Genomic DNA, 72089 nt, shown 5'->3' with positions numbered 1-72089 from the left:
AGGTATTCCAGCTCTGTAGAAAGAATTCCAACGCTGTACATAACATTCTGACTCTGTACAAAGGTATTCCAACCCTGTAGAAAGCATTCCAACTCTGTACAAAGGTATTCCAACTCTGTCGAAGGCATTCCAACCCTGTCGAAAGCATTCCAACCCTCTAGAAAGCATTCCAACCCTGTAGAAAGTATTCCAACCCTGTACAAAGCTGTTCCAACCCTGTACAAAGGTATTCCAACTCTGTAGAAAGCATTAAAGCCCTGTAGAAAGCATTCCAACCCTGTAGAAAGCATTCCAACTCTGTACAAAGGTATTCCAACCCTGTAGAAAAGTATTCCAACTCTGTAGAAAGAATTCCAACCCTGTACATAACATTCTGACACTGTACAAAGGTATTCCAACTCTGTCGAAAGAATTCCAACCCTGTAGAAAGCATTCCAACCCTGTAGAAAGCATTAAAACCCTGTAGAAAGCATTCCAACTCTGTACAAAGGTATTCCAACCCTGTAGAAAGCATTCCAACTCTGTACAAAGGTATTCCAACTCTGTGGAAAGAATTCCAACACTGTAGAAAGAATTCCAACACTGTACATAACATTCTGAATCTGTACAAAGGTATTCCAACCCTGTAGAAAGCATTCCAACCCTGTACAAAGCTGTTCCAACCCTGTACAAAGGTATTCCAACTCTGTAGAAAGCATTAAAACCCTGTAGAAAGCATTCCAACCCTGTAGAAAGCATTCCAACTCTGTACAAAGGTATTCCAACCCTGTAGAAAAGTATTCCAACCCTGTAGAAAGCATTCCAACTCTGTACAAAGGTATTCCAACCCTGTAGAAAGCATTCCAACTCTGTACAAAGGTATTCCAACTCTGTAGAAAGAATTCCAACACTGTAGAAAGAATTCCAACACTGTACATAACATTCTGAATCTGTACAAAGGTATTCCAACCCTGTAGAAAGCATTCCAACCCTGTACAAAGCTGTTCCAACCCTGTACAAAGGTATTCCAACTCTGTAGAAAGCATTAAAACCCTGTAGAAAGCATTCCAACCCTGTAGAAAGCATTCCAACTCTGTACAAAGGTATTCCAACCCTGTAGAAAAGTATTCCAACTCTGTAGAAAGAATTCCAACTCTGTAGAAAGGTATTCCAACTCTGTAGAAAGAATTCCAACGCTGTACATAACATTCTGACTCTGTACAAAGGTATTCCAACCCTGTAGAAAGCATTCCAACTCTGTACAAAGTTATTCCAACTCTGTCGAAGGCATTCCAACCCTGTCGAAAGCATTCCAACCCTCTAGAAAGCATTCCAACCCTGTAGAAAGTATTCCAACCCTGTACAAAGCTGTTCCAACCCTGTACAAAGGTATTCCAACTCTGTAGAAAGCATTAAAGCCCTGTAGAAAGCATTCCAACCCTGTAGAAAGCATTCCAACTCTGTACAAAGGTATTCCAACCCTGTAGAAAAGTATTCCAACTCTGTAGAAAGAATTCCAACCCTGTACATAACATTCTGACACTGTACAAAGGTATTCCAACTCTGTCGAAAGAATTCCAACCCTGTAGAAAGCATTCCAACCCTGTAGAAAGCATTAAAACCCTGTAGAAAGCATTCCAACTCTGTACAAAGGTATTCCAACCCTGTAGAAAGCATTCCAACTCTGTACAAAGGTATTCCAACTCTGTAGAAAGAATTCCAACACTGTAGAAAGAATTCCAACACTGTACATAACATTCTGAATCTGTACAAAGGTATTCCAACCCTGTAGAAAGCATTCCAACCCTGTACAAAGCTGTTCCAACCCTGTACAAAGGTATTCCAACTCTGTAGAAAGCATTAAAACCCTGTAGAAAGCATTCCAACCCTGTAGAAAGCATTCCAACTCTGTACAAAGGTATTCCAACCCTGTAGAAAAGTATTCCAACTCTGTAGAAAGAATTCCAACTCTGTAGAAAGAATTCCAACCCTGTACATAACATTCTGACACTGTACAAAGGTATTCCAACTCTGTCGAAAGAATTCCAACCCTGTAGAAAGCATTCCAACCCTGTAGAAAGCATTCCAACCCTGTAGAAAGCATTGAAACCCTGTAGAAAGCATTCCAACCCTGTGGAAAGCATTCCAACTCTGTACAAAGGTATTCCAACCCTGTAGAAAGCATTCCAACTATGTACAAAGGTATTCCAACACTGTAGAAAGAATTCCAACACTGTACATAACATTCTGGCTCTGTACAAATGTATTCCAACCCTGTAGAAAGCATTCCAACTCTGTACAAAGGTATTCCAACTCTATCGAAAGCATTCCAACCCTCTAGAAAGCATTCCAACCATGTAGAAAGTATTCCAACCCTGTACAAAGCTGTTCCAACCCTGTACAAAGGTATTCCAACTCTGTAGAAAGCATTCCAACTCTGTACAAAGGTATTCCAACTCTGTAGAAAGAATTCCAACCCTGTACATAACATTCGGACTCTGTACAAAGGTATTCCAACTCTGTCGAATGCATTCCAACCCTGTAGAAAGCATTCCAACTCTGTACAAAGGTATTCCAAACCTGTAGAAAGCATTCCAACTCTGTACATAGATATTCCAAATCTGTAGAAAGAATTCCAACCCTGTACATAACATTCTGACTCTGTACAAAGGTATTCCAACCCTGTAGAAAGCATTCCAATCCTGTAGAAAGCATTCCCACTCTGTAGAAAGCAATCCAACCCTGTACAAAGGTATTCCAACCCTGTACAAAGGTATTCCAACCTTGTACAAAGGTATTCCAACACTGTACAAAGGTATTCCAACACTGTACAAAGGTATTCCAACCCTGTCGAAAGAATTCGAACCCTGTAGAAATCATTCCAACCCTGTAGAAAGCATTCCAACCATGTAGAAAGCATTCCAACCCTGTAGAAAGCATTCCAACCCTGTAGAAAGCATTCCAACACTGTAGAAAGCATTCCAACTCTGTCGAAAGCATTCCAACCCTGTAGAAAGTATTCCAACCCTGTAGAAAGTATTCCTACCCTGTACAAAGTTATTCCAACTCTGTACAAAGGTATTCCAACTCTGTCGAAAGCATTCCAACCCTGTCGAAAGCATTCCAACCCTGTAGAAAGTATTCCAACCCTGCAGAAAGCATTCCAACCCTGTAGAAAGCATTCCAACCCTGTAGAAAGCATTCCAACCCTGTAGAAAGCATTCCAACCCTGTAGAAAGCATTCCAAACCTGTAGAAAGCATTCCAACTCTGTACAAAGGTATTCCAAACCTGTAGAAAGCATTCCAACTCTGTACAAAGGTATTCCAACACTGTAGAAAGAATTCCAGCCCTGTACATAACATTCTGACCCTGTACAAAGGTATTCCAACTCTGTCGAAAGCATTCCAACCCTGTCGAAAGCATTCCAACCCTGTCGAAAGCATTCCAACCATGTCGAAAGCATTCCAACCATCTAGAAAGCATTCCATCCCTGTAGAAAGTATTCCCACCCTGTACAAAGCTGTTCCAACCCTGTACAAAGCTGTTCCAACCCTGTACAAAGGTATTCCAACTCTGTCGAAAGCATTCCAACTCTGTAAAAAGGTATTCCAACTCTGTCGAAAGCATTCCAACCCTGTAGAAAGCATACCAACACTGTAGAAAGCATTCCAACCCTGTAGAAAGCATTCCAACCCTGTAGAAAGCATTCCAACCCTCTAGAAAGCATTCGAACCCTGTAGAAAGTATGCCAACGCTGTACAAAGCTGTTCCAACCCTGTACAAAGGTATTCCAACTCTGTACAAAGGTATTCCAACTCTGTAGAAAGTATTCCAACCCTGTACATAACATTCTGACTCTGTACAAAGGTATTCCAACACTGTCGAAAGCATTCCAACCCTGTAGAAAGCGTTCCAACCCTGTAGAAAGCATTAAAACCCTGTAGAAAGCATTCCAACCCTGTAGAAAGCTTTCCAACTCTGTACAAAGGTATTCCAACTCTGTAGAAAGAATTCCAACCCTGTACGTAACATTCGGACTCTGTACAAAGGTATTCCAACTCTGTCGAATGCATTCCAACCCTGTAGAAAGCATTCCAACTCTGTACAAAGGTATTCCAAACCTGTAGAAAGAATTCCAACCCTGTACATAACATTCTGACTCTGTACAAAGGTATTCCAACTCTGTCGAAAGCATTCCAACCCTGTACATAACATTCTGACACTGTACAAAGGTATTCCAACTCTGTCGAAAGCATTCCAACCCTGTACATAACATTCTGACACTGTACAAAGGTATTCCAACTCTGTCGAAAGAATTCCAACCCTGTAGAAAGCATTCCAACCCTGTAGAAAGCATTAAAACCCTGTAGAAAGCATTCCAACCCTGTAGAAAGCATTCCAACTCTGCACAAAGGTATTCCAACCCTGTAGAAAGCATTCCAACTATGTACAAAGGTATTCCAACACTGTAGAAAGAATTCCAACACTGTACATAACATTCTGACTCTGTACAAAGGTATTCCAACCCTGTAGAAAGCATTCCAACTCTGTACAAAGGTATTCCAACTCTGTCGAAAGCATTCCCACCCTGTCGAAAGCATTCCAACCCTGTCGAAAGCATTCCAACCCTCTAGAAAGCATTCGAACCCTGTAGAAAGTATGCCAACGCTGTACAAAGCTGTTCCAACCCTGTACAAAGGTATTCCAACTCTGTACAAAGGTATTCCAACTCTGTAGAAAGTATTCCAACCCTGTACATAACATTCTGACTCTGTACAAAGGTATTCCAACACTGTCGAAAGCATTCCAACCCTGTAGAAAGCATTCCAACCCTGTAGAAAGCATTAAAACCCTGTAGAAAGCATTCCAACCCTGTAGAAAGCATTCCAACTCTGTACAAAGGTATTCCAACCCTGTACAAAGCATTCCAACTCTGTACAAAGGTATTCCAACTCTGTAGAAAGAATTCCAACACTGTACATAACATTCTGACTATGTACAAAGGTATTCCAACCCTGTAGAAAGCATTCCAACTCTGTACAAAGGCATTCCAACTCTGTCGAAGGCATTCCAACCCTGTTGAAAGCATTCCAACCCTCTAGAAAGCATTCCAACCCTGTAGAAAGTATTCCAACCCTGTACAAAGCTGTTCCAACCCTGTACAAAATTATTCCAACTCTGTAGAATGCATTAAAACCCAGTAGAAAGCATTCCAACCCTGTAGAAAGCAATCCAACTCTGTACAAAGGTATTCCAACCCTGTAGAAAGCATTCCAACTCTGTACAAAGGTATTCCAAATCTGTAGAAAGAATTCCAACCCTGTACATAACATTCTGACTCTGTACAAAGGCATTCCAACTCTGTCGAAAGCATTCCAACCCTGTAGAAAGCATTCCAACTCTGTACAAAGGTATTCCAACCCTGTAGAAAGCATTCCAACTCTGTAGAAAAGTATTCCAACTCTGTAGAAAGAATTCCAACCCTGTACATAACATTCTGACACTGTACAAAGGTATTCCAACTCTGTCGAAAGAATTCCAACCCTGTAGAAAGCATTCCAACCCTGTAGAAAGCATTAAAACCCTGTAGAAAGCATTCCAACCCTGTAGAAAGCATTCCAACTCTGCACAAAGGTATTCCAACCCTGTAGAAAGCATTCCAACTATGTACAAAGGTATTCCAACACTGTAGAAAGAATTCCAACACTGTACATAACATTCTGACTCTGTACAAAGGTATTCCAACCCTGTAGAAAGCATTCCAACTCTGTACAAAGGTATTCCAACTCTGTCGAAAGCATTCCAACCCTGTCGAAAGCATTCCAACCCTCTAGAAAGCATTCCAACCATGTAGAAAGTATTCCAACCCTGTACAAAGCTGTTCCAACCCTGTACAAAGGTATTCCAACTCTGTAGAAAGCATTCCAACTCTGTAGAAAGCATTCCAACGCTGTACAAAGCTGTTCCAACCCCGTACAAAAGTATTCCAACTCTGTACAAAGGTATTCCAACTCTGTAGAAAGAATTCCAACCCTGTACATAACATTCGGACTCTGTACAAAGGTATTCCAACTCTGTCGAATGCATTCCAACCCTGTAGAAAGCATTCCAACTCTGTACAAAGGTATTCCAAACCTGTAGAAAGCATTCCAACTCTGTACAAAGGTATTCCAAATCTGTAGAAAGAATTCCAACCCTGTACATAACATTCTGACTCTGTACAAAGGTATTCCAACTCTGTCGAAAGCATTCCAACCCTGTAGAAAGCATTCCAACTCTGTACAAAGGTATTCCAACCCTGTAGAAAGCATTCCAACTCTGTAGAAAAGTATTCCAACTCTGTAGAAAGAATTCCAACCCTGTACATAACATTCTGACTCTGTACAAAGGTATTCCAACCCTGTAAAAAGCATTCCAACTCTGTACAATGGTATTCCAACTCTGTCGAAAGCATTCCCACCCTGTCGAAAGCATTCCAACCCTGTCGAAAGCATTCCAACCCTCTAGAAAGCATTCGAACCCTGTAGAAAGTATGCCAACGCTGTACAAAGCTGTTCCAACCCTGTACAAAAGTATTCCAACTCTGTACAAAGGTATTCCAACTCTGTAGAAAGAATTCCAACCCTGTACATAACATTCTGACTCTGTACAAAGGTATTCCAACACTGTCGAAAGCATTCCAACCCTGTAGAAAGCATTCCAACCCTGTAGAAAGCATTCCAACTCTGTACAAAGGTATTCCAACCCTGTAGAAAGCATTCCAACTCTGTACAAAGGTATTCCAACTCTGTAGAAAGAATTCCAACACTGTACATAACATTCTGACTCTGTACAAAGGTATTCCAACACTGTAGAAAGCATTCCAACTCTGTACAAAGGTATTCCAACTCTGTCGAAGGCATTCCAACCCAGTCGAAAGCATTCCAACCCTCTCGAAAGCATTCCAACCCTGTAGAAAGTATTCCAACCCTGTACAAAGCTGTTCCAACCCTGTACAAAGGTATTCCAACTCTGTACAAAGGTATTCCAACTCTGTCGAAGGCATTCCAACCCTGTCGAAAGCATTCCAACCCTCTAGAAAGCATTCCAACCCTGTAGAAAGTATTCCAACCCTGTACAAAGCTGTTCCAACCCTGTTACAAAGGTATTCCAACTCTGTCGAAAGCATTAAAACCCTGTAGAAAGCATTCCAACCCTGTAGAAAGCATTCCAACTCTGTACAAAGGTATTCCAACCCTGTAGAAAGCATTCCAACTCTGTACAAATGTATTCCAACACTGTAGAAAGAATTCCAACACTGTACATAACATTCTGACTCTGTACAAAGGTATTCCAACCCTGTAGAAAGCATGACAACTCTGTACAAAGGTATTCCAACCCTGTAGAAAGCATTCCAACTCTGTGCAAAGGTATTCCAAATCTGTAGAAAGAATTCCAACCCTGTACATAACATTCTGACTCTGTACAAAGGTATTCCAACTCTGTAGAAAGAATTCCAACCCTGTAGAAAGAATTCCAACCCTGTACATAACATTCTGACTCTGTACAAAGGTATTCCAACACTGTCGAAAGCATTCCAACCCTGTAGAAAGCATTCCAACCCTCTACAAAGCATTAAAACCCTGTAGAAAGCATTCCAACCCTGTAGAAAGCATTCCAACTCTGTACAAAGGTATTCCAACTCTGTCGAATGCATTCCAACCCTGTAGAAAGCATTCCAACTCTGTACAAAGGTATTCCAAACCTGTAGAAAGCATTCCAACTCTGTGAAAAGGTATTCCAAATCTGTAGAAAGAATTCCAACCCTGTACATAACATTCTGACTCTGTACAAAGGTATTCCAACTCTGTCCAAAGCATTCCAACCCTGTAGAAAGCATTCCAACTCTGTACAAAGGTATTCCAACCCTGTAGAAAGCATTCCAACTCTGTAGGAAAGTATTCCAACTCTGTAGAAAGAATTCCAACCCTGTACATAACATTCTGACTCTGTACAAAGGTATTCCAACCCTGTAAAAAGCATTCCAGCTCTGTACAATGGTATTCCAACTCTGTCGAAAGCATTCCCACCCTCTCGAAAGCATTCCAACCCTGTCGAAAGCATTCCAACCCTCTAGAAAGCATTCGAACCCTGTAGAAAGTATGCCAACGCTGTACAAAGCTGTTCCAACCCTGTACAAAGGTATTCCAACTCTGTACAAAGGTATTCCAACTCTGTAGAAAGAATTCCAACCCTGTACATAACATTCTGACTCCGTACAAAGGTATTCCAACACTGTCGAAAGCATTCCAACCCTGTAGAAAGCATTCCAACCCTGTAGAATGCATTAAAACCCTGTAGAAAGCATTCCAACCCTGTAGAAAGCATTCCAACTCTGTAGGAAAGTATTCCAACTCTGTAGAAAGAATTCCAACCCTGTACATAACATTCTGACTCTGTACAAAGGTATTCCAACCCTGTAAAAAGCATTCCAGCTCTGTACAATGGTATTCCAACTCTGTCGAAAGCATTCCCACCCTCTCGAAAGCATTCCAACCCTGTCGAAAGCATTCCAACCCTCTAGAAAGCATTCGAACCCTGTAGAAAGTATGCCAACGCTGTACAAAGCTGTTCCAACCCTGTACAAAGGTATTCCAACTCTGTACAAAGGTATTCCAACTCTGTAGAAAGAATTCCAACCCTGTACATAACATTCTGACTCCGTACAAAGGTATACCAACACTGTCGAAAGCATTCCAACCCTGTAGAAAGCATTCCAACCCTGTAGAATGCATTAAAACCCTGTAGAAAGCATTCCAACCCTGTAGAAAGCATTCCAACTCTGTACAAAGGTATTCCAACCCTGTAGAAAGCATTCCAACTCTGTACAAAGGTATTCCAACTCTGTAGAAAGAATTGCAACACTGTACATAACATTCTGACTCTGTACAAAGGTATTCCAACCCTGTAGAAAGCATTCCAACTCTGTACAAAGGTATTCCAACTCTGTAGAAAGAATTCCAACCCTGTAGGAAGCATTCCAACCCTGTAGAAAGCATTCCAACTCTGTACATAGGTATTCCAACCCTGTAGAAAGCATTCCAACTCTGTACAAAGGTATTCCAACTCTGTAGAAAGAATTCCAACCCTGTACATAACATTCTGACTCTGTACAAAGGTATTCCAAACCTGTAGAAAGCATTCCAACTCTGTACAAAGGTATTCCAAATCTGTAGAAAGAATTCCAACCCTGTACATAACATTCTGACTCTGTACAAAGGTATTCCAACTCTGTCGAAAGCATTCCAACCCTGTAGGAAGCATTCCAACCCTGTAGAAAGCATTCCAACTCTGTACAAAGGTATTCCAACCCTGTAGAAAGCATTCCAACTCTGTACAAAGGTATTCCAACTCTGTCGAAAGCATTCCAACCCTGTAGAAAGCATTCCAACTGTGTAGAAAGAATTCCAACCCTGTACATTACATTCTGACTCTGTACAAAGGTATTCCAACACTGTCGAAAGCATTCCAACCCTGTAGAAAGCATTCCAACCCTCTACAAAGCATTAAAACCCTGTAGAAAGCATTCCAACCCTGTAGAAAGCATTCCAACTCTGTACAAAGGTATTCCAACTCTGTCGAATGCATTCCAACCCTGTAGAAAGCATTCCAACTCTGTACAAAGGTATTCCAAACCTGTAGAAAGCATTCCAACTCTGTGAAAAGGTATTCCAAATCTGTAGAAAGAATTCCAACCCTGTACATAACATTCTGACTCTGTACAAAGGTATTCCAACTCTGTCCAAAGCATTCCAACCCTGTAGAAAGCATTCCAACTCTGTACAAAGGTATTCCAACCCTGTAGAAAGCATTCCAACTCTGTAGGAAAGTATTCCAACTCTGTAGAAAGAATTCCAACCCTGTACATAACATTCTGACTCTGTACAAAGGTATTCCAACCCTGTAACAAGCATTCCAGCTCTGTACAATGGTATTCCAACTCTGTCGAAAGCATTCCCACCCTCTCGAAAGCTTTCCAACCCTGTCGAAAGCATTCCAACCCTCTAGAAAGCATTCGAACCCTGTAGAAAGTATGCCAACGCTGTACAAAGCTGTTCCAACCCTGTACAAAGGTATTCCAACTCTGTACAAAGGTATTCCAACTCTGTAGAAAGAATTCCAACCCTGTACATAACATTCTGACTCCGTACAAAGGTATTCCAACACTGTCGAAAGCATTCCAACCCTGTAGAAAGCATTCCAACCCTGTAGAATGCATTAAAACCCTGTAGAAAGCATTCCAACCCTGTAGAAAGCATTCCAACTCTGTAGGAAAGTATTCCAACTCTGTAGAAAGAATTCCAACCCTGTACATAACATTCTGACTCTGTACAAAGGTATTCCAACCCTGTAAAAAGCATTCCAGCTCTGTACAATGGTATTCCAACTCTGTCGAAAGCATTCCCACCCTCTCGAAAGCATTCCAACCCTGTCGAAAGCATTCCAACCCTCTAGAAAGCATTCGAACCCTGTAGAAACTATGCCAACGCTGTACAAAGCTGTTCCAACCCTGTACAAAGGTATTCCAACTCTGTACAAAGGTATTCCAACTCTGTAGAAAGAATTCCAACCCTGTACATAACATTCTGACTCCGTACAAAGGTATTCCAACACTGTCGAAAGCATTCCAACCCTGTAGATAGCATTCCAACCCTGTACAAAGGTATTCCAACTCTGTCGAATGCATTCCAACCCTGTAGAAAGCATTCCAACTCTGTACAAAGGTATTCCAAACCTGTAGAAAGCATTCCAACTCTGTGAAAAGGTATTCCAAATCTGTAGAAAGAATTCCAACCCTGTACATAACATTCTGACTCTGTACAAAGGTATTCCAACTCTGTCCAAAGCATTCCAACCCTGTAGAAAGCATTCCAACTCTGTACAAAGGTATTCCAACTCTGTAGAAAGAATTCCAACCCTGTACATAACATTCTGACTCTGTACAAAGGTATTCCAAACCTGTAGAAAGCATTCCAACTCTGTACAAAGGTATTCCAAATCTGTAGAAAGAATTCCAACCCTGTACATAACATTCTGACTCTGTACAAAGGTATTCCAACTCTGTCGAAAGCATTCCAACCCTGTAGGAAGCATTCCAACCCTGTAGAAAGCATTCCAACTCTGTACAAAGGTATTCCAACCCTGTAGAAAGCATTCCAACTCTGTACAAAGGTATTCCAACTCTGTCGAAAGCATTCCAACCCTGTAGAAAGCATTCCAACTGTGTAGAAAGAATTCCAACCCTGTACATTACATTCTGACTCTGTACAAAGGTATTCCAACCCTGTAAAAAGCATTCCAACTCTGTACAATGGTATTCCAACTCTGTAGAAAGAATTCCAACCCTGTAAAAAGCATTCCAACTCTGTACAATGGTATTCCAACTCTGTAGAAAGAATTCCAACCCTGTACATAACATTCTGACTCTGTACAAAGGTATTCCAACTCTGTACAAAGGTATTCCAACACTGTAGAAAGAATTCCAACCCTGTACATAACATTCTGACTCTGTACAAAGGTATTCCAACCCTGTAGAAAGCATTTCAACCCTGTAGAAAGCATTCCAACTCTGTACAAAGGTATTCCAACCCTGTAGAAAGCATTCCAACTCTGTACAAAGGTATTCCAACTCTGTAGAAAGAATTCCAACACTGTACATAACATTCTGACTCTGTACAAAGGTATTCCAACCCTGTAGAAAGCACTCCAACTCTGTACAAAGGTATTCCAACCCTGTAGAAAGAATTCCAACACTGTACATAACATTCTGACTCTGTACAAAGGTATTCCAACCCTGTAGAAAGCATTCCAACTCTGTACAAAGGTATTCCAACTCTGTCGAAGGCATTCCAACCCTGTCGAAAGCATTCCAACCCTCTCGAAAGCATTCCAACCCTGTAGAAAGTATTCCAACCCTGTACAAAGCTGTTCCAACCCTGTACAAAGGTATTCCAACTCTGTACAAAGGTATTCCAACTCTGTCGAAGGCATTCCAACCCTGTCGAAAGCATTCCAACCCTCTAGAAAGCATTCCAACCCTGTAGAAAGTATTCCAACCCTGTACAAAGCTGTTCCAACCCTGTTACAAAGGTATTCCAACTCTGTCGAAAGCATTAAAACCCTGTAGAAAGAATTCCAACACTGTACATAACATTCTGACTCTGTACAAAGGTATTCCAACCCTGTAGAAAGCATGACAACTCTGTACAAAGGTATTCCAACCCTGTAGAAAGCATTCCAACTCTGTGCAAAGGTATTCCAAATCTGTAGAAAGAATTCCAACCCTGTACATAACATTCTGACTCTGTACAAAGGTATTCCAACTCTGTAGAAAGAATTCCAACCCTGTAGAAAGAATTCCAACCCTGTACATAACATTCTGACTCTGTACAAAGGTATTCCAACACTGTCGAAAGCATTCCAACCCTGTAGAAAGCATTCCAACCCTCTACAAAGCATTAAAACCCTGTAGAAAGCATTCCAACCCTGTAGAAAGCATTCCAACTCTGTACAAAGGTATTCCAACTCTGTCGAATGCATTCCAACCCTGTAGAAAGCATTCCAACTCTGTACAAAGGTATTCCAAACCTGTAGAAAGCATTCCAACTCTGTGAAAAGGTATTCCAAATCTGTAGAAAGAATTCCAACCCTGTACATAACATTCTGACTCTGTACAAAGGTATTCCAACTCTGTCCAAAGCATTCCAACCCTGTAGAAAGCATTCCAACTCTGTACAAAGGTATTCCAACCCTGTAGAAAGCATTCCAACTCTGTAGGAAAGTATTCCAACTTTGTAGAAAGAATTCCAACCCTGTACATAACATTCTGACTCTGTACAAAGGTATTCCAACCCTGTAAAAAGCATTCCAGCTCTGTACAATGGTATTCCAACTCTGTCGAAAGCATTCCCACCCTCTCGAAAGCATTCCAACCCTGTCGAAAGCATTCCAACCCTCTAGAAAGCATTCGAACCCTGTAGAAAGTATGCCAACGCTGTACAAAGCTGTTCCAACCCTGTACAAAGGTATTCCAACTCTGTACAAAGGTATTCCAACTCTGTAGAAAGAATTCCAACCCTGTACATAACATGCTGACTCCGTACAAAGGTATTCCAACACTGTCGAAAGCATTCCAACCCTGTAGAAAGCATTCCAACCCTGTAGAATGCATTAAAACCCTGTAGAAAGCATTCCAACCCTGTAGAAAGCATTCCAACTCTGTAGGAAAGTATTCCAACTCTGTAGAAAGAATTCCAACCCTGTACATAACATTCTGACTCTGTACAAAGGTATTCCAACCCTGTAAAAAGCATTCCAGCTCTGTACAATGGTATTCCAACTCTGTCGAAAGCATTCCCACCCTCTCGAAAGCATTCCAACCCTGTCGAAAGCATTCCAACCCTCTAGAAAGCATTCGAACCCTGTAGAAAGTATGCCAACGCTGTACAAAGCTGTTCCAACCCTGTACAAAGGTATTCCAACTCTGTACAAAGGTATTCCAACTCTGTAGAAAGAATTCCAACCCTGTACATAACATTCTGACTCCGTACAAAGGTATTCCAACACTGTCGAAAGCATTCCAACCCTGTAGAAAGCATTCCAACCCTGTAGAATGCATTAAAACCCTGTAGAAAGCATTCCAACCCTGTAGAAAGCATTCCAACTCTGTACAAAGGTATTCCAACCCTGTAGAAAGCATTCCAACTCTGTACAAAGGTATTCCAACTCTGTAGAAAGAATTGCAACACTGTACATAACATTCTGACTCTGTACAAAGGTATTCCAACCCTGTAGAAAGCATTCCAACTCTGTACAAAGGTATTCCAACTCTGTAGAAAGAATTCCAACCCTGTAGGAAGCATTCCAACCCTGTAGAAAGCATTCCAACTCTGTACATAGGTATTCCAACCCTGTAGAAAGCATTCCAACTCTGTACAAAGGTATTCCAACTCTGTAGAAAGAATTCCAACCCTGTACATAACATTCTGACTCTGTACAAAGGTATTCCAAACCTGTAGAAAGCATTCCAACTCTGTACAAAGGTATTCCAAATCTGTAGAAAGAATTCCAACCCTGTACATAACATTCTGACTCTGTACAAAGGTATTCCAACTCTGTCGAAAGCATTCCAACCCTGTAGGAAGCATTCCAACCCTGTAGAAAGCATTCCAACTCTGTACAAAGGTATTCCAACCCTGTAGAAAGCATTCCAACTCTGTACAAAGGTATTCCAACTCTGTCGAAAGCATTCCAACCCTGTAGAAAGCATTCCAACTGTGTAGAAAGAATTCCAACCCTGTACATTACATTCTGACTCTGTACAAAGGTATTCCAACCCTGTAAAAAGCATTCCAACTCTGTACAATGGTATTCCAACTCTGTAGAAAGAATTCCAACCCTGTAAAAAGCATTCCAACTCTGTACAATGGTATTCCAACTCTGTAGAAAGAATTCCAACCCTGTACATAACATTCTGACTCTGTACAAAGGTATTCCAACTCTGTACAAAGGTATTCCAACACTGTAGAAAGAATTCCAACTCTGTCCAAAGGTATTCCAACTCTGTAGAAAGAATTCCAACACTGTACATAACATTCTGACTCTGTACAAAGGTATTCCAACCCTGTAGAAAGCACTCCAACTCTGTACAAAGGTATTCCAACCCTGTAGAAAGCATTCCAACCCTGTAGAAAGCATTCCAACCCTCTAGGAAGCATTCCAACCCTCTAGAAAGCATTCCAACCCTGTAGAAAGTATTCCCACCCTGTACAAAGCTGTTCCAACCCTGTACAAAGGTATTCCAACTCTGTCGAAAGCATTCCAACCCTGTAGGAAGCATTCCAACCCTGTAGAAAGCATTCCAACTCTGTACAAAGTTATTCCAACCCTGTAGAAAGCATTCCAACTCTGTACAAAGGTATTCCAACTCTGTAGAAAGAATTCCAACACTGTACATAACATTCTGACTCTGTACAAAGGTATTCCAACCCTGTAGAAAGCATTCCAACTCTGTACAAAGGTATTCCAACCCTGTAGAAGGCATTCCAACCCTGTAGAAAGCATTCCAACCCTGTAGAAAGCATTCCAACCCTGTACAAGGGTATTCCAACTCTGTAGAAAGCATTCCAACCCTGTACAAAGGTATTCCAAAACTGTCGAAACCATTCTAACCCTGTAGGAAGCGTTCCAACCCTGTAGAAAGCACTCCTACTCTGTACATAACATTCTAACTCTGCACAAAGGTACTCCAACCCTGCCGAAAAAATTCCAACCCTGTAGAAAGCATTCCAATCCTGTAGAAAGCATTCCCACTCTGTAGAAAGCAATCCAACCCTGTACAAAGGTATTCCAACCCTGTACAAAGGTATTCCAACCTTGTACAAAGGTATTCCAACACTGTACAAAGGTATTCCAACACTGTACAAAGGTATTCCAACACTGTACAAAGGTATTCCAACCCTGTCGAAAGAATTCGAACCCTGTAGAAATCATTCCAACCCTGTAGAAAGCATTCCAACCATGTAGAAAGCATTCCAACCCTGTAGAAAGCATTCCAACCCTGTAGAAAGCATTCCAACACTGTAGAAAGCATTCCAACTCTGTCGAAAGCATTCCAACCCTGTAGAAAGTATTCCAACCCTGTAGAAAGTATTCCTACCCTGTACAAAGTTATTCCAACTCTGTACAAAGGTATTCCAACTCTGTCGAAAGCATTCCAACCCTGTCGAAAGCATTCCAACCCTGTAGAAAGTATTCCAACCCTGCAGAAAGCATTCCAACCCTGTAGAAAGCATTCCAACCCTGTAGAAAGCATTCCAACCCTGTAGAAAGCATTCCAACCCTGTAGAAAGCATTCCAAACCTGTAGAAAGCATTCCAACTCTGTACAAAGGTATTCCAAACCTGTAGAAAGCATTCCAACTCTGTACAAAGGTATTCCAACACTGTAGAAAGAATTCCAGCCCTGTACATAACATTCTGACCCTGTACAAAGGTATTCCAACTCTGTCGAAAGCATTCCAACCCTGTCGAAAGCATTCCAACCCTGTCGAAAGCATTCCAACCATGTCGAAAGCATTCCAACCATCTAGAAAGCATTCCATCCCTGTAGAAAGTATTCCCACCCTGTACAAAGCTGTTCCAACCCTGTACAAAGCTGTTCCAACCCTGTACAAAGGTATTCCAACTCTGTCGAAAGCATTCCAACTCTGTACAAAGGTATTCCAACTCTGTCGAAAGCATTCCAACCCTGTAGAAAGCATACCAACACTGTAGAAAGCATTCCAACCCTGTAGAAAGCATTCCAACCCTGTAGAAAGCATTCCAATCCTGTAGAAAGCATTCCCACTCTGTAGAAAGCAATCCAACCCTGTACAAAGGTATTCCAACCCTGTACAAAGGTATTCCAACCTTGTACAAAGGTATTCCAACACTGTACAAAGGTATTCCAACACTGTACAAAGGTATTCCAACCCTGTCGAAAGAATTCGAACCCTGTAGAAATCATTCCAACCCTGTAGAAAGCATTCCAACCATGTAGAAAGCATTCCAACCCTGTAGAAAGCATTCCAACCCTGTAGAAAGTATTCCAACCCTGTAGAAAGTATTCCTACCCTGTACAAAGTTATTCCAACTCTGTACAAAGGTATTCCAACTCTGTCGAAAGCATTCCAACCCTGTCGAAAGCATTCCAACCCTGTAGAAAGTATTCCAACCCTGCAGAAAGCATTCCAACCCTGTAGAAAGCATTCCAACCCTGTAGAAAGCATTCCAACCCTGTAGAAAGCATTCCAACCCTGTAGAAAGCATTCCAAACCTGTAGAAAGCATTCCAACTCTGTACAAAGGTATTCCAAACCTGTAGAAAGCATTCCAACTCTGTACAAAGGTATTCCAACACTGTAGAAAGAATTCCAGCCCTGTACATAACATTCTGACCCTGTACAAAGGTATTCCAACTCTGTCGAAAGCATTCCAACCCTGTCGAAAGCATTCCAACCCTGTCGAAAGCATTCCAACCATGTCGAAAGCATTCCAACCATCTAGAAAGCATTCCATCCCTGTAGAAAGTATTCCCACCATGTACAAAGCTGTTCCAACCCTGTACAAAGCTGTTCCAACCCTGTACAAAGGTATTCCAACTCTGTCGAAAGCATTCCAACTCTGTACAAAGGTATTCCAACTCTGTCGAAAGCATTCCAACCCTGTAGAAAGCATACCAACACTGTAGAAAGCATTCCAACCCTGTAGAAAGCATTCCAACCCTGTAGAAAGCATTCCAACCCTGTAGAAAGCATTCCAACTCTGTACAAAGGTATTCCAACTCTATCGAAAGCATTCCAACACTGTAGAAAGCATTCCAACTCTGTACAAAGGTATTACAACTCTGTCAAAAGCATTCCAACCCTTTAGAAGCATTCCAACGCTGTACAAAGGTTTTCCAAACCTGTAGAAAGCATTCCAACCCTGTAGAAAGCATTCCAACCCTGTAGAAAGCATTCCAACTCTGCACAAAGTTGTTCCAACTCTGTACAAAGGTATTCCAACTCTATCGAAAGCATTCCAACACTGTAGAAAGCATTCCAACTCTGTACAAAGGTATTACAACTCTGTCGAAAGCATTCCAACCCTTTAGAAGCATTCCAACTCTGTACAAAGGTATTCCATCCCTGTAGAAAGCATTCCATCTCTGTAGAAAAGTATTCCAACTCTGTAGAACGAATGCCAACCCTGTACATTACATTCTGACTCTGTACAAAGGTATTCCAACCCTGTAGAAAGCATTCCAACCCTGCAGAAAGCATTCCAACCCTGTACAAAGGTATTCCAACCCTGTACAAAGGTATTCCAACCTTGTACAAAGGTATTCCAACACTGTACAAAGGTATTCCAACACTGTACAAAGGTATTCCAACCCTGTCGAAAGAATTCGAACCCTGTAGAAATCATTCCAACCCTGTAGAAAGCATTCCAACCATGTAGAAAGCATTCCAACCCTGTAGAAAGCATTCCAACCCTGTAGAAAGTATTCCAACCCTGTAGAAAGTATTCCTACCCTGTACAAAGTTATTCCAACTCTGTACAAAGGTATTCCAACTCTGTCGAAAGCATTCCAACCCTGTCGAAAGCATTCCAACCCTGTAGAAAGTATTCCAACCCTGCAGAAAGCATTCCAACCCTGTAGAAAGCATTCCAACCCTGTAGAAAGCATTCCAACCCTGTAGAAAGCATTCCAACCCTGTAGAAAGCATTCCAAACCTGTAGAAAGCATTCCAACTCTGTACAAAGGTATTCCAAACCTGTAGAAAGCATTCCAACTCTGTACAAAGGTATTCCAACACTGTAGAAAGAATTCCAGCCCTGTACATAACATTCTGACCCTGTACAAAGGTATTCCAACTCTGTCGAAAGCATTCCAACCCTGTCGAAAGCATTCCAACCCTGTCGAAAGCATTCCAACCATGTCGAAAGCATTCCAACCATCTAGAAAGCATTCCATCCCTGTAGAAAGTATTCCCACCATGTACAAAGCTGTTCCAACCCTGTACAAAGCTGTTCCAACCCTGTACAAAGGTATTCCAACTCTGTCGAAAGCATTCCAACTCTGTACAAAGGTATTCCAACTCTGTCGAAAGCATTCCAACCCTGTAGAAAGCATACCAACACTGTAGAAAGCATTCCAACCCTGTCGAAAGCATTCCAACCCTGTAGAAAGCATACCAACACTGTAGAAAGCATTCCAACCCTGTAGAAAGCATTCCAACCCTGTAGAAAGCATTCCAACCCTGTAGAAAGCATTCCAACTCTGCACAAATGTGTTCCAACTCTGTACAAAGGTATTCCAACTCTATCGAAAGCATTCCAACACTGTAGAAAGCATTCCAACTCTGTACAAAGGTATTACAACTCTGTCAAAAGCATTCCAACCCTTTAGAAGCATTCCAACGCTGTACAAAGGTTTTCCAAACCTGTAGAAAGCATTCCAACCCTGTAGAAAGCATTCCAACCCTGTAGAAAGCATTCCAACTCTGCACAAAGTTGTTCCAACTCTGTACAAAGGTATTCCAACTCTATCGAAAGCATTCCAACACTGTAGAAAGCATTCCAACTCTGTACAAAGGTATTACAACTCTGTCGAAAGCATTCCAACCCTTTAGAAGCATTCCAACTCTGTACAAAGGTATTCCATCCCTGTAGAAAGCATTCCATCTCTGTAGAAAAGTATTCCAACTCTGTAGAACGAATTCCAACCCTGTACATTACATTCTGACTCTGTACAAAGGTATTCCAACCCTGTAGAAAGCATTCCAACCCTGCAGAAAGCATTCCAACCCTGTAGAAAGCATTCCAACCATCTAGAAAGCATTCCATCCCTGTAGAAAGTATTCCCACCCTGTACAAAGCTGTTCCAACCCTGTACAAAGCTGTTCCAACCCTGTACAAAGGTATTCCAACTCTGTAGAAAGCATTCCAACTCTGTACAAAGGTATTACAACTCTGTCGAAAGCATTCCAACCCTTTAGAAGCATTCCAACTCTGTACAAAGGTTTTCCAAACCTGTAGAAAGCATTCCAACCCTGTAGAAAGCATTCCAACCCTGTACAAGGGTATTCCAACTCTGTAGAAAGCATTCCAACCCTGTACAAAGGTATTCCAAAACTGTCGAAACCATTCTAACCCTGTAGGAAGCGTTCCAACCCTGTAGAAAGCACTCCTACTCTGTACATAACATTCTAACTCTGCACAAAGGTACTCCAACCCTGCCGAAAAAATTCCAACCCTGTAGAAAGCATTCCAATCCTGTAGAAAGCATTCCCACTCTGTAGAAAGCAATCCAACCCTGTACAAAGGTATTCCAACCCTGTACAAAGGTATTCCAACCTTGTACAAAGGTATTCCAACACTGTACAAAGGTATTCCAACACTGTACAAAGGTATTCCAACACTGTACAAAGGTATTCCAACCCTGTCGAAAGAATTCGAACCCTGTAGAAATCATTCCAACCCTGTAGAAAGCATTCCAACCATGTAGAAAGCATTCCAACCCTGTAGAAAGCATTCCAACCCTGTAGAAAGCATTCCAACACTGTAGAAAGCATTCCAACTCTGTCGAAAGCATTCCAACCCTGTAGAAAGTATTCCAACCCTGTAGAAAGTATTCCTACCCTGTACAAAGTTATTCCAACTCTGTACAAAGGTATTCCAACTCTGTCGAAAGCATTCCAACCCTGTCGAAAGCATTCCAACCCTGTAGAAAGTATTCCAACCCTGCAGAAAGCATTCCAACCCTGTAGAAAGCATTCCAACCCTGTAGAAAGCATTCCAACCCTGTAGAAAGCATTCCAACCCTGTAGAAAGCATTCCAAACCTGTAGAAAGCATTCCAACTCTGTACAAAGGTATTCCAAACCTGTAGAAAGCATTCCAACTCTGTACAAAGGTATTCCAACACTGTAGAAAGAATTCCAGCCCTGTACATAACATTCTGACCCTGTACAAAGGTATTCCAACTCTGTCGAAAGCATTCCAACCCTGTCGAAAGCATTCCAACCCTGTCGAAAGCATTCCAACCATGTCGAAAGCATTCCAACCATCTAGAAAGCATTCCATCCCTGTAGAAAGTATTCCCACCCTGTACAAAGCTGTTCCAACCCTGTACAAAGCTGTTCCAACCCTGTACAAAGGTATTCCAACTCTGTCGAAAGCATTCCAACTCTGTACAAAGGTATTCCAACTCTGTCGAAAGCATTCCAACCCTGTAGAAAGCATACCAACACTGTAGAAAGCATTCCAACCCTGTAGAAAGCATTCCAACCCTGTAGAAAGCATTCCAATCCTGTAGAAAGCATTCCCACTCTGTAGAAAGCAATCCAACCCTGTACAAAGGTATTCCAACCCTGTACAAAGGTATTCCAACCTTGTACAAAGGTATTCCAACACTGTACAAAGGTATTCCAACACTGTACAAAGGTATTCCAACCCTGTCGAAAGAATTCGAACCCTGTAGAAATCATTCCAACCCTGTAGAAAGCATTCCAACCATGTAGAAAGCATTCCAACCCTGTAGAAAGCATTCCAACCCTGTAGAAAGTATTCCAACCCTGTAGAAAGTATTCCTACCCTGTACAAAGTTATTCCAACTCTGTACAAAGGTATTCCAACTCTGTCGAAAGCATTCCAACCCTGTCGAAAGCATTCCAACCCTGTAGAAAGTATTCCAACCCTGCAGAAAGCATTCCAACCCTGTAGAAAGCATTCCAACCCTGTAGAAAGCATTCCAACCCTGTAGAAAGCATTCCAACCCTGTAGAAAGCATTCCAAACCTGTAGAAAGCATTCCAACTCTGTACAAAGGTATTCCAAACCTGTAGAAAGCATTCCAACTCTGTACAAAGGTATTCCAACACTGTAGAAAGAATTCCAGCCCTGTACATAACATTCTGACCCTGTACAAAGGTATTCCAACTCTGTCGAAAGCATTCCAACCCTGTCGAAAGCATTCCAACCCTGTCGAAAGCATTCCAACCATGTCGAAAGCATTCCAACCATCTAGAAAGCATTCCATCCCTGTAGAAAGTATTCCCACCCTGTACAAAGCTGTTCCAACCCTGTACAAAGCTGTTCCAACCCTGTACAAAGGTATTCCAACTCTGTCGAAAGCATTCCAACTCTGTACAAAGGTATTCCAACTCTGTCGAAAGCATTCCAACCCTGTAGAAAGCATACCAACACTGTAGAAAGCATTCCAACCCTGTAGAAAGCATTCCAACCCTGTAGAAAGCATTCCAACTCTGCACAAATGTGTTCCAACTCTGTACAAAGGTATTCCAACTCTATCGAAAGCATTCCAACACTGTAGAAAGCATTCCAACTCTGTACAAAGGTATTACAACTCTGTCAAAAGCATTCCAACCCTTTAGAAGCATTCCAACGCTGTACAAAGGTTTTCCAAACCTGTAGAAAGCATTCCAACCCTGTAGAAAGCATTCCAACCCTGTAGAAAGCATTCCAACTCTGCACAAAGTTGTTCCAACTCTGTACAAAGGTATTCCAACTCTATCGAAAGCATTCCAACACTGTAGAAAGCATTCCAACTCTGTACAAAGGTATTACAACTCTGTCGAAAGCATTCCAACCCTTTAGAAGCATTCCAACTCTGTACAAAGGTATTCCAACCCTGTAGAAAGCATTCCAACTCTGTACAAAGGTATTACAACTCTGTCGAAAGCATTCCAACCCTTTAGAAGCATTCCAACTCTGTACAATGGTTTTCCAAACCTGTAGAAAGCATTCCAACCCTGTAGGAAGCATTCCAACCCTGTAGAAAGCATTCCAACTCTGTACAAAGGTATTCCAACCCTGTAGAAAGCATTCCAACTCTGTACAAAGGTATTCCATCCCTGTAGAAAGCATTCCATCTCTGTAGAAAAGTATTCCAACTCTGTAGAAAGAATTCCAACCCTGTACATTACATTCTGACTCTGTACAAAGGTATTCCAACCCTGTAAAAAGCATTCCAACTCTGTACAATGGTATTCCAACTCTGTAGAAAGAATTCCAACCCTGTAAAAAGCATTCCAACTCTGTACAATGGTATTCCAACTCTGTAGAAAGAATTCCAACCCTGTACATAACATTCTGACTCTGTACAAAGGTATTCCAACTCTGTACAAAGGTATTCCAACTCTGTAGAAAGAATTCCAACCCTGTACATAACATTCTGACTCTGTACAAAGGTATTCCAACTCTGTCGAAAGCATTCCAACCCTGTAGAAAGCATTCCAACACTGTACAAAGGTATTCCAACCCTGTAGAAAGCATTCCAACTCTGTAGCAAAGTATTCCAACTCTGTAGAAAGAATTCCAACCCTGTACATAACATTCTGACTCTGTACAAAGGTATTCCAACCCTGTAAAAAGCATTCCAACTCTGTACAATGGTATTCCAACTCTGTCGAAAGCATTCCCACCCTGTCGAAAGCATTCCAACCCTGTCGAAAGCATTCCAACCCTCTAGAAAGCATTCGAACTCTGTAGAAAGTATGCCAACGCTGTACAAAGCTGTTCCAACCCTGTACAAAGGTATTCCAACTCTGTACAAAGGTATTCCAACTATGTAGGAAGAATTCCAACCCTGTACATAACATTCTGACTCTGTACAAAGGTATTCCAACACTGTCGAAAGCATTCCAACCCTGTAGAAAGCATTCCAACCATGTAGAAAGCATTAAAACCCTGTAGAAAGCATTTCAACCCTGTAGAAAGCATTCCAACTCTGTACAAAGGTATTCCAACCCTGTAGAAAGCATTCCAACTCTGTACAAAGGTATTCAAACTCTGTAGAAAGAATTCCAACACTGTAGATAACATTCTGACTCTGTACAAAGGTATTCCAACCCTGTAGAAAGCATTCCAACTCTGTACAAAGGTATTCCAACCCTGAAGAAAGCATTCCAACCCTGTAGAAAGCATTCCAACCCTCTAGGAAGCATTCCAACCCTCTAGAAAGCATTCCAACCCTGTAGAAAGTATTCCCACCCTGTACAAAGCTGTTCCAACCCTGTACAAAGGTATTCCGACTCTGTCGAAAGCATTCCAACCCTGTAGGAAGCATTCCAACCCTGTAGAAAGCATTCCAACTCTGTACAAAGGTATTCCAACCCTGTAGAAAGCATTCCAACTCTGTAGAAAAGTATTCCAACTCTGTAGAAAGAATTCCAACCCTGTACATTACATTCTGACTCTGTACAAAGGTATTCCAACCCTGTAAAAAGCATTCCAACTCTGTACAATGGTATTCCATCTCTGTAGAAAGAATTCCAACCCTGTACATAACATTCTGACTCTGTACAAAGGTATTCCAACTCTGTCGAAAGCATTCCAACCCTGTAGAAAGCATTCCAACTCTGTACAAAGGTATTCCAACCCTGTAGAAAGCATTCCAACTCTGTAGAAAAGTATTCCAACTCTGTAGAAAGAATTCCAACACTGTACATAACATTCTGACTCTGTACAAAGGTATTCCAACTCTGTACAAAGGTATTCCAACTCTGTAGAAAGAATTCCAACCCTGTACATAACATTCTGACTCTGTACAAAGGTATTCCAACCCTGTAAAAAGCATTCCAACTCTGTACAATGGTATTCCAACTCTGTCGAAAGCATTCCCACCCTGTCGAAAGCATTCCAACCCTGTCGAAAGCATTCCAACCCTCTAGAAAGCATTCGAACTCTGTAGAAAGTATGCCAACGCTGTACAAAGCTGTTCCAACCCTGTACAAAGGTATTCCAACTCTGTACAAAGGTATTCCAACTATGTAGGAAGAATTCCAACCCTGTACATAACATTCTGACTCTGTACAAAGGTATTCCAACACTGTCGAAAGCATTCCAACCCTGTAGAAAGCATTCCAACCATGTAGAAAGCATTAAAACCCTGTAGAAAGCATTTCAACCCTGTAGAAAGCATTCCAACTCTGTACAAAGGTATTCCAACCCTGTAGAAAGCATTCCAACTCTGTACAAAGGTATTCAAACTCTGTAGAAAGAATTCCAACACTGTACATAACATTCTGACTCTGTACAAAGGTATTCCAACCCTGTAGAAAGCATTCCAACTCTGTACAAAGGTATTCCAACCCTGAAGAAAGCATTCCAACACTGTAGAAAGCATTCCAACCCTCTAGGAAGCATTCCAACCCTCTAGAAAGCATTCCAACCCTGTAGAAAGTATTCCCACCCTGTACAAAGCTGTTCCAACCCTGTACAAAGGTATTCCAACTCTGTCGAAAGCATTCCAACCCTGTAGGAAGCATTCCAACCCTGTAGAAAGCATTCCAACTCTGTACAAAGGTATTACCACCCTGTAGAAAGCATTCCAACTCTGTAGAAAAGTATTCCAACTCTGTAGAAAGAATTCCAACCCTGTACATTACATTCTGACTCTGTACAAAGGTATTCCAACCCTGTAAAAAGCATTCCAACTCTGTACAATGGTATTCCATCTCTGTAGAAAGAATTCCAACCCTGTACATAACATTCTGACTCTGTACAAAGGTATTCCAACTCTGTCGAAAGCATTCCAACCCTGTAGAAAGCATTCCAACTCTGTACAAAGGTATTCCAACCCTGTAGAAAGCATTCCAACTCTGTAGAAAAGTATTCCAACTCTGTAGAAAGAATTCCAACACTGTACATAACATTCTGACTCTGTACAAAGGTATTCCAACCCTGTAGAAAGCATTCCAACTCTGTACAAAGGTATTCCAACCCTGTAGAAAGCATTCCAACTCTGTACAAAGGTATTCAAACTCTGTAGAAAGAATTCCAACACTGTACATAACATTCTGACTCTGTACAAAGGTATTCCAACCCTGTAGAAAGCATTCCAACTCTGTACAAAGGTATTCCAACCCTGTAGAAAGTATTCCTACCCTGTACAAAGTTATTCCAACTCTGTACAAAGGTGTTCCAACTCTGTCGAAAGCATTCCAACCCTGTCGAAAGCTTTGCAACTCTGAACAAAGGTATTCCATCTCTGTCGAAAGCATTTCAACCCAGTAGAAAGCATTCCAATCCTGTACAAAGTTATTCCAACTCTGTACAAAGGTATTCCAACTCTGTCGAAACCATTCTAACCCTGTAGAAAGCATTCCAACCCTGTAGAAAGCATTCCAACCCTGTAGAAAGCATTCCAATCCTGTAGAAAGCATTCCCACTCTGTAGAAAGCAATCCAACCCTGTACAAAGGTATTCCAAACCTGTACAAAGGTATTCCAACCTTGTACAAAGGTATTCCAACACTGTACAGAGGTATTCCAACCCTGTAGAAAGCATTCCAACCCTGTACAAGGGTATTCCAACTCTGTAGAAAGCATTCCAACCCTGTACAAAGGTATTCCAAAACTGTCGAAACCATTCTAACCCTGTAGGAAGCGTTCCAACCCTGTAGAAAGCACTCCTACTCTGTACATAACATTCTAACTCTGTACAAAGGTACTCCAACCCTGCCGAAAAAATTCCAACCCTGTAGAAAGCATTCCAATCCTGTAGAAAGCATTCCCACTCTGTAGAAAGCAATCCAACCCTGTACAAAGGTATTCCAAACCTGTACAAAGGTATTCCAACCTTGCACAAAGGTATTCCAACACTGTACAAAGGTATTCAAACACTGTACAGAGGTATTCCAACCCTGTAGAAAGCATTCCAACCCTGTAGAAAGCATTCCCACCCTGTAGAAAGCATTCCAACCCTGTACAATGGTATTCCAACCCTGTCTAAAGCATTCCAAACCTGTAGAAATCATTCCAACACTGTAGAGAGCATTCCAACCCTATAGAAAGCATTCCAACCCTGTAGAAAGCATTCCAACCCTGTAGAAAGTATTCCAACCCTGTAGAAAGCATTCCAACTCTGTCGAAAGCATTCCAACCCTGTAGAAAGTATTCCAACCCTGTGGAAAGTATTCCTACCCTGTACAAAGTTATTCCAACTCTGTACAAAGGTATTCCAACTCTATCGAAAGCATTCCAACACTGTAGAAAGCATTCCAACTCTGTACAAAGGTATTACAACTCTGTCGAAAGCATTCCAACCCTTTAGAATCATTCCAACGCTGTACAAAGGTTTTCCAAACCTGTAGAAAGCATTCCAACCCTGTAGAAAGCATTCCAACCCTGTAGAAAGGTATTCCAACACTGTAGAAAGAATTCCAGCCCTGTACATAACATTCTGACCCTGTACAAAGGTATTCCAACTCTGTCGAAAGCATTCCAACCCTGTCGAAAGCATTCCAACCCTGTCGAAAGCATTCCAACCATGTCGAAAGCATTCCAACCATCTAGAAAGCATTCCATCCCTGTAGAAAGTATTCCCACCCTGTACAAAGCTGTTCCAACCCTGTACAAAGCTGTTCCAACCCTGTACAAAGGTATTCCAACTCTGTCGAAAGCATTCCAACTCTGTAGAAAGCATTCCAACTCTGTACAAAGGTATTACAACTCTGTCGAAAGCATTCCAACCCTTTAGAAGCATTCCAACGCTGTACAAAGGTTTTCCAAACCTGTAGAAAGCATTCCAACCCTGTAGAAAGCATTCCAACCCTGTAGAAAGCATTCCAACTCTGCACAAAGTTGTTCCAACTCTGTACAAAGGTATTCCAAATCTATCGAAAGCATTCCAACACTGTAGAAAGCATTCCAACTCTGTACAAAGGTATTACAACTCTGTCGAAAGCATTCCAACCCTTTAGAAGCATTCCAACTCTGTACAAAGGTATTCCATCCCTGTAGAAAGCATTCCATCTCTGTAGAAAAGTATTCCAACTCTGTAGAACGAATTCCAACCCTGTACATTACATTCTGACTCTGTACAAAGGTATTCCAACCCTGTAGAAAGCATTCCAACCCTGCAGAAAGCATTCCAACCCTGTAGAAAGCATTCCAACCATCTAGAAAGCATTCCATCCCTGTAGAAAGTATTCCCACCCTGTACAAAGCTGTTCCAACCCTGTACAAAGCTGTTCCAACCCTGTACAAAGGTATTCCAACTCTGTCGAAAGCATTCCAACTCTGTACAAAGGTATTCCAACTCTGTAGAAAGCATTCCAACCCTGTAGAAAGCATTCCAACCCTGTAGAAAGCATTCCAACCCTGTAGAAAGCGTTCCAACCCTGTAGAAAGCATTCCAACTCTGTACAAAGGTATTCCAACCCTGTAGGAAGCATTCCAACTCTGTACAAAGGTATTACAACTCTGTCGAAAGCATTCCAACCCTTTAGAAGCATTCCAACTCTGTACAAAGGTTTTCCAAACCTGTAGAAAGCATTCCAACCCTGTAGGAAGCATTCCAACCCTGTAGAAAGCATTCCAACTCTGTACAAAGGTATTCCAACCCTGTAGAAAGCATTCCAACTCTGTACAAAGGTATTCCATCCCTGTAGAAAGCATTCCATCTCTGTAGAAAGCATTCCAACCCTGTAGGAAGCATTCCAACCCTGTAGAAAGCATTCCAACCCTGTACAAAGGTATTCCAACTCTGTCGAAAGCATTCCAACTCTGTAGAAAGCATTCCAACTCTGTACAAAGGTATTACAACTCTGTCGAAAGCATTCCAACCCTTTAGAAGCATTCCAACGCTGTACAAAGGTTTTCCAAACCTGTAGAAAGCATTCCAACCCTGTAGAAAGCATTCCAACCCTGTAGAAAGCATTCCAACTCTGCACAAAGTTGTTCCAACTCTGTACAAAGGTATTACAACTCTGTCGAAAGCATTCCAACCCTTTAGAAGCATTCCAACTCTGTACAAAGGTTTTCCAAACCTGTAGAAAGCATTCCAACCCTGTAGGAAGCATTCCAACCCTGTAGAAAGCATTCCAACTCTGTACAAAGGTATTCCAACCCTGTAGAAAGCATTCCAACTCTGTACAAAGGTATTCCATCCCTGTAGAAAGCATTCCAACTCTGTACAATGGTATTCCAACTCTGTAGAAAGAATTCCAACCCTGTAAAAAGCATTCCAACTCTGTACAATGGTATTCCAACTCTGTAGAAAGAATTCCAACCCTGTACATAACATTCTGACTCTGTACAAAGGTATTCCAACTCTGTACAAAGGTATTCCAACTCTGTAGAAAGAATTAAAACCCTGTACATAACATTCTGACTATGTACAAAGGTATTCCAACTCTGTCGAAAGCATTCCAACCCTGTAGAAAGCATTCCAACACTGTACAAAGGTATTCCAACCCTGTAGAAAGCATTCCAACTCTGTAGCAAAGTATTCCAACTCTGTAGAAAGAATTCCAACCCTGTACATAACATTCTGACTCTGTACAAAGGTATTCCAACCCTGTAAAAAGCATTCCAACTCTGTACAATGGTATTCCAACTCTGTCGAAAGCATTCCCACCCCTGTCGAAAGCATTCCAACCCTGTCGAAAGCATTCCAACCCTCTAGAAAGCATTCGAACTCTGTAGAAAGTATGCCAACGCTGTACAAAGCTGTTCCAACCCTGTACAAAGGTATTCCAACTCTGTACAAAGGTATTCCAACTATGTAGAAAGAATTCCAACCCTGTACATAACATTCTGACTCTGTACAAAGGTATTCCAACACTGTCGAAAGCATTCCCACCCTGTAGAAAGCATTCCAACCATGTAGAAAGCATTAAAACCCTGTAGAAAGCATTTCAACCCTGTAGAAAGCATTCCAACTCTGTACAAAGGTATTCCAACCCTGTAGAAAGCATTCCAACTCTGTACAAAGGTTTTCCAACTCTGTAGAAAGAATTCCAACACTGTACATAACATTCTGACTCTGTACAAAGGTATTCCAACCCTGTAGAAAGCATTCCAACTCTGTACAAAGGTATTCCAACCCTCTAGAAAGCATTCCAACCCTGTAGAAAGTATTCCCACCCTGTACAAAGCTGTTCCAACCCTGTACAAAGGTATTCCAACTCTGTCGAAAGCATTCCAACCCTTTAGAAGCATTCCAACTCTGTACAAAGGTATTCCAACCCTGTAGAAAGCATTCCAACTCTGTACAAAGGTATTACAACTCTCTCGAAAGCATGCCAACCCTTTAGAAGCATTCCAACTCTGTCCAAAGGTTTTCGAAACCTGTAGAAAGCATTCCAACCCTGTAGAAAGCATTCCAAGACCTGTAGAAAGCATTCCAACTCTGTACAAAGGTATTCCAAACCTGTAGAAAGCATTCCAACTCTGTACAAAGGTATTCCAACACTGTAGAAAGCATTCCAACACTGTACAAAGGTATTCCAAACCTGCAGAAAGCATTCCAACTCTGTACAAAGGTATTCCAACACTGTAGAAACAATTCCAACCCTGTACATAACATTCTGACCCTGTACAAAGGTATTCCAACTCTGTCGAAAGCCTTCCAACCCTGTCGAAAGCATTCCAACCCTGTCGAAAGCATTCCAACCATGTCGAAAGCATTCCAACCATCTAGAAAGCATTCCATCCCTGTAGAAAGTATTCCCACCCTGTACAAAGCTGTTCCAACCCTGTACAAAGCTGTTCCAACCCTGTACAAAGGTATTCCAACTCTGTCGAAAGCATTCCAACTCTGTACAAAGGTATTCCAACTCTGTAGAAAGCATTCCAACCCTGTAGAAAGCATTCCAACCCTGTAGAAAGCATTCCAACCCTGTAGAAAGCATTCCAACCCTGTAAAAAGCATTCCAACCCTGTAGAAAGCATTCCAACTCTGTACAAAGGTATTCCAACCCTGTAGAAAGCATTCCAACTCTGTACAAAGGTATTACAACTCTGTCGGAAGCATTCCAACCCTTTAGAAGCATTCCAACTCTGTACAAAGGTTTTCCAAACCTGTAGAAAGCATTCCAACCCTGTAGAAAGCATTCCAACTCTGTACAAAGGTATTCCAACCCTGTAGAAAGCATTCCAACTCTGTACAAAGGTATTCCATCCCTGTAGAAAGCATTCCATCTCTGTAGAAAAGTATTCCAACTCTGTAGAAAGAATTCCAACCCTGTACATTACATTCTGACTCTGTACAAAGGTATTCCAACCCTGTAAAAAGCATTCCAACTCTGTACAATGGTATTCCAACTCTGTAGAAAGAATTCCAACCCTGTAAAAAGCATTCCAACTCTGTACAATGGTATTCCAACTCTGTAGAAAGAATTCCAACCCTGTACATAACATTCTGACTCTGTACAAAGGTATTCCAACTCTGTACAAAGGTATTCCAACTCTGTAGAAAGAATTCCAACCCTGTACATAACATTCTGACTCTGTACAAAGGTATTCCAACTCTGTCGAAAGCATTCCAACCCTGTAGAAAGCATTCCAACACTGTACAAAGGTATTCCAACCCTGTAGAAAGCATTCCAACTCTGTAGCAAAGTATTCCAACTCTGTAGAAAGAATTCCAACCCTGTACATAACATTCTCACCCTGTACAAAGGTATTCCAACCCTGTAAAAAGCATTCCAACTCTGTACAAAGGTATTCCAACCCTGTAGAAGCATTCCAACCCTGTAGAAAGCATTCCAACCCTGTAGAAAGCATTCCAACCCTGTAGAAAGCATTCCAACCCTGTAGAAAGCATTCCAACCCTGTCGAAAGCATTCCAACCCTGTCGAAAGCATTCCAACCATGTCGAAAGCATTCCAACCATCTAGAAAGCATTCCATCCCTGTAGAAAGTATTCCCACCCTGTACAAAGCTGTTCCAACCCTGTACAAAGCTGTTCCAACCCTGTACAAAGGTATTCCAACTCTGTCGAAAGCATTCCAACTCTGTACAAAGGTATTCCAACTCTGTAGAAAGCATTCCAACCCTGTAGAAAGCATTCCAACCCTGTAGAAAGCATTCCAACCCTGTAGAAAGCATTCCAACCCTGTAGAAAGCATTCCAACCCTGTAGAAAGCATTCCAACCCTGTAGAAAGCATTCCAACCCTGTAGAAAGCATTCCAACCCTGTAGAAAGCATTCCAACCCTGTAGAAAGCATTCCAACTCTGTACAAAGGTATTCCAACCCTGTAGAAAGCATTCCAACTCTGGACAAAGGTATTACAACTCTGTCGAAAGCATTCCAACCCTTTAGAAGCATTCCAACTCTGTACAAAGGTTTTCCAAACCTGTAGAAAGCATTCCAACCCTGTAGGAAGCATTCCAACCCTGTAGAAAGCATTCCAACTCTGTACAAAGGTATTCCAAACCTGTAGAAAGCATTTCAACTCTGTACAAAGGTATTCCAACTCTGTAGAAAGAATTCCAACCCTGTACATAACATTCTGACCCTGTACAAAGGTATTCCAACTCTGTAAAAAGCATTCCAACTCTGTACAAAGGTATTCCAACCCTGTAGAAGCATCCCAACCCTGTAGAAAGCATTCCAACCCTGTAGAAAGCATTCCAACCCTGTAGAAAGCATTCCAACCCTGTAGAAAGCATTCCAACCCTGTAGAAAGCATTCCAAACCTGTAGAAAGCATTCCAACTCTGTACAAAGGTATTCCAAACCTGTAGAAAGCATTCCAACTCTGTACAAAGGTATTCCAACACTGTAGAAAGAATTCCAACCCTGTACATAACATTCTGACCCTGTACAAAGGTATTCCAACTCTGTCGAAAGCATTCCAACTCTGTACAAAGGTATTCCAACTCTGTAGAAAGCATTCCAACCCTGTAGAAAGCATTCCAACCCTGTAGAAAGCATTCCAACCCTGTAGAAAGCATTCCAACCCTGTAGAAAGCATTCCAACCCTGTAGAAAGCATTCCAACCCTGTAGAAAGCATTCCAACCCTGTAGAAAGCATTCCAACCCTGTAGGAAGCATTCCAACCCTGTAGAAAGCATTCCAACTCTGTACAAAGGTATTCCAAACCTGTAGAAAGCATTTCAACTCTGTACAAAGGTATTCCAACACTGTCAAAAGCATTCCAACCCTGTAGAAAGCATTCCAACCACGTAGAAAGCATTAAAACCCTGTAGAAAGCATTTCAACCCTGTAGAAAGCATTCCAACACTGTACAAAGGTATTCCAACCCTGTAGAAAGCATTCCAACTCTGTACAAAGGTATTCCAACTCTGTAGAAAGAATTCCAACACTGTACATAACATTCTGACTCTGTACAAAGGTATTCCAACCCTGTAGAAAGCATTCCAACTCTGTACAAAGGTATTCCAACCCTGTAGAAAGCATTCCAACCCTGTAGAAAGCATTCCAACCCTCTAGGAAGCATTCCAACCCTCTAGAAAGCATTCCAACCCTGTAGAAAGTATTCCCACCCTGTACAAAGCTGTTCCAACCCTGTACAAAGGTATTCCAACTCTGTCGAAAGCATTCCAACCCTGTAGGAAGCATTCCAACCCTGTAGAAAGCATTCCAACTCTGTACAAAGGTATTCCAACCCTGTAGAAAGCATTCCAACTCTGTAGAAAAGTATTCCAACTCTGTAGAAAGAATTCCAACCCTGTACATTACATTCTGACTCTGTACAAAGGTATTCCAACCCTGTAAAAAGCATTCCAACTCTGTACAATGGTATTCCATCTCTGTAGAAAGAATTCCAACCCTGTACATAACATTCTGACTCTGTACAAAGGTATTCCAACTCTGTCGAAAGCATTCCAACCCTGTAGAAAGCATTCCAACTCTGTACAAAGGTATTCCAACACTGCAGAAAGAATTCCAACCCTGTAGAAAGAATTCCAACCCTGTACATAACATTCTGACTCTGTACAAAGGTATTCCAACACTGTCGAAAGCATTCCAACCCTGTAGAAAGCATTCCAACCCTCTAGAAAGCATTAAAACCCTGTAGAAAGCATTCCAACCCTGTAGAAAGCATTCCAACTCTGTACAAAGGTATTCCAACCCTGTAGAAAGTATTCCTACCCTGTACAAAGTTATTCCAACTCTGTACAAAGGTGTTCCAACTCTGTCGAAAGCATTCCAACCCTGTCGAAAGCTTTGCAACTCTGAACAAAGGTATTCCATCTCTGTCGAAAGCATTTCAACCCAGTAGAAAGCATTCCAATCCTGTACAAAGTTATTCCAACTCTGTACAAAGGTATTCCAACTCTGTCGAAACCATTCTAACCCTGTAGAAAGCATTCCAACCCTGTAGAAAGCATTCCAACCCTGTAGAAAGCATTCCAACCCTGTAGAAAGCATTCCAACCCTGTACAAGGGTATTCCAACTCTGTAGAAAGCATTCCAACCCTGTACAAAGGTATTCCAAAACTGTCGAAACCATTCTAACCCTGTAGGAAGCGTTCCAACCCTGTAGAAAGCACTCCTACTCTGTACATAACATTCTAACTCTGTACAAAGGTACTCCAACCCTGCCGAAAAAATTCCAACCCTGTAGAAAGCATTCCAATCCTGTAGAAAGCATTCCCACTCTGTAGAAAGCAATCCAACCCTGTACAAAGGTATTCCAACCCTGTACAAAGGTATTCCAACCTTGTACAAAGGTATTCCAACACTGTACAAAGGTATTCCAACACTGTACAGAGGTATTCCAACCCTGTAGAAAGCATTCCAACCCTGTAGAAAGCATTCCCACCCTGTAGAAAGCATTCCAACCCTGTACAATGGTATTCCAACCCTGTCGAAAGCATTCCAAACCTGTAGAAATCATTCCAACACTGTAGAGAGCATTCCAACCCTATAGAAAGCATTCCAACCCTGTAGAAAGCATTCCAACCCTGTAGAAAGTATTCCAACCCTGTAGAAAGCATTCCAACTCTGTCGAAAGCATTCCAACCCTGTAGAAAGTATTCTAACCCTGTGGAAAGTATTCCTACCCTGTACAAAGTTATTCCAACTCTGTACAAAGGTATTCCAACTCTATCGAAAGCATTCCAACACTGTAGAAAGCATTCCAACTCTGTACAAAGGTATTACAATTCTGTCGAAAGCATTCCAACCCTTTAGAAGCATTCCAACGCTGTACAAAGGTTTTCCAAACCTGTAGAAAGCATTCCAACCCTGTAGAAAGCATTCCAACCCTGTAGAAAGCATTCGAACTCTGCACAAAGGTGTTCCAACTCTGTACAAAGGTATTCCAACTCTATCGAAAGCATTCGAACTCTGCACAAAGGTGTTCCAACTCTGTACAAAGGTATTACAACTCTGTCGAAAGCATGCCAACCCTTTAGAAGCATTCCAACACTGTACAAAGGTATTCCAACCCTGTAGAAAGCATTCCAACTCTGTAGCAAAGTATTCCAACTCTGTAGAAAGAATTCCAACCCTGTACATAACATTCTGACTCTGTACAAAGGTATTCCAACCCTGTAAAAAGCATTCCAACTCTGTACAATGGTATTCCAACTCTGTAGAAAGAATTCCAACACTGTACATAACATTCTGACTCTGTACAAAGGTATTCCAACTATGTAGGAAGAATTCCAACCCTGTACATAACATTCTGACTCTGTACAAAGGTATTCCAACACTGTCAAAAGCATTCCAACCCTGTAGAAAGCATTCCAACCACGTAGAAAGCATTAAAACCCTGTAGAAAGCATTTCAACCCTGTAGAAAGCATTCCAACACTGTACAAAGGTATTCCAACCCTGTAGAAAGCATTCCAACTCTGTACAAAGGTATTCCAACTCTGTAGAAAGAATTCCAACACTGTACATAACATTCTGACTCTGTACAAAGGTATTCCAACCCTGTAGAAAGCATTCCAACTCTGTACAAAGGTATTCCAACCCTGTAGAAAGCATTCCAACCCTGTAGAAAGCATTCCAACCCTCTAGGAAGCATTCCAACCCTCTAGAAAGCATTCCAACCCTGTAGAAAGTATTCCCACCCTGTACAAAGCTGTTCCAACCCTGTACAAAGGTATTCCAACTCTGTCGAAAGCATTCCAACCCTGTAGGAAGCATTCCAACCCTGTAGAAAGCATTCCAACTCTGTACAAAGGTATTCCAACCCTGTAGAAAGCATTCCAACTCTGTAGAAAAGTATTCCAACTCTGTAGAAAGAATTCCAACCCTGTACATTACATTCTGACTCTGTACAAAGGTATTCCAACCCTGTAAAAAGCATTCCAACTCTGTACAATGGTATTCCATCTCTGTAGAAAGAATTCCAACCCTGTACATAACATTCTGACTCTGTACAAAGGTATTCCAACTCTGTCGAAAGCATTCCAACCCTGTAGAAAGCATTCCAACTCTGTACAAAGGTATTCCAACACTGCAGAAAGAATTCCAACCCTGTAGAAAGAATTCCAACCCTGTACATAACATTCTGACTCTGTACAAAGGTATTCCAACACTGTCGAAAGCATTCCAACCCTGTAGAAAGCATTCCAACCCTCTAGAAAGCATTAAAACCCTGTAGAAAGCATTCCAACCCTGTAGAAAGCATTCCAACTCTGTACAAAGGTATTCCAACCCTGTAGAAAGTATTCCTACCCTGTACAAAGTTATTCCAACTCTGTACAAAGGTGTTCCAACTCTGTCGAAAGCATTCCAACCCTGTCGAAAGCTTTGCAACTCTGAACAAAGGTATTCCATCTCTGTCGAAAGCATTTCAACCCAGTAGAAAGCATTCCAATCCTGTACAAAGTTATTCCAACTCTGTACAAAGGTATTCCAACTCTGTCGAAACCATTCTAACCCTGTAGAAAGCATTCCAACCCTGTAGAAAGCATTCCAACCCTGTAGAAAGCATTCCAACCCTGTAGAAAGCATTCCAACCCTGTACAAGGGTATTCCAACTCTGTAGAAAGCATTCCAACCCTGTACAAAGGTATTCCAAAACTGTCGAAACCATTCTAACCCTGTAGGAAGCGTTCCAACCCTGTAGAAAGCACTCCTACTCTGTACATAACATTCTAACTCTGTACAAAGGTACTCCAACCCTGCCGAAAAAATTCCAACCCTGTAGAAAGCATTCCAATCCTGTAGAAAGCATTCCCACTCTGTAGAAAGCAATCCAACCCTGTACAAAGGTATTCCAACCCTGTACAAAGGTATTCCAACCTTGTACAAAGGTATTCCAACACTGTACAAAGGTATTCCAACACTGTACAGAGGTATTCCAACCCTGTAGAAAGCATTCCAACCCTGTAGAAAGCATTCCCACCCTGTAGAAAGCATTCCAACCCTGTACAATGGTATTCCAACCCTGTCGAAAGCATTCCAAACCTGTAGAAATCATTCCAACACTGTAGAGAGCATTCCAACCCTATAGAAAGCATTCCAACCCTGTAGAAAGCATTCCAACCCTGTAGAAAGTATTCCAACCCTGTAGAAAGCATTCCAACTCTGTCGAAAGCATTCCAACCCTGTAGAAAGTATTCTAACCCTGTGGAAAGTATTCCTACCCTGTACAAAGTTATTCCAACTCTGTACAAAGGTATTCCAACTCTATCGAAAGCATTCCAACACTGTAGAAAGCATTCCAACTCTGTACAAAGGTATTACAATTCTGTCGAAAGCATTCCAACCCTTTAGAAGCATTCCAACGCTGTACAAAGGTTTTCCAAACCTGTAGAAAGCATTCCAACCCTGTAGAAAGCATTCCAACCCTGTAGAAAGCATTCGAACTCTGCACAAAGGTGTTCCAACTCTGTACAAAGGTATTCCAACTCTATCGAAAGCATTCGAACTCTGCACAAAGGTGTTCCAACTCTGTACAAAGGTATTACAACTCTGTCGAAAGCATGCCAACCCTTTAGAAGCATTCCCACTCTGTACAAAGGTTTTCCAAACCTGTAGAAAGCATTCCAACCCTGTAGAAAGCATTCCAAACCTGTAGAAAGCATTGCAACTCTGTACAAAGGTATTCCAAACCTGTAGAAAGCATGCCAACTTTGTACAAAGGTATTCCAACACTGTACAAAGCTGTTCCAACCCTGTACAAAGCAGTTCCAACCCTGTACAAAGGTATTCCAACTCTGTCGAAAGCATTCCAACTCTGTAGAAAGCATTCCAACCCTGTAGAAAGCATTCCAACCCTGTAGAAAGCATTCCAACCCTGTAGAAAGCATTCCAACCCTGTAGAAAGCATTCCAACCCTGTAGAAAGTATTCCCACCCTGTACAAAGCTGTTCCAACCCTGCACAAAGGTATTCCAACTCTGTCGAAAGCATTCCAACCCTTTACAAAGGTATTCCAACCCTGTAGAAGCATTCCAACCCTGTAGAAAGCATTCCAACCCTGTGGAAAGCATTCCAACCCTGTAGAAAGCATTCCAACCCTGTAGAAAGCATTCCAACCCTGTAGAAAGCATTCCAACCCTGTAGAAAGAATTCCAACCCTGTACATAACATTCTGACCCTGTACAAAGGTATTCCAACCCTGTAGAAAGCATTCCAACTCTGTACAAAGGTATTCCAACCCTGTAGAAGCATTCCAACCCTGTAGAAAGCATTCCAACCCTGTAGATAGCATTCCAACCCTGTAGAAAGCATTCCAACCCTGTAGAAAGCATTCCAACCCTGTAGAAAGCATTCCAACCCTGTAGAAAGCATTCCAAACCTGTAGAAAGCATTCCAACTCTGTACAAAGGTATTCCAAACCTGTAGAAAGCATTCCAACTCTGTACAAAGGTATTCCAACACTGTAGAAAGAATTCCAGCCCTGTACATAACATTCTGACCCTGTACAAAGGTATTCCAACTCTGTCGAAAGCATTCCAACCCTGTCGAAAGCATTCCAACCCTGTCGAAAGCATTCCAACCATGTCGCAAGCATTCCAACCATCTAGAAAGCATTCCATCCCTGTAGAAAGTATTCCCACCCTGTACAAAGCTGTTCCAACCCTGTAGAAAGCATTCCAACCCTGTAGAAAGCATTCCAACCCTGTAGAAAGCATTCCAACCCTGTAGAAAGCATTCCAAACCTGTAGAAAGCATTCCAACTCTGTACAAAGGTATTCCAAACCTGTAGAAAGCATTCCAACTCTGTACAAAGGTATTCCAACACTGTAGAAAGAATTCCAACCCTGTACATAACATTCTGACCCTGTAAAAAGGTATTCCAACTCTGTCGAAAGCATTCCAACCCTGTCGAAAGCATTCCAACCATCTAGAAAGCATTCCATCCCTGTAGAAAGTATTCCCACCCTGTACAAAGCTGTTCCAACCCTGTACAAAGCTGTTCCAACCCTGTACAAAGGTATTCCAACTCTGTCGAAAGCATTCCAACTCTGTACAAAGGTATTCCAACTCTGTCGAAAGCATTCCAACCCTGTAGAAAGCATACCAACACTGTAGAAAGCATTCCAACCCTGTAGAAAGCATTCCAACACTGTAGAAAGCACTCCAACCATGTAGAAAGCATTCCAACCCTGTAGAAAGTATTCCCACCCTGTACAAAGCTGTTCCAACCCTGTACAAAGGTATTCCAACTCTGTCGAAAGCATTCCAACCCTGTAGAAAGCATTCCAACTCTGTACAAAGGTATTCCAACTCTGTCGAAAGCATTCCAACCCTGTAGAAAGCATACCAACACTGTAGAAAGCATTCCAACCCCGTAGAAAGCATTCCAACACTGTAGAAAGCACTCCAACCATGTAGAAAGCATTCCAACCCTGTAAAGTATTGCCACCCTGTACAAAGCTGATCCAACCCTGTACAAAGGTATTCCAACTCTGTCGAAAGCATTCCAACCCTTTACAAAGGTATTCCAACCCTGTAGAAGCATTCCAACCCTGTAGAAAGCATTCCAACCCTGTGGAAAGCATTCCAACCCTGTAGAATGCATTCCAACCCTGTAGAAAGCATTCCAACTCTGTACAAAGGTATTCCAACCCTGTAGAAAGAATTGCAACCCTGTACATAACATTCTGACACTGTACAAAGGTGTTCCAACTCTGTCGAAAGCATTCCAACTCTGTACAAAGGTATTCCAACTCTGTCGAAAGCATTCCAACCCTGTAGAAAGCATACCAACACTGTAGAAAGCATTCCAACCCTGTAGAAAGCATTCCAACACTGTAGAAAGCACTCCAACCATGTAGAAAGCATTCCAACCCTGTAGAAAGTATTCCCACCCTGTACAAAGCTGTTCCAACCCTGTACAAAGGTATTCCAACTCTGTCGAAAGCATTCCAACCCTGTAGAAAGCATTCCAACTCTGTACAAAGGTATTCCAACCCTGTAGAAAGCATTCCAACCCTGTAGAAAGCATTCCAACTCTGTACAAAGCTGTTCCAACCCTGTACAAAGCTGTTCCAACCCTGTACAAAGGTATTCCAACTCTGTCGAAAGCATTCCAACTCTGTACAAAGGTATTCCAACTCTGTCGAAAGCATTCCAACCCTGTAGAAAGCATACCAACACTGTAGAAAGCATTCCAACCCTGTAGAAAGCATTCCAACACTGTAGAAAGCACTCCAACCATGTAGAAAGCATTCCAACCCTGTAGAAAGTATTCCAACCCTGTACAAAGGTATTCCAACTCTGTCGAAAGCATTCCAACCCTTTACAAAGGTATTCCAACCCTGTAGAAGCATTCCAACCCTGTAGAAAGCATTCCAACCCTGTGGAAAGCATTCCAACCCTGTAGAATGCATTCCAACTCTGTACAAAGGTATTCCAACTCTGTACAAAGGTATTCCAACTCTGTCGAAAGCATTCCAACCCTGTAGAAAGCATACCAACACTGTAGAAAGCATTCCAACCCTGTAGAAAGCATTCCAACACTGTAGAAAGCACTCCAACCATGTAGAAAGCATTCCAACCCTGTAGAAAGTATTCCCACCCTGTACAAAGCTGATCCAACTCTGTACAAAGGTATTCCAACTCTGTCGAAAGCATTCCAACCCTTTACAAAGGTATTCCAACCCTGTAGAAGCATTCCAACCCTGTAGAAAGCATTCCAACCCTGTGGAAAGCATTCCAACCCTGTAGAATGCATTCCAACTCTGTACAAAGGTATTCCAAACCTGTAGAAAGCATTCCAACCCTGTAGAAAGCATTCCAACCCTGTAGAAAGCATTCCAACCCTGTAGAAAGCATTCCAACCCTGTACAAAGGTATTCCAACTCTGTCGAAAGCATTCCAACCCTGTCGAAAGCATTCCAACCCTGTCGAAAGCATTCCAACCATGTCGAAAGCATTCCAACCATCTAGAAAGCATTCCATCCCTGTAGAAAGTATTCCCACCCTGTACAAAGCTGTTCCAACCCTGTACAAAGCTGTTCCAACCCTGTACAAAGGTATTCCAACTCTGTCGAAAGCATTCCAACTCTGTACAAAGGTATTCCAACTCTGTAGAAAGCATTCCAACCCTGTAGAAAGCATTCCAACCCTGTATAAAGCATTCCAACACTGTAGAAAGCATTCCAACCCTGTAGAAAGCATTCCAACCCTGTAGAAAGCATTCCAACCCTGTAGAAAGCATTCCAACCCTGTAGAAAGCATTCCAACGCTGTACAAAGGTATTCCAATCCTGTAGAAAGCATTCCAACTCTGTACAAAGCTGTTCCAACCCTGTACAAAGCTGTTCCAACCCTGTACAAAGGTATTCCAACTCTGTCGAAAGCATTCCAACTCTGTACAAAGGTATTCCAACTCTGTCGAAAGCATTCCAACCCTGTAGAAAGCATACCAACACTGTAGAAAGCATTCCAACCCTGTAGAAAGCATTCCAACACTGTAGAAAGCACTCCAACCATGTAGAAAGCATTCCAACCCTGTAGAAAGTATTCCCACCCTGTACAAAGCTGATCCAACCCTGTACAAAGGTATTCCAACTCTGTCGAAAGCATTCCAACCCTTTACAAAGGCATTCCAACCCTGTAGAAGCATTCCAACCCTGTAGAAAGCATTCCAACCCTGTGGAAAGCATTCCAACCCTGTAGAATGCATTCCAACTCTGTACAAAGGTATTCCAAACCTGTAGAAAGCATTCCAACCCTGTAGAAAGCATTCCAACCCTGTAGAAAGCATTCCAACCCTGTAGAAAGCATTCCAACCCTGTAGAAAGCATTCCAACACTGTAGAAAGCACTCCAACCATGTAGAAAGCATTCCAACCCTGTAGAAAGTATTCCCACCCTGTACAAAGCTGATCCAACCCTGTACAAAGGTATTCCAACTCTGTCGAAAGCATTCCAACCCTGTAGAAAGCATTCCAAATCTGTACAAAGGTATTCCAACCCTGTAGAAAGCATTCCAACCCTGTAGAAAGCATTCCAACTCTGTAGAAAAGTATTCCAACTCTGTAGAAAGAATTCCAACCCTGTACATTACATTCTGACTCTGTACAAAGGTATTCCAACCCTGTAAAAAGCATTCCAACTCTGTACAATGGTATTCCATCTCTGTAGAAAGAATTCCAACCCTGTACATAACATTCTGACTCTGTACAAAGGTATTCCAACTCTGTCGAAAGCATTCCAACCCTGTAGAAAGCATTCCAACTCTGTACAAAGGTATTCCAACACTGCAGAAAGAATTCCAACCCTGTAGAAAGAATTCCAACCCTGTACATAACATTCTGACTCTGTACAAAGGTATTCCAACACTGTCGAAAGCATTCCAACCCTGTAGAAAGCATTCCAACCCTCTAGAAAGCATTAAAACCCTGTAGAAAGCATTCCAACCCTGTAGAAAGCATTCCAACTCTGTACAAAGGTATTCCAACCCTGTAGAAAGTATTCCTACCCTGTACAAAGTTATTCCAACTCTGTACAAAGGTGTTCCAACTCTGTCGAAAGCATTCCAACCCTGTCGAAAGCTTTGCAACTCTGAACAAAGGTATTCCATCTCTGTCGAAAGCATTTCAACCCAGTAGAAAGCATTCCAATCCTGTACAAAGTTATTCCAACTCTGTACAAAGGTATTCCAACTCTGTCGAAACCATTCTAACCCTGTAGAAAGCATTCCAACCCTGTAGAAAGCATTCCAACCCTGTAGAAAGCATTCCAACCCTGTAGAAAGCATTCCAACCCTGTACAAGGGTATTCCAACTCTGTAGAAAGCATTCCAACCCTGTACAAAGGTATTCCAAAACTGTCGAAACCATTCTAACCCTGTAGGAAGCGTTCCAACCCTGTAGAAAGCACTCCTACTCTGTACATAACATTCTAACTCTGTACAAAGGTACTCCAACCCTGCCGAAAAAATTCCAACCCTGTAGAAAGCATTCCAATCCTGTAGAAAGCATTCCCACTCTGTAGAAAGCAATCCAACCCTGTACAAAGGTATTCCAACCCTGTACAAAGGTATTCCAACCTTGTACAAAGGTATTCCAACACTGTACAAAGGTATTCCAACACTGTACAGAGGTATTCCAACCCTGTAGAAAGCATTCCAACCCTGTAGAAAGCATTCCCACCCTGTAGAAAGCATTCCAACCCTGTACAATGGTATTCCAACCCTGTCGAAAGCATTCCAAACCTGTAGAAATCATTCCAACACTGTAGAGAGCATTCCAACCCTATAGAAAGCATTCCAACCCTGTAGAAAGCATTCCAACCCTGTAGAAAGTATTCCAACCCTGTAGAAAGCATTCCAACTCTGTCGAAAGCATTCCAACCCTGTAGAAAGTATTCTAACCCTGTGGAAAGTATTCCTACCCTGTACAAAGTTATTCCAACTCTGTACAAAGGTATTCCAACTCTATCGAAAGCATTCCAACACTGTAGAAAGCATTCCAACTCTGTACAAAGGTATTACAATTCTGTCGAAAGCATTCCAACCCTTTAGAAGCATTCCAACGCTGTACAAAGGTTTTCCAAACCTGTAGAAAGCATTCCAACCCTGTAGAAAGCATTCCAACCCTGTAGAAAGCATTCGAACTCTGCACAAAGGTGTTCCAACTCTGTACAAAGGTATTCCAACTCTATCGAAAGCATTCGAACTCTGCACAAAGGTGTTCCAACTCTGTACAAAGGTATTACAACTCTGTCGAAAGCATGCCAACCCTTTAGAAGCATTCCCACTCTGTACAAAGGTTTTCCAAACCTGTAGAAAGCATTCCAACCCTGTAGAAAGCATTCCAAACCTGTAGAAAGCATTGCAACTCTGTACAAAGGTATTCCAAACCTGTAGAAAGCATGCCAACTTTGTACAAAGGTATTCCAACACTGTAGAAAGAATTCCAACCCTGTACATAACATTCTGACCCTGTACAAAGGTATTCCAACTCTGTCGAAAGCATTCCAACCCTGTCGAAAGCATTCCAACCCTGTCGAAAGCATTCCAACCATGTCGAAAGCATTCCAACCATCTAGAAAGCATTCCATCCCTGTAGGAAGTATTCCCACCCTGTACAAAGCTGTTCCAACCCTGTACAAAGCAGTTCCAACCCTCTACAAAGGTATTCCAACTCTGTCGAAAGCATTCCAACTCTGTAGAAAGCATTCCAACCCTGTAGAAAGCATTCCAACCCTGTAGAAAGCATTCCAACCCTGTAGAAAGCATTCCAACCCTGTAGAAAGCATTCCAACCCTGTAGAAAGTATTCCCACCCTGTACAAAGCTGTTCCAACCCTGCACAAAGGTATTCCAACTCTGTCGAAAGCATTCCAACCCTTTACAAAGGTATTCCAACCCTGTAGAAGCATTCCAACCCTGTAGAAAGCATTCCAACCCTGTGGAAAGCATTCCAACCCTGTAGAAAGCATTCCAACCCTGTAGAAAGCATTCCAACCCTGTAGAAAGCATTCCAACCCTGTAGAAAGAATTCCAACCCTGTACATAACATTCTGACCCTGTACAAAGGTATTCCAACCCTGTAGAAAGCATTCCAACTCTGTACAAAGGTATTCCAACCCTGTAGAAGCATTCCAACCCTGTAGAAAGCATTCCAACCCTGTAGATAGCATTCCAACCCTGTAGAAAGCATTCCAACCCTGTAGAAAGCATTCCAACCCTGTAGAAAGCATTCCAACCCTGTAGAAAGCATTCCAAACCTGTAGAAAGCATTCCAACTCTGTACAAAGGTATTCCAAACCTGTAGAAAGCATTCCAACTCTGTACAAAGGTATTCCAACACTGTAGAAAGAATTCCAGCCCTGTACATAACATTCTGACCCTGTACAAAGGTATTCCAACTCTGTCGAAAGCATTCCAACCCTGTCGAAAGCATTCCAACCCTGTCGAAAGCATTCCAACCATGTCGCAAGCATTCCAACCATCTAGAAAGCATTCCATCCCTGTAGAAAGTATTCCCACCCTGTACAAAGCTGTTCCAACCCTGTAGAAAGCATTCCAACCCTGTAGAAAGCATTCCAACCCTGTAGAAAGCATTCCAACCCTGTAGAAAGCATTCCAAACCTGTAGAAAGCATTCCAACTCTGTACAAAGGTATTCCAAACCTGTAGAAAGCATTCCAACTCTGTACAAAGGTATTCCAACACTGTAGAAAGAATTCCAACCCTGTACATAACATTCTGACCCTGTAAAAAGGTATTCCAACTCTGTCGAAAGCATTCCAACCCTGTCGAAAGCATTCCAACCATCTAGAAAGCATTCCATCCCTGTAGAAAGTATTCCCACCCTGTACAAAGCTGTTCCAACCCTGTACAAAGCTGTTCCAACCCTGTACAAAGGTATTCCAACTCTGTCGAAAGCATTCCAACTCTGTACAAAGGTATTCCAACTCTGTCGAAAGCATTCCAACCCTGTAGAAAGCATACCAACACTGTAGAAAGCATTCCAACCCTGTAGAAAGCATTCCAACACTGTAGAAAGCACTCCAACCATGTAGAAAGCATTCCAACCCTGTAGAAAGTATTCCCACCCTGTACAAAGCTGTTCCAACCCTGTACAAAGGTATTCCAACTCTGTCGAAAGCATTCCAACCCTGTAGAAAGCATTCCAACTCTGTACAAAGGTATTCCAACTCTGTCGAAAGCATTCCAACCCTGTAGAAAGCATACCAACACTGTAGAAAGCATTCCAACCCCGTAGAAAGCATTCCAACACTGTAGAAAGCACTCCAACCATGTAGAAAGCATTCCAACCCTGTAAAGTATTGCCACCCTGTACAAAGCTGATCCAACCCTGTACAAAGGTATTCCAACTCTGTCGAAAGCATTCCAACCCTTTACAAAGGTATTCCAACCCTGTAGAAGCATTCCAACCCTGTAGAAAGCATTCCAACCCTGTGGAAAGCATTCCAACCCTGTAGAATGCATTCCAACCCTGTAGAAAGCATTCCAACTCTGTACAAAGGTATTCCAACCCTGTAGAAAGAATTGCAACCCTGTACATAACATTCTGACACTGTACAAAGGTGTTCCAACTCTGTCGAAAGCATTCCAACTCTGTACAAAGGTATTCCAACTCTGTCGAAAGCATTCCAACCCTGTAGAAAGCATACCAACACTGTAGAAAGCATTCCAACCCTGTAGAAAGCATTCCAACACTGTAGAAAGCACTCCAACCATGTAGAAAGCATTCCAACCCTGTAGAAAGTATTCCCACCCTGTACAAAGCTGTTCCAACCCTGTACAAAGGTATTCCAACTCTGTCGAAAGCATTCCAACCCTGTAGAAAGCATTCCAACTCTGTACAAAGGTATTCCAACCCTGTAGAAAGCATTCCAACCCTGTAGAAAGCATTCCAACTCTGTACAAAGCTGTTCCAACCCTGTACAAAGCTGTTCCAACCCTGTACAAAGGTATTCCAACTCTGTCGAAAGCATTCCAACTCTGTACAAAGGTATTCCAACTCTGTCGAAAGCATTCCAACCCTGTAGAAAGCATACCAACACTGTAGAAAGCATTCCAACCCTGTAGAAAGCATTCCAACACTGTAGAAAGCACTCCAACCATGTAGAAAGCATTCCAACCCTGTAGAAAGTATTCCCACCCTGTACAAAGCTGATCCAACCCTGTACAAAGGTATTCCAACTCTGTCGAAAGCATTCCAACCCTTTACAAAGGTATTCCAACCCTGTAGAAGCATTCCAACCCTGTAGAAAGCATTCCAACCCTGTGGAAAGCATTCCAACCCTGTAGAATGCATTCCAACTCTGTACAAAGGTATTCCAACTCTGTACAAAGGTATTCCAACTCTGTCGAAAGCATTCCAACCCTGTAGAAAGCATACCAACACTGTAGAAAGCATTCCAACCCTGTAGAAAGCATTCCAACACTGTAGAAAGCACTCCAACCATGTAGAAAGCATTCCAACCCTGTAGAAAGTATTCCCACCCTGTACAAAGCTGATCCAACTCTGTACAAAGGTATTCCAACTCTGTCGAAAGCATTCCAACCCTTTACAAAGGTATTCCAACCCTGTAGAAGCATTCCAACCCTGTAGAAAGCATTCCAACCCTGTGGAAAGCATTCCAACCCTGTAGAATGCATTCCAACTCTGTACAAAGGTATTCCAAACCTGTAGAAAGCATTCCAACCCTGTAGAAAGCATTCCAACCCTGTAGAAAGCATTCCAACCCTGTAGAAAGCATTCCAACCCTGTACAAAGGTATTCCAACTCTGTCGAAAGCATTCCAACCCTGTCGAAAGCATTCCAACCCTGTCGAAAGCATTCCAACCATGTCGAAAGCATTCCAACCATCTAGAAAGCATTCCATCCCTGTAGAAAGTATTCCCACCCTGTACAAAGCTGTTCCAACCCTGTACAAAGCTGTTCCAACCCTGTACAAAGGTATTCCAACTCTGTCGAAAGCATTCCAACTCTGTACAAAGGTATTCCAACTCTGTAGAAAGCATTCCAACCCTGTAGAAAGCATTCCAACCCTGTATAAAGCATTCCAACACTGTAGAAAGCATTCCAACCCTGTAGAAAGCATTCCAACCCTGTAGAAAGCATTCCAACCCTGTAGAAAGCATTCCAACCCTGTAGAAAGCATTCCAACGCTGTACAAAGGTATTCCAATCCTGTAGAAAGCATTCCAACTCTGTACAAAGCTGTTCCAACCCTGTACAAAGCTGTTCCAACCCTGTACAAAGGTATTCCAACTCTGTCGAAAGCATTCCAACTCTGTACAAAGGTATTCCAACTCTGTCGAAAGCATTCCAACCCTGTAGAAAGCATACCAACACTGTAGAAAGCATTCCAACCCTGTAGAAAGCATTCCAACACTGTAGAAAGCACTCCAACCATGTAGAAAGCATTCCAACCCTGTAGAAAGTATTCCCACCCTGTACAAAGCTGATCCAACCCTGTACAAAGGTATTCCAACTCTGTCGAAAGCATTCCAACCCTTTACAAAGGCATTCCAACCCTGTAGAAGCATTCCAACCCTGTAGAAAGCATTCCAACCCTGTGGAAAGCATTCCAACCCTGTAGAATGCATTCCAACTCTGTACAAAGGTATTCCAAACCTGTAGAAAGCATTCCAACCCTGTAGAAAGCATTCCAACCCTGTAGAAAGCATTCCAACCCTGTAGAAAGCATTCCAACCCTGTAGAAAGCATTCCAACACTGTAGAAAGCACTCCAACCATGTAGAAAGCATTCCAACCCTGTAGAAAGTATTCCCACCCTGTACAAAGCTGATCCAACCCTGTACAAAGGTATTCCAACTCTGTCGAAAGCATTCCAACCCTGTAGAAAGCATTCCAAATCTGTACAAAGGTATTCCAACCCTGTAGAAAGCATTCCAACCCTGTTGAAAGCATTCCAACTCTGTACAAAGGTATTCCAATCCTGTAGAAAGCATTCCAACTCTGTACAAAGCTGTTCCAACCCTGTACAAAGCTGTTCCAACCCTGTACAAAGGTATTCCAACTCTGTCGAAAGCATTCCAACTCTGTACAAAGGTATTCCAACTCTGTCGAAAGCATTCCAACCCTGTAGAAAGCATACCAACACTGTAGAAAGCATTCCAACACTGTAGAAAGCACTCCAACCATGTGGAAAGCATTCCAACCCTGTAGAAAGCATTCCAACCCTGTGGAAAGCATTCCAACCCTGTAGAATGCATTCCAACTCTGTACAAAGGTATTCCAAACCTGTAGAAAGCATTCCAACCCTGTAGAAAGCATTCCAACCCTGTAGAAAGCATTCCAACCCTGTAGAAAGCATTCCAACCCTGTACAAAGGTATTCCAACTCTGTCGAAAGCATTCCAACCCTGTCGAAAGCATTCCAACCCTGTCGAAAGCATTCCAACCATGTCGAAAGCATTCCAACCATCTAGAAAGCATTCCATCCCTGTAGAAAGTATTCCCACCCTGTACAAAGCTGTTCCAACCCTGTACAAAGCTGTTCCAACCCTGTACAAAGGTATTCCAACTCTGTCGAAAGCATTCCAACTCTGTACAAAGGTATTCCAACTCTGTAGAAAGCATTCCAACCCTGTAGAAAGCATTCCAACCCTGTATAAAGCATTCCAACCCTGTAGAAAGCATTCCAACCCTGTAGAAAGCATTCCAACCCTGTAGAAAGCATTCCAACCCTGTAGAAAGCATTCCAACCCTGTAGAAAGCATTCCAACGCTGTACAAAGGTATTCCAACCCTGTAGAAAGCATTCCAACTCTGTACAAAGGTATTACAACTCTGTCGAAAGCATTCCAACCCTTTAGAAGCATTCCAACTCTGTACAAAGGTTTTCCAAACCTGTAGAAAGCATTCCAACCCTGTAGGAAGCATTCCAACCCTGTAGAAAGCATTCCAACTCTGTACAAAGGTATTCCAAACCTGTAGAAAGCATTCCAACTCTGTACAAAGGTATTCCAACTCTGTAGAAAGAATTCCAACCCTGTACATAACATTCTCACCCTGTACAAAGGTATTCCAACCCTGTAAAAAGCATTCCAACTCTGTACAAAGGTATTCCAACCCTGTAGAAGCATTCCAACCCTGTAGAAAGCATTCCAACCCTGTAGAAAGCATTCCAACCCTGTAGAAAGCATTCCAACCCTGTAGAAAGCATTCCAACCCTGTGGAAAGCATTCCAACCCTGTAGAAAGCATTCCAAACCTGTAGAAAGCATTCCAACTCTGTACAAAGGTATTCCAAACCTGTAGAAAGCATTCCAACTCTGTACAAAGGTATTCCAACACTGTAGAAAGCATTCCAACTCTGTACATAACATTCTGACCCTGTACAAAGGTATTACAACTCTGTCGAAAGCATTCCAACCCTGTCGAAAGCATTCCAACCCTGTCGAAAGCATTCCAACCCTGTCGAAAGCATTCCAACCATGTCGAAAGCATTCCAACCATCTAGAAAGCATTCCATCCCTGTAGAAAGTATTCCCACCCTGTACAAAGCTGTTCCAACCCTGTACAAAGCTGTTCCAACCCTGTACAAAGGTATTCCAACTCTGTCGAAAGCATTCCAACTCTGTACAAAGGTATTCCAACTCTGTAGAAAGCATTCCAACCCTGTAGAAAGCATTCCAACCCTGTAGAAAGCATTCCAACCCTGTAGAAAGCATTCCAACCCTGTAGAAAGCATTCCAACCCTGTAGAAAGCATTCCAACCCTGTAGAAAGCATTCCAACCCTGTAGAAAGCATTCCAACCCTGTAGAAAGCATTCCAACCCTGTAGAAAGCATTCCAACTCTGTACAAAGGTATTCCAACCCTGTAGAAAGCATTCCAACTCTGGACAAAGGTATTACAACTCTGTCGAAAGCATTCCAACCCTTTAGAAGCATTCCAACTCTGTACAAAGGTTTTCCAAACCTGTAGAAAGCATTCCAACCCTGTAGGAAGCATTCCAACCCTGTAGAAAGCATTCCAACTCTGTACAAAGGTATTCCAAACCTGTAGAAAGCATTTCAACTCTGTACAAAGGTATTCCAACTCTGTAGAAAGAATTCCAACCCTGTACATAACATTCTGACCCTGTACAAAGGTATTCCAACTCTGTAAAAAGCATTCCAACTCTGTACAAAGGTATTCCAACCCTGTAGAAGCATCCCAACCCTGTAGAAAGCATTCCAACCCTGTAGAAAGCATTCCAACCCTGTAGAAAGCATTCCAACCCTGTAGAAAGCATTCCAACCCTGTAGAAAGCATTCCAAACCTGTAGAAAGCATTCCAACTCTGTACAAAGGTATTCCAAACCTGTAGAAAGCATTCCAACTCTGTACAAAGGTATTCCAACACTGTAGAAAGAATTCCAACCCTGTACATAACATTCTGACCCTGTACAAAGGTATTCCAACTCTGTCGAAAGCATTCCAACTCTGTACAAAGGTATTCCAACTCTGTAGAAAGCATTCCAACCCTGTAGAAAGCATTCCAACCCTGTAGAAAGCATTCCAACCCTGTAGAAAGCATTCCAACCCTGTAGAAAGCATTCCAACCCTGTAGAAAGCATTCCAACCCTGTAGAAAGCATTCCAACCCTGTAGAAAGCATTCCAACCCTGTAGGAAGCATTCCAACCCTGTAGAAAGCATTCCAACTCTGTACAAAGGTATTCCAAACCTGTAGAAAGCATTTCAACTCTGTACAAAGGTATTCCAACTCTGTAGAAAGAATTCCAACCCTGTACATAACATTCTGACCCTGTACAAAGGTATTCCAACTCTGTAAAAAGCATTCCAACTCTGTACAAAGGTATTCCAACCCTGTAGAAGCATCCCAACCCTGTAGAAAGCATTCCAACCCTGTAGAAAGCATTCCAACCCTGTAGAAAGCATTCCAACCCTGTAGAAAGCATTCCAACCCTGTAGAAAGCATTCCAAACCTGTAGAAAGCATTCCAACTCTGTACAAAGGTATTCCAAACCTGTAGAAAGCATTCCAACTCTGTACAAAGGTATTCCAACACTGTAGAAAGAATTCCAACCCTGTACATAACATTCTGACCCTGTACAAAGGTATTCCAACTCTGTCGAAAGCATTCCAACCCTTTAGAAGCATTCCAACTCTGTACAAAGGTTTTCCAAACCTGTAGAAAGCATTCCAACCCTGTAGGAAGCATTCCAACCCTGTAGAAAGCATTCCAACTCTGTACAAAGGTATTCCAAACCTGTAGAAAGCATTTCAACTCTGTACAAAGGTATTCCAACTCTGTAGAAAGAATTCCAACCCTGTACATAACATTCTGACCCTGTACAAAGGTATTCCAACCCTGTAAAAAGCATTCCAACTCTGTACAAAGGTATTCCAACCCTGTAGAAGCATCCCAACCCTGTAGAAAGCATTCCAACCCTGTAGAAAGCATTCCAACCCTGTAGAAAGCATTCCAACCCTGTAGAAAGCATTCCAACCCTGTAGAAAGCATTCCAACCCTGTAGAAAGCATTCCAAACCTGTAGAAAGCATTCCAACTCTGTACAAAGGTATTCCAAACCTGTAGAAAGCATTCCAACTCTGTACAAAGGTATTCCAACACTGTAGAAAGAATTCCAACCCTGTACATAACATTCTGACCCTGTACAAAGGTATTCCAACTCTGTCGAAAGCATTCCAACCCTGTCGAAAGCATTCCAACCATGTCGAAAGCATTCAAACCATCTAGAAAGCATTCCATCCCTGTAGAAAGTATTCCCACCCAGTACAAAGCTGATCCAACCCTGTACAAAGGTATTCCAACTCTGTCGAAAGCATTCCAACCCTTTACAAAGGTATTCCAACCCTGTAAAGCATTCCAACCCTGTAGAAAGCATTCCAACCCTGTGGAAAGCATTCCAACCCTGTAGAAAGCATTCCAACTCTGTACAAAGGTATTCCAAACCTGTAGAAAGCATTCCAACTCTGTACAAAGGTATTCCAACTCTGTAGAAAGCATTCCAACTCTGTACAAAGGTATTCCAACCCTGTAGAAAGCATTCCAACCCTGTTGAAAGCATTCCAACACTGTAGAAAGCATTCCAACCCTGTAGAAAGCATTCCAACCCTGTAGAAAGCATTCCAACCCTGTAGAAAGCATTCCAACCCTGTAGAAAGCATTCCAACCCTGTAGAAAGCATTCCAACCCTGTAGAAAGCATTCCAACTCTGTACAAAGGTATTCCAACCCTGTAGAAAGAATTGCAACCCTGTACATAACATTCTGACACTGTACAAATGTGTTCCAACTCTGTCGAAAGCATTCCAACCCTGTCGAAAGCATTCCAACCCTGTCGAAATCATTCCAACCATGTCGAAAGCATTCCAACCATCTAGAAAGCATTCCATCCCTGTAGAAAGTATTCCCACCCTGTACAAAGCTGTTCCAACCCTGTAGAAAGCATTCCAACCCTCTAGAAAGCATTCCCACCCTGTAGAAAGCATTCCAACCCTGTACAATGGTATTCCAACCCTGTCGAAGGCATTCCAACCCTGTAGGAAGCATTCCAACTCTGTACAAAGGAATTCCAACTCTGTAGAAAGAATTCCAACCCTGTACATAACATTCTGACTCTGCATAAAGGTATTCCAACCCTGTAGAAAGCATTCCAACTCTGTAGAAATGTATTCCAACCCTGTCGAAAGTATTCCAACCCTCTAGAAAGTATTCCAACCCTCTAGAAAGCATTCCAACCCTGTAGAAAGTATTCCAACCCTGTACAAAGCTGTTCCAACCCTGTACAAAGGTATTCCAACTCTGTAGAAAGCACTCCAACCCTGTAGAAAGCATTCCAACCCTCTAGAAAGCATTCCAACCCTCTAGAAAGCATTCCAACCCTGTACATAACATTCTGACTCTGTACAAAGGTATTCCAACCCTGTAGAAAGCATTCCAACCCTGTACAAAGGTATTCCAACCCTGTAGAAAGCATTCCAACCCTGTCGAAAGTATTCCAACCATCTAGAAAGCATTCCAACCCTGTAGAAAGTATTCCAACCCTGTACAAAGCTGTTCCAACCCTGTACAAAGGTATTCCAACTCTGTTGAAAGCATTCCAACCCTGTAGCAAGCATTCCAACCCTGTAGAAAGCATTCCAACTCTGTACAAATGTATTCCAACCCTGTCGAAAGCATTCCAACTCCGTACAAAGGTATTCCAACTCTGTCGAAAGCATTCCAACCATGTAGAAAGCATTCCAACCCTGTAGAAAGCATTCCAACTCTGTACAAAGGTATTCGAACTCTGTAGAAAGAATTCCAACCCTGTACATAACATTCTGACTCTGTACAAAGGTATTCCAACTCTGTCGAATGCATTCCAACCCTGTAGAAAGCATTCCAACTCTGTACAAGGGTATTCCAAACCTGTAGAAAGCATTCCAACCCTGTAGAAAGCATTCCAACCCTGTAGAAAGCATTCCAACCCTGTAGAAAGCATTCCAACTCTGTACAAAGGTATTTCAACTCTGTAGAAAGAATTCCAACCCTGTACATAACATTCTGACTCTGTACAAAGGTATTCCAACCCTGTAGAAAGCATTCCAACCCTGTACAATGGTATTCCAACCCTGTAGAAAGCATTCCAACCCTGTAGAAAGCATTCCAACCCTGTAGAAAGCATTACAACCCTGTAGAAAGCATTAAAACACTGTTGAAAGCATTCCGACCCTGTAGAAAGCATTCCAACTCTGTACAAAGGTATTCCAACCCTGTAGAAAGCATTCCAACTCTGTAGAAATGTATTCCAACTCTGTACAAAGGTATTCCAACTCTGTAGAAAGAATTCCAACACTGTACATAACATTCTGACTCTGCATAAAGGTATTCCAACCCTGTAGAAAGAATTATAACTCTATAGAAATGTATTCCAACTCTGTCGAAAGCATTCCAACTCTGTCGAAAGCATTCCAACACTGTCGAAAGTATTCCAACCCTCTAGAAAGCATTCCAACCCTGTAGAAAGTATTCCCACCCTGTACAAAGCTGTTCCAACCCTGTACAAAGGTATTCCAACTCTGTCGAAAGCATTCCAACCCTGTAGAAAGCATTCCAACCCTGTAGAAAGCATTCCAACTATGTACAAATGTATTCCAACCCTGTAGAAAGCATTCCAACTCCGTACAAGGGTATTCCAACTCTGTCGAAAGCATTCCAACCCTGTGCATAACATTCTGACTCTGTACAAAGGTATTCCAACTCTGTCGAATGCATTCCAACCCTTTAGAAAGCAATCCAACTCTGTACAAAGGTATTCCAAACCTGTAGAAAGCATTCCAACCCTGTAGAAAGCATTCCAACCCTGTAGAAAGCATTCCAACTCTGTACAAAGGTATTCCAACCCTGTAGAAAGAATTCCAACAATGTACATAACATTCTGACTCTGTACAAAGGTATTCCAACCCTGTAGAAAGCATTCCAACCCTGTACAAAGGTATTCCAACACTGTAGAAAGCATTCCAACCCTGTAGAAAGCATTCCAACCCTGTAGAAAGCATTAAAACACTGTAGAAAGCATTCCAACCCTGTAGAAAGCAGTCCAACTCTGTACAAAGGTATTCCAACCCTGTAGAAAGCATTCCAACTCTGTACAAAGGTATTCCAACTCTGTAGAAAGAATTCCAACACTGTACATAACATTCTGACTCTGCATAAAGGTATTCCAACCCTGTAGAAAGCATTCCAACTCTGTAGAAATGTATTCCAACTCTGTCGAAAGCATTCCAACCCTGTCGAAAGTATTCCAACCCTCTAGAAAGCATTCCAACTCTTTCCAACCCTGTACAAAGCTGTTCCAACCCTGTACAAAGGTATTCCAACTCTGTAGAAAGCATTCCAACACTGTAGAAAGCATTCCAACCCTCTAGAAAGCATTCCAACCCTCTAGAAAGCATTCCAACCCTCTAGAAAGCATTCCAACCCTGTAGAAAGTATTCCCACCCTGTACAAAGCTGTTCCAACCCTGTACAAAGGTATTCCAACTCTGTCGAAAGCATTCCAACCCTGTAGAAAGCATTCCAACTCTGTACAAAGGAATTCCAACTCTGTAGAAAGAATTCCAACCCTGTACATAACATTCTGACTTTGCATAAAGGTATTCCAACCCTGTAGAAAGCATTCCAACACTGTAGAAATGTATTCCAACCCTGTCGAAAGTATTCCAACCCTCTTGAAAGCATTCCAACCCTGTAGAAAGTATTCCAACACTGTACAAAGCTGTTCCAACCCTGTACAAAGGTATTCTAACTCTGTAGAAAGCATTCCAACCCTGTAGAAAGCATTCCAACCCTCTAGAAAGCATTCCAACCCTCTAGAAAGCATTCCAACTCTGTACAAATGTATTCCAACTCTATCGAAAGCATTCCATCCCTGTAGAATGTATTCCCACCATGTACAAAGCTGTTCCAACCCTGTACAAAGGTATTCCAACTCTGTCGAAAGCATTCCAACCCTGTAGAAAGCATTCCAACCCTGTAGAAAGCATTCCAACTCTGTACAAATGTATTCCAACCCTGTAGAAAGCATTCCAACTCCGTACAAGGGTATTCCAACTCTGTCGAAAGCATTCCAACCATGTAGAAAGCATTCCAACCCTGTAGAAAGCATTCCAACTCTGTACAAAGGTATTCCAACTCTGTAGAAAGAATTCCAACCCTGTACATAACATTCTGACTCTGTACAAAGGTATTCCAACTCTGTCGAAAGCATTCCAACCCTGTCGAAATCATTCCAACCCTATAGAAAGCATTCCAAAACTGCAGAACGTATTCCAACCCTGTACAAAGCTGCTCCAACCCTGTACATAACATTCTGACTCTGTACAAAGGTATTCCCACTCTGTCGAAAGCATTCCAACCCTGTAGAAGGCATCACAACTCTGTACAAATGTATTCCAAACCTGTAGAAAGCATCCCAACTCTGTACAAATGTTTTCCAATTCTGTTGAAAGCATTCCAACTCTGTCCAAAGCATTCCAACACTGTAGAAAGCATTCCATCCCTGTAGGAAGCATTCCAACCCTGTAGAAAGCATTCCAACCCTGTCGAAAGCATTCCAACCCTGTAGAAAGCATTCCAACCCTGTAGAAAGAATTCCAACTCTGTCCAAAGCATTCCAACCCTGTCGAAAGAATTCCAACTCTGTACAAATGTGTTCCAACACTGTCGAAAGCATTCCAACTCTGTACATAGCATTCTAACAATGCAAAACGTTTTCCAACTCTGTGGAATGTATTCCAACTCTGTAGAAAGCATTACTACACTGTAGAAAGCATTCCATCCCTGTAGAAAGCATTCCAACACTGTAGAAAGCATTCCAACCCTTTCGAAAGCATTCCAAGCCTGTAGAAAGCACTCCAATGCTGTCGAAAGCATTCCAAGCCTGTAGAAAGCATTCCAACACTGTCGAAAGCATTCCCACCGTTCTAAGTTATATACTATTACCTTATAACGTTATACGTTATATACTATTACCTTATAACGTATAACGTTATGTAGCATTACCTTATAACGTATAACGTTGTATACTATTACGTTATAACGTATAACGTTATGTAGCACGACGTTATAACGTATAACGTTGTATACTAGTACCTTATAACGTATAACGTTATGTAGCATTACGTTATAACGTATAACGTTGTATACTACTACCTTATAACGTATAACGTTATGAAGCATTACGTTCTAACGTATAACGTTATGTAGCATTATGCTATAACATATAACGTTGTGTACTATTACCTTATAACGTATAACGATAGATAGCATTACGTTATAACGTATAACGTTGTATACTATTACGTTATAACGTATAACGTTATGTAGCATTACGTTATAACGTATAACGTTGTATACTATTACGTTATAACGTATAACGTTATGTAGCATTACGTTATAACGTATGACGTTATATACTATTACCTTATAACGTATAACGTTATGTAGCATTACGCTATAACGTATAACGTTATATACTATTACCTTTTAACGTATAACGTTATGTAGCATTACGTTATAACGTATATCGTTATATATTGTTACCGTATAACGTTATACGTTATATACTATTACCTTATAACGTATGACGCTATGTAGCATTACGCAATAACGTATAACGTTGTATACTATTACGTTATAACGTATAACGTTATGTAGCACTACGCTATAACGTATAACGTTATATACTATTACCATATAACGTATAACGTTATGTAGAACTACGTTATAACTTATAACGTTGTATACTATTAGCTTATATGGTATAACTTTATGTAGCATTACGTTATAACGTGTAACGTTGTATACTACTACCTTATAACGTAAAACGTTACGTAGCATTACGTTATAACGTACAATGTTGTATACGATTACGTTATAACGTATAACGTTATGTAGCATTACGTTATTACGTATAACGTTATGTAGCACTACGTTAAAACGTATAACGTTATATACTATTACCTCAAAACGTATAACGTTATGTAGCATTACGTTATAACGTATCGCGTTATATACTATTACCTTATAACGTATAACGTTACGTAGCACTACGTTATAACGTATAATGTTATATACTATTACCTCATAACGTATAACGTTATGTAGCATTACGTTATAACGTATAACGTTATATACAATTACCTTATAATGTATAACGTTATGTAGCATTACGCTATAACGTATAACGTTATATACTATTACCTTATAACGTATAACGTTATGTAGCATTACCTTATAACGTATAACGTTGTATACTATTACGTTATAACGTATAACGTTATGTAGCATTACGTTATAACGTATACCGTTGTATAGTATTAGCTTATAAGGTATCACTTTATGTAGCATTACGTTATAACGTGTAACGTTGTATACTACTACCTTATAACGTATAACGTTATGTAGCATTACGTTATAACGTATATCGTTATATATTGTTACCTTATAACGTTATACGTTATATACTATTACCTTATAACGTATCACGTTATGTAGCATTACGTTATAACGTATAACGTTTTATACTATTACGTTATAACGTATAACGTTATGTAGCACTACGTTATAACGTATACCGTTATATACTATTACCTTATAACGTATAACGTTATGTAGCATTACGTTATAACGTATAACGTTTGTACTACTACGTTATAACGTATAACGTTTATACTATTACGTTATAACGTATAACGTTAGATAGCATTACGTTATAACGTATAACGTTGTATACTATTACGTTATAACGTGTAACGTTATGTAGCATTACGTTATAACGTATAACGTTTGTACTACTACGTTATAACGTATAACGTTATGTAGCACGACGTTATAACGTATAACGTTGTATACTAGTACCTTATAACGTATAACGTTATGTAGCATTACGTTAAAACGTATAACGTTGTATACTACTACCTTATAACGTATAACGTTATGTAGCATTACGTTCTAACGTATAACGTTATGTAGCATTACCTTATAACGTATAACGTTGTATACTATTACGTTATAACGTATAACGTTATGTTTTAGCATTACGTTATAACGTATAACGTTGTATAGTATTAGCTTATAAGGTATCACTTTATGTAGCATTACGTTATAACGTGTAACGTTGTATACTACTACCTTATAATGTATAACGTTATGTAGCATTACGCTATAACGTATAACGTTATATACTATTACCTTATAACGTATAACGTTATGTAGCATTACCTTATAACGTATAACGTTGTATACTATTACGTTATAACGTATAACGTTATGTAGCAGTACGTTATAACGTATAACGTTGTATAGTATTAGCTTATAAGGTATCACTTTATGTAGCATTACGTTATAACGTGTAACGTTGTATACTACTACCATATAACGTATAACGTTATGTAGCATTACGTTATAACGTATATCGTTATATATTGTTACCTTATAACGTTATACGTTATATACTATTACCTTATAACGTATCACGTTATGTAGCATTACGTTATAACGTATAACGTTTTATACTATTACGTTATAACGTATAACGTTATGTAGCACTACGTTATAACGTATAACGTTATATACTATTACCTTATAACGTATAACGTTATGCAGCATTACGTTATAACGTATAACGTTTGTACTACTACGTTATAACGTATAACGTTTATACTATTACGTTATAACGTATAACGTTAGATAGCATTACGTTATAACGTATAACGTTGTATACTATTACGTTATAACGTATAACGTTATGTAGCATTACGTTATAACGTATAACGTTGTATACTATTACGTTATAACGTATAACGTTATGTAGCACGACGTTATAACGTATAACGTTGTATACTAGTACCTTATAACGTATAACGTTATGTAGCATTACGTTATAACGTATAACGTTGTATACTACTACCTTATAACGTATAACGTTATGTAGCATTACGTTCTAACGTATAACGTTATGTAGCATTATGCTATAACATATAACGTTGTGTACTATTACCTTATAACGTATAACGGTAGATAGCATTACGTTATAACGTATAACGTTGTATACTATTACGTTATAACGTATAACGTTATGTAGCATTACGTTATAACGTATAACGTTGTATACTATTACGTTATAACGTATAACGTTATGTAGCATTACGTTATAACGTATGACGTTATATACTATTACCTTATAACGTATAACGTTATGTAGCATTACGCTATAACGTATAACGTTTTATACTATTACGTTATAACGTATAACGTTATGTAGCACTACGTTATAACGTATAACGTTATATACTATTACCTTATAACGTATAACGTTATGCAGCATTACGTTATAACGTATAACGTTTGTACTACTACGCTATAACGTATAACGTTTATACTATTACGTTATAACGTATAACGTTAGATAGCATTACGTTATAACGTATAACGCTGTATACTATTACGTTATAACGTATAACGTTATGTAGCATTACGTTATAACGTATAACGTTGTATACTATTACGTTATAACGTATAACGTTATGTAGCACGACGTTATAACGTATAACGTTGTATACTAGTACCTTATAACGTATAAAGTTATTTAGCATTACGTTATAACGTATAACGTTGTATACTACTACCTTATAACGTATAACGTTATGTAGCATTACGTTCTAACGTATAACGTTATGTAGCATTATGCTATAACATATAACGTTGTGTACTATTACCTTATAACGTATAACGGTAGATAGCATTACGTTATAACGTATAACGTTGTATACTATTACGTTATAACGTATAACGTTATGTGGCATTACGTTATAACGTATAACGTTGTATACTATTACGTCATAACGTATAACGTTATGTAGCATTACGTTATAACGTATGACGTTTGTACTACTACGTTATAACGTATAACGTTTATACTATTACGTTATAACGTATAACGTTAGATAGCATTACGTTATAACGTATAACGTTATGTAGCATTACGTTATAACGTATAACGTTGTATACTACTACCTTATAACGTATAACGTTATGTAGCATTACGTTCTAACGTATAACGTTATGTAGCATTACCTTATAACGTATAACGTTGTATACTATTACGTTATAACGTATAACGTTATGTTTTAGCATTACGTTATAACGTATAACGTTGTATAGTATTAGCTTATAAGGTATCACTTTATGTAGCATTACGTTATAACGTGTAACGTTGTATACTACTACCTTATAATGTATAACGTTATGTAGCATTACGCTATAACGTATAACGTTATATACTATTACCTTATAACGTATAACGTTATGTAGCATTACCTTATAACGTATAACGTTGTATACTATTACGTTATAACGTATAACGTTATGTAGCAGTACGTTATAACGTATAACGTTGTATAGTATTAGCTTATAAGGTATCACTTTATGTAGCATTACGTTATAACGTGTAACGTTGTATACTACTACCTTATAACGTATAACGTTATGTAGCATTACGTTATAACGTATATCGTTATATATTGTTACCTTATAACGTTATACGTTATATACTATTACCTTATAACGTATCACGTTATGTAGCATTACGTTATAACGTATAACGTTTTATACTATTACGTTATAACGTATAACGTTGTATACTATTACGTTATAACGTATAACGTTATGTAGCATTACGTTATAACGTATAACGTTGTATACTATTACGTTATAACGTATAACGTTATGTAGCATTACGTTATAACGTATGACGTTATATACTATTACCTCATAACGTATAACGTTATGTAGCATTACGCTATAACGTATAACGTTTTATACTATTACGTTATAACGTATAACGTTATGTAGCATTACGTTATAACGTATGACGTTATATACTATTACCTTATAACGTATAACGTTATGCAGCATTACGTTATAACGTATAACGTTTCTACTACTACGTTATAACGTATAACGTTTATACTATTACGTTATAACGTATAACGTTAGATAGCATTACGTTATAACGTATAACGTTGTATACTATTACGTTATAACGTATAACGTTATGTAGCATTACGTTATAACGTATAACGTTGTATACTATTACGTTATAACGTATAACGTTATGTAGCACGACGTTATAACGTATAACGTTGTATACTAGTACCTTATAACGTATAACGTTATGTAGCATTACGTTATAACGTATAACGTTGTATACTACTACCTTATAACGTATAACGTTATGTAGCATTACGTTCTAACGTATAACGTTATGTAGCATTATGCTATAACATATAACGTTGTGTACTATTACCTTATAACGTATAACGGTAGATAGCATTACGTTATAACGTATAACGTTGTATACTATTACGTTATAACGTATAACGTTATGTAGCATTACGTTATAACGTATAACGTTGTATACTATTACGTTATAACGTATAACGTTATGTAGCATTACGTTATAACGTATGACGTTATATACTATTACTTTATAACGTATAACGTTATGTAGCATTACGCTATAACGTATAACGTTATATACTATTACCTTTTAACGTATAACGTTATGTAGCATTACGGTATAACGTATATCGTTATATATTGTTACCTTATAACGTTATACGTTATATACTATTACCTTATAACGTATGACGTTATGTAGCATTACGCAATAACGTATAACGTTGTATACTATTACGTTATAACGTATAACGTTATGTAGCACTACGCTATAACGTATAACGTTATATACTATTACCTAATAACGTATAACGTTATGTAGCATTACGTTATAACGTATTTCGTTATATATTGTTACCTTATAACGTTATACGTTATATACTATTACCTTATAACGTATAACGATATATAGCATTACGTTATAACGTATAACGTTGTATACTAGTACCTTATAACGTATAACGTTATGTAGCATTACGTTATAACGTATATCGTTATATATTGTTACCTTCTAACGTTATACGTTATATATTATTACCTTATAACGTATAACGTTATGTAGCATTAGGTTATAACGTATAACGATGTATACTATTACCTTATAACGTATAACGTTATCTAGCATTACGTTATAACGTATGACGCTTTATACTAGTACCTTATAACGTATAACGTTATGTAGCATTACGTTATAACGTATAACGTTGTATACTATTACGTTATAACGTATAACGATATGTAGCATTACGTTATAACGTATAACGTTGTATACTATTACGTTATGACGTATAACGTTATGTAGCACTACGTTATAACGTATAACGTTATGTTGCACTACGTTATATCGTATAACGTTGTATAGTATTAGCTTATAAGGTATCACTTTATGTAGCATTACGTTATAACGTGTAACGTTGTATACTACTACCTTATAATGTATAACGTTATGTAGCATTACGCTATAACGTATAACGTTATATACTATTACCTTATAACGTATAACGTTATGTAGCATTACCTTATAACGTATAACGTTGTATACTATTACGTTATAACGTATAACGTTATGTAGCAGTACGTTATAACGTATAACGTTGTATAGTATTAGCTTATAAGGTATCACTTTATGTAGCATTACGTTATAACGTGTAACGTTGTATACTACTACCTTATAACGTATAACGTTATGTAGCATTACGTTATAACGTATATCGTTATATATTGTTACCTTCTAACGTTATACGTTATATACTATTACCTTATAACGTATCACGTTATGTAGCATTACGTTATAACGTATAACGTTTTATACTATTACGTTATAACGTATAACGTTATGTAGCACTACGTTATAACGTATAACGTTATATACTATTACCTTATAACGTATAACGTTATGCAGCATTACGTTATAACGTATAACGTTTGTACTACTACGTTATAACGTATAACGTTTATACTATTACGTTATAACGTATAACGTTAGATAGCATTACGTTATAACGTATAACGTTGTATACTATTACGTTATAACGTATAACGTTATGTAGCATTACGTTATAACGTATAACGTTGTATACTATTACGTTATAACGTATAACGTTATGTAGCACGACGTTATAACGTATAACGTTGTATACTAGTACCTTATAACGTATAACGTTATGTAGCATTACGTTATAACGTATAACGTTGTATACTAGTACCTTATAACGTATAACGTTATGTAGCATTACGTTATAACGTATATCGTTATATATTGTTACCTTCTAACGTTATACGTTATATATTATTACCTTATAACGTATAACGATATATAGCATTACGTTATAACGTATAACGTTGTATACTATTACGTTATAACGTATAACGTTATGTAGCACTGCGTTATAACGTATAACGTTATATACTATTACCTTTTAACGTATAACGTTATGTAGCATTACGTTATAACGTATAACGATGTATACTATTGCGTTATAACGTATAACGTTATGTAGCATTACGTTATAACGTATAACGTTGTATACTAGTACCTTATAACGTATAACGTTATGTAGCATTACGTTATAACGTATATCGTTATATATTGTTACCTTCTAACGTTATACGTTATATATTATTACCTTATAACGTATAACGTTATGTAGCATTAGGTTATAACGTATAACGATGTATACTATTACCTAATAACGTATAACGTTATGTAGCATTACGTTATAACGTATTTCGTTATATATTGTTACCTTATAACGTTATACGTTATATACTATTACCTTATAACGTATAACGATATATAGCATTACGTTATAACGTATAACGTTGTATACTATTACGTTATAACGTATAACGTTATGTAGCACTGCGTTATAACGTATAACGTTATATACTATTACCTTTTAACGTATAACGTTATGTAGCAATACGTTATAACGTATAACGATGTATACTATTGCGTTATAACGTATAACGTTATGTAGCATTACGTTATAACGTATAACGTTGTATACTAGTACCTTATAACGTATAACGTTATGTAGCATTACGTTATAACGTATATCGTTATATATTGTTACCTTCTAACGTTATACGTTATATATTATTACCTTATAACGTATAACGTTATGTAGCATTAGGTTATAACGTATAACGATGTATACTATTACCTTATAACGTATAACGTTATCTAGCATTACGTTATAACGTATGACGCTTTATACTAGTACCTTATAACGTATAACGTTATGTAGCATTACGTTATAACGTATAACGTTGTATACTATTACGTTATAACGTATAACGATATGTAGCATTACGTTATAACGTATAACGTTGTATACTATTACGTTATGACGTATAACGTTATGTAGCACTACGTTATAACGTATAACGTTATGTTGCACTACGTTATATCGTATAACGTTATATACTATTACGTTATAACGTATAACGTTATGTAGCATTACGTTATAACGTATTTCGTTATATATTGTTACCTTATAACGTTATACGTTATATACTATTACCTTATAACGTATAACGATATATAGCATTACGTTATAACGTATAACGTTGTATACTATTACGTTATAACGTATAACGTTATGTAGCACTGCGTTATAACGTATAACGTTATATACTATTACCTTTTAACGTATAACGTTATGTAGCATTACGTTATAACGTATAACGATGTATACTATTGCGTTATAACGTATAACGTTATGTAGCATTACGTTATAACGTATAACGTTGTATACTAGTACCTTATAACGTATAACGTTATGTAGCATTACGTTATAACGTATATCGTTATATATTGTTACCTTCTAACGTTATACGTTATATATTATTACCTTATAACGTATAACGTTATGTAGCATTAGGTTATAACGTATAACGATGTATACTATTACCTAATAACGTATAACGTTATGTAGCATTACGTTATAACGTATTTCGTTATATATTGTTACCTTATAACGTTATACGTTATATACTATTACCTTATAACGTATAACGATATATAGCATTACGTTATAACGTATAACGTTGTATACTATTACGTTATAACGTATAACGTTATGTAGCACTGCGTTATAACGTATAACGTTATATACTATTACCTTTTAACGTATAACGTTATGTAGCAATACGTTATAACGTATAACGATGTATACTATTGCGTTATAACGTATAACGTTATGTAGCATTACGTTATAACGTATAACGTTGTATACTAGTACCTTATAACGTATAACGTTATGTAGCATTACGTTATAACGTATATCGTTATATATTGTTACCTTCTAACGTTATACGTTATATATTATTACCTTATAACGTATAACGTTATGTAGCATTAGGTTATAACGTATAACGATGTATACTATTACCTTATAACGTATAACGTTATCTAGCATTACGTTATAACGTATGACGCTTTATACTAGTACCTTATAACGTATAACGTTATGTAGCATTACGTTATAACGTATAACGTTGTATACTATTACGTTATAACGTATAACGATATGTAGCATTACGTTATAACGTATAACGTTGTATACTATTACGTTATGACGTATAACGTTATGTAGCACTACGTTATAACGTATAACGTTATGTTGCACTACGTTATATCGTATAACGTTATATACTATTACGTTATAACGTATAACGTTATGTAGCATTACGTTATAACGTATTTCGTTATATATTGTTACCTTATAACGTTATACGTTATATACTATTACCTTATAACGTATAACGATATATAGCATTACGTTATAACGTATAACGTTGTATACTATTACGTTATAACGTATAACGTTATGTAGCACTGCGTTATAACGTATAACGTTATATACTATTACCTTTTAACGTATAACGTTATGTAGCATTACGTTATAACGTATAACGATGTATACTATTGCGTTATAACGTATAACGTTATGTAGCATTACGTTATAACGTATAACGTTGTATACTAGTACCTTATAACGTATAACGTTATGTAGCATTACGTTATAACGTATATCGTTATATATTGTTACCTTCTAACGTTATACGTTATATATTATTACCTTATAACGTATAACGTTATGTAGCATTAGGTTATAACGTATAACGATGTATACTATTACCTTATAACGTATAACGTTATCTAGCATTACGTTATAACGTATGACGCTTTATACTAGTACCTTATAACGTATAACGTTATGTAGCATTACGTTATAACGTATAACGTTGTATACTATTACGTTATAACGTATAACGATATGTAGCATTACGTTATAACGTATAACGTTGTATACTATTACGTTATGACGTATAACGTTATGTAGCACTACGTTATAACGTATAACGTTATGTTGCACTACGTTATATCGTATAACGTTATATACTATTACGTTATAACGTATAACGTTATGTAGCATTACGTTATAACGTATAACGATGTATACTATTGCGTTATAACGTATAACGTTATGTAGCATTACGTTATAACGTATAACGTTGTATACTAGTACCTTATAACGTATAACGTTATGTAGCATTACGTTATAACGTATATCGTTATATATTGTTACCTTCTAACGTTATACGTTATATATTATTACCTTATAACGTATAACGTTATGTAGCATTAGGTTATAACGTATAACGTTGTATACTATTACCTTATAACGCATAACGTTATGTAGCATTACGTTATAACGTATGACGCTTTATACTAGTACCTTATAACGTATAACGTTATGTAGCATTACGTTATAACGTATAACGTTGTATACTATTACGTTATAACGTATAACGATATGTAGCATTACGTTATAACGTATAACGTTGTATACTATTACGTTATGACGTATAACGTTATGTAGCACTACGTTATAACGTATAACGTTATGTTGCACTACGTTGTATCGTATAACGTTATATACTGTTACGTTATAACGTATAACGTTATGTAGCATTACGTTATAACGTATAACTTTGTATACTATTACGTTATAACGTATAACGTTATGTAGCACCACGTTATAACGTATACCGTTGTGTTGCACTACGTTATATCGTATAACGTTATATACTATTACCTTATAACGTATAACGTTATGGAGCATTACGTTATAACGTATAACGTTATGTAGCATTACGTTATAACGTATAACGTTGTATACTATTACGTTATAACGTATAACGTTATGTAGCACGACGTTATAACGTATAACGTTGTATACTAGTACCTTATAACGTATAACGTTATGTAGCATTACGTTATAACGTATAACGTTGTATACTACTACCTTATACCGTATAACGTTATGTAGCATTACGTTATAACGTATAACGTTATGTAGCATTATGCTATAACATATAACGTTGTATACTATTACCTTATAACGTATAACGTTATGTAGCATTAGGTTATAACGCATAACGTTATATACTATTACGTTATAACATATAACGTTATGTAGCATTACGTTATAACGTATAACGTTGTATACTATTACGTTATAACGTATAACGTTATGTAGCAATACGTTGTAACGTATAACGTTGTATACTATTACGTTATAACGTATAACGTTATGTAGCAGGACGTTATAACGTATAACGTTGTATACTAGTACCTTATAACGTATAACGTTATGTAGCATTACGTTATAACGTATAACGTTGTATACTATTACGTTATAACGTACAACGTTATGTAGCATTACGTTATAACGTATAACGTTGTATACTATTACGTTATAACGTATAACGATATGTAGCATTACGTTATAACGTATAACGTTGTATACTATTACGTTATAACGTATAACGTTATGTAGCATTACGTTATAACGTATAACGTTGTATACTATTACGTTATAACGTATAACGATATGTAGCATTACGTTATAACGTATAACGTTGTATACTAGTACCTTATAACGTATAACGTTATGTAGCATTACGTTATAACGTATAACGTTATGTAGCATTACGTTATAACGTATAACGTTGTATACTATTACGTTATAACGTATAACGTTGTATACTATTACGTTATAACGTATAACGATATGTAGCATTACGTTATAACGTATAACGTTGTATACTATTACGTTATAACGTATAACGTTGTATACTAATACGTTATAACGTATAACGTTATGTAGCATTACGTTATAACGTATTTCGTTGTATACTATTACGTTATAACGTATAACGTTATGTAGCACTACGTTATAACGTATAACGTTATATACTATTACCTTATAACGTACAACGTTATGTAGCATTACGTAATAACGTATAACGTTATATACTCTTACCTTATAACGTATAACGTTATGTGGCACTACGTTATAACGTATAACGTTATGTAGCACCACGTTATAACGTATAACGTTATGTAGCATTACGTTATAACGTATAACGTTGTATACTATTACGTTATAACGTATAACGTTATGTAGCATTACGTTGTAACGTATAACGTTGTATACTATTACGTTATAACGTATAACGTTATGTAGCACGACGTTATAACGTATAACGTTGTATACTATTACGTTATAACGTATAACGATATGTAGCATTACGTTATAACGTATAACGTTGTATACTATTACGTTATGACGTACAACGTTATGTAGCATTACGTTATAACGTATAACGTTATATACTATTACGTTATAACGTATAACGTTATGTAGCATTACGTTGTAACGTATAACGTTGCATACTATTACGTTATAACGTATAACGTTATGTAGCATTACGTTATAACGTATAACGTTGTATACTATTACGTTATAACGTATAACGATATGTAGCATTACGTTATAACGTATAACGTTGTATACTATTACGTTATAACGTATAACGTTGTATACTAATACGTTATAACGTATAACGTTATGTAGCATTACGTTATAACGTATAACGTTGTATACTATTACGTTATAACGTATAACGTTATGTAGCATTACGTTATAACGTATAACGCTATATACTATTACCTTATATCGTATAACGTTATGTAGCATTACGCTATAACGTATAACGTTATATACTATTACCTTATAACGTATAACGTTATGTAGCATTACGTTATAACGTATTTCGTTGTATACTATTACGTTATAACGTATAACGTTATGTAGCACTACGTTATAACGTATAACGTTATATACTATTACCTTATAACGTACAACGTTATGTAGCATTACGTAATAACGTATAACGTTATATACTCTTACCTTATAACGTATAACGTTATGTAGCACTACGTTATAACGTATAACGTTATGTAGCACCACGTTATAACGTATAACGTTATGTAGCACGACGTTATATCGTATAACGCTATGTATTGTTACCTTATAACGTATTACGTTATGTAGCATTACGTTATAACGTATAACGTTATATACTATTACCTTATAACGTATAACGTTATGTAGCATTACGCTATAACGTATAACGTTATATACTATTACCTTATAACGTATAACGTTATGTAGCACTGCGTTATAACGTATAACGTTATATACTATTACCTTTTAACGTATAACGTTATGTAGCATTACGTTATAACGTATAACGATGTATACTATTGCGTTATAACGTATAACGTTATGTAGCATTACGTTATAACGTATAACGTTGTATACTAGTACCTTATAACGTATAACGTTATGTAGCATTACGTTATAACGTATGTCGTTATATATTGTTACCTTATAACGTTATACGTTATATATTATTACCTTATAACGTATAACGTTATGTAGCATTAGGTTATAACGTATAACGTTGTATACTATTACCTTATAACGTATAACGTTATGTAGCATTACGTTATAACGTATGACGCTTTATACTAGTACCTTATAACGTATAACGTTATGTAGCATTACGTTATAACGTATAACGTTGTATACTATTACGTTATAACGTATAACGATATGTAGCATTACGTTATAACGTATAACGTTGTATACTATTACGTTCTAACGTATAACGTTAGATAGCATTACGTTATAACGTATAACGTTGTATACTATTACGTTATAACGTATAACGTTATGTAGCATTACGTTATAACGTATAACATTGTATACTATTACGTTATAACATATAACTATGTGTAGCATTACGTTATAACGTATAACGTTGTATACTATTACGTTATAACGTATAACATTATGTAGCATTACGTTATAACGTATAACGTTGTATACTATTACGTTATAACGTATAACGTTATGTAGCACGACGTTATAACGTATAACGTTGTATACTAGTACGTTAAAACGTATAACGTTATGTAGCATTACGTTATAACGTATAACGTTGTATACTACTACCTTATAACGTATAACGTTATGTAGCACTACGTTATAACGTATAACGTTATGTAGCATTATGCTATAACATATAACGTTGTATACTATAACCTTATAACGTATAATGTTATGTAGCATTACGTTATAATGTATAACGTTGTATACTAGTACGTTATAACGTATAACGTTATGTAGCATTACGTTATATCGTATAACGTTGTATACTACTACCTTATAACGTATAACGTTATGTAGCATTACGTTATAACGTATAACGTTATGTAGCATTATGCTATAACATATAACGTTGTATACTATAATCTTATAACGTATAATGTTATGTAGCATTACGTTATAACGTATAACTTTGTATACTATTACGTTATAACGTATCACGTTATGTAGCATTAGGTTATAACGTATAACGTTGTATACTATTACGTTATAACGTATAACGTTATGTAGCACTACGTTATATCGTATAACGCTATGTACTGTTACCTTATAACGTATTACGTTATGTAGCATTACGTTATAACGTATAACGTTATATACTATTACCTTATAACGTATAACGTTATGTAGCATTACGCTATAACGTATAACGTTATATACTATTACCTTATAACGTATAATGTTATGTAGCATTACGTTATAACGTATTTCGTTGTATACTATTACGTTATAACGTATAACGTTATGTAGCATTACGTTATAACGTATATCCTTATATATTGTTACCTTATAACGTTATACGTTGTATACTATTACCATATAACGTATAACGTTATGTAGCATTAGGTTATAACGTATAACGTTATATACTATTACCTTATAACGTACAACGTTATGTAGCATTACGTAATAACGTATAACGTTATATACTCTTACCTTATCACGTATAACGTTATGTAGCACTACGTTATAACGTAGATCGTTATTTACTATTGCCTTATATCGTATAACGTTATGTAGCATTACGTTATAACGTATAACGTTGTATACTATTACGTTATGACGTATAACGTTATGTAGCACTACGTTATAACGTATAACGTTATGTTGCACTACGTTATATCGTATAACGT

Source organism: Bombus fervidus, chromosome 1 (assembly GCF_041682495.2).
Source record: "Bombus fervidus isolate BK054 chromosome 1, iyBomFerv1, whole genome shotgun sequence".
Taxonomy (NCBI): domain Eukaryota; kingdom Metazoa; phylum Arthropoda; class Insecta; order Hymenoptera; family Apidae; genus Bombus; species Bombus fervidus.
This window is presented reverse-complemented; position numbering follows the sequence as displayed.